Raw genomic sequence first — 72,089 nt, 5'->3', positions numbered from 1 at the left:
GGTAAGCATTTCAAGAATGGTGCTTTCCTTTTGAAGAAAGCTCACACACTAATCAGCATTTCCCAGCATTCAGCTCGACCACGGAGTTATTGCTTCCGTAACCAAGGTAGTCGCATTTTATGGTGTTTCAAGAATACTTATACCGGATACAGGAAAAGCGGGAAAACATTATTTGCTAAGAAACTTCCTGGCAGATTAAAACTGTGTGCCGGACCGAGACTCGAACTCGGGACCTTTTCCTTTCGCGGGTACGTGCTCCACGATCTGAGCCACCCAAGCACGACTCACGCCCCGTCCTCACAGCTTTACTTCTGCCAGTATCTCGTCTCCCACTTTCCAAACTTTACAGAAGCTCTTCTGCGAACCTTGCAGAACTAGCACCCCTGGAAGAAAGGATAATGCGGAGACATGACTTAGCCACAGCCTGGGGGATGTTTCCAGAATGAGATTTTCACTCTGCAGCGGAGTGTACGCTGATATGAAACTTCCTGGCGGATTAAAACTGTGTGCCGGACCGAGACTCGAACCCGGGACCTTTGCCTTTTGCGGGCAAGTGTTATACCATCTGAGCTACCCAAGCACGACTCACGACCCGTTTGGGAAGAAGGAGACGAGGTACTGGCAGAATTGAAACTGTGAGGACGGGTCGTGAGTCGTGCTTGGGTAGCTCAGATGGTTGTTGTTGTTTTTGGGGGAGGAGACCAGACAGCGAGGACATCGGTCTCATCGGATTAGGGAACGATGGGGAAGGAAGTCGGCTGTGCCTTTTCAAAGGAAACATCCCGGCATTTGCCTGGAGTGATTTAGGGAAATCACGGAAAACCTAAATCAGGATGGCCGGACGCGGGATTGAGCCGTCGTCAGATCAGATAATAGAGCACTTGCCCTCGAAAGGCAAAGGTCTCTATTTCGAGTCTTGGTCCGGCACACAGTTTTAATCTGGCAGGAAGTTTCATATCAGCGCACACTCCGCTGCAGAGTGAAAATCTCATGCTGGAATTATCTGCTAAGTCACAACACTGACGAAAATGTGTGTTGAGTGTTCGTGACAGACGGTCATTGAAGATGGTTTTGACGAAAAATAAGATGACACCAGCTGCAAAAAATCACTGCAGAACTGAATAGCACACTTACGAACCACAGCAGTACCAAAACAATAGGAAAGGAGCTCCATAATCGTGAAATTATAGTGTGAGCTGAAATTTCAAAACCACACATCAGTCATGCAAATGCTCGTAACAGGGAAACGTGGCGTAGAAGCCATAAAATATGAACTATGGAGCAATGGAAGAAAATAATTTGATCCGATGAGTCATGTTTCACACTGTTTACAGCTTCGGCAGAGTTTACGACTCAGGAGTGAAGCATGACGGGGGTTTTATGATGATTTGGACAGCCGTAACGTGGTGTTCCATGGGACCTATGAGAACTCTGCAGGATCGTATTATTGCCGTGGATTATGTGACAATTTGGGATGATCAGGTCCATCCCATGGTACAGTGTTTGTTCCCCACTGGTGGTACTGTGTTCCAAGGCGACAGCGTCCCTGACCACACAGCTCGCTTCGTCGAGGACGGTTCACGTGACCGAGAACGAAAATCCGTATGTCCCCTGGCCGCCACAGTCACAAAAAAAAGAAAAAAAATGGTTCAAATGGCTCTGAGCACTATGGGACTTAACATCTGAGGTCATCAGTCCCCTAGAACTTAGAACTACTTAAACCTAACCAACCTAAGGACATCGCACACGTCCATACTCGAGGCAGGATTCGAACCTGCGACCGTAGCGGTAGCGCGGTTCCAGACTGAAAGACCTAGAACCGCTCGGCCACTCCGGCCGGCTACTGTCACCGTATCCCAATATCATTGACCACTGTGTTCCGCTTTGGCGAGAAAGGTACGTGATCGCTGTCCATGTCCATCATCGTTACCTCAACTTTCGACTATTTTACAGGAAGAATGGTGTAAGCTTTCCGCGAAAAGTATTTACGCATTCCGAAACAACTAGAAGCTGTTCTGAATGCCGACGGGTTTCCTACGCTATATTAAGTACGGTACTGTATTGTGTTTTCTGTGTTTCCATATTTAGACCACTGCCTGTATACCCACCTGAAGCCGTTCATCGATGCTTAGACGACGCAAAGCTACGAAATTGCGGTTATGTGTAGATCTACGTCTCACTCGTTGTTCCAGTAAGTCCCTGACGTGGGTTTAAGATCGGACGAGTTAGCGAGCCAATTGATGTGTGGTTAAATGTCCGAGTTTTCCTCAAAACAGGAACGTATGCGTTGTGGCGCGTGCCCCCGGACTCCAACAGCGTGCTGATGTAGTCGACGCCGTAGAGCTGCTACTGCCACAGCTCTCGCGGCAGAGTAGAGACACGATGCGATATAACGTCAGTCCCCATAGATTAACAGGAGAAAAAACCTGAAAAACTTCCGAAAAGGCGTTCCTCGCGTAGTCGTTGTATCTCAATTACAAGTCCGCAGCCTTTCCACTTATGCGAACTCGTATAAATGATGCTTTTTATTATTAATATTGTATTGTTAATTTCCCTGATTCGCAGTAGTTATTAATTCTTCTCTCGTTCGCATAGCACACACCACTGATTGCGAGGAAATATTTGAGTTAACAGTTTTTTCTTACGCTGTTGTCTCGTTGCTATGGATTTGTTGTGCTGGTATGCAGCGAGATCCCGAGATACTCTTTGATTCAGTCTTTGTAAGATTGCGTCGTAATACGAAAATATTTCAAAGTTCACTTCTCAACTAATGACGTGAATATTTGCACTTCAATGAAATAGCCTTTCATGAGCAGTCGTTGATGTAGCCATTTATCAAACTATTTAATGATGTAGTCCACACCGAGTATTTAACTGGTAACGAACAGTTTATTGTTATTTTATCACTAAATACTTATAACCCCCGCACCACACGCACACGGAATAGTTTAGTTAAGTCAGTCCGATTGAGTTATAGTTTCTTGGCAATTACCACAACGCAACACTTTAGCGTAATTGTTTTATCTTCATGATGTCATGTACTTGGGTCCTACTCAAGACTAATTGCGTGTATTCTTTCATAGAATGTTCACTTCTCCTTAAGGTACAACTAATTTAAAGTCAAATCCAATGTTCATTAATTCCGTTATTAGATTTCAATCAACCCGTAGTGCACGGTTAAATGAGTCTATCTATTCCTGTCTCAGTTCACAAAATCAGTGTCTTAAACCGTGAATCCCGTCACGCAACAAACACTTCTAAACTCGAAAACAATCTCGTCACGATTCGCAATCTCAATAATTCAGATCAGAACTGCTCTCGTACGTCTGCACTGCATGAGTTCTAGCAAGTGACTTCTTCCGTGGAAGAGCGTTGTAGGCGCACTGAATTTCTTCGTTGCGCTTACAACTCTCTTCCACATAAAAGTTATCTCTGATGACATTACTTTCGACTTAACTTTTGAGATATTAATTTCACATTTGTCACATGGATTTTTGTCCATTGCTGAAATACGATGTGTCTTCTTTCTCTTTCGCTAACAAGTGTGCTCAGTGGTGTACAATGTTGTTGACAAAACTCTTTCGTGTTAGCTCATCGGCAAAGATGTCGTAACTGCCAAGATAACTTTCCCTACTTCATGTTCTTTCTTAATCGTCGTTGGGGCGTTACAGCGTGTTGCCCTGTGAACACGAATCCAGTAATACTGGAAGACGGGAATGTCCGGAGGATATTCATCATGAAAATTCCGAAGAAAGAGCATCACTTCGTCACCGAGAATACGGCAATAGACATCCAGGTTAATGTCCACGCTAACGTGACGGAGTGAGCCCAATCGTACGAAAAACGCCGCCAAAACATCACAGAATCACCTTTGTCCTTAACTGTATCCTCCTACGAGTTCAAGAGTTCTTTGGGTCGCCTATACACTCGATGCCTCGTATCATTTGAATGGAGGCACAACTGCGACTCACTGAACCACAGCACACGGTTCTCCGAATGCATAACACACGCAGAGTTACCTTCGGAATGTTCGCTTGGAAACTGGCCTAGATGGACCTGTGTCGGTAACATTAACAAACAGTTCCTGTCGAGTTTAAAACCGATTGTCACTGACAAGGTACGGCAGTTGCCGCTGGACCGTGTCGTTTACGACCTTTCTACGACCACCGGTTACCGGCAGTGGCTCCGATCGGTTCACTCCCGTCTTGGATCGTAAACTCGGCCCGAAGTTCGAAACAGTCTGAAACAAGACTCGTAAAACCAAATGACTTTCTCCATAGTCCACGTTTTATGGCTTCGGCATCACGTTTTCCCCTTACTAACATTTGCACCACTGATGTGTCGTTTTGGAGTTCCAGCTGCCCTGCAATTCGCAGCTTATAGGGCTCCTTTCATGTTGTTTTGTTGCTGGCAGTGTTCGCGGGTGCGACATTAAGTTCTTCAGTGACTTCGACACCTGTCGTCCTCTTGTTTTTCGTCACTTCAATGACCGTCCGTCAGGATCACTCAACACGCACATTCGTCCGCTTTGTGACTTAGCGGATAAAGTTTTTCCTCTTTTCCTGTGTGCAGTTTAAATCTTCCATATGTTGGGTTCCTCTAAACACCAAACACTTTGGCTACCTAGGTTACAGAGGCGCCCAGCTCCGAGCACCAGCTACTTACCCACGTACGCATTCACTTAGCTCCGACTGCACAATACGCTGTTCTGACCACGGCTGATACTTGCAACGTATTGATAGTATTGAACAGGTGCCGTTCGTGGTCAAATACAACGACGCCGGCTGAAGGCACACATTTGTGTTCAAGCACGCACATCTCGCGTAGTTTTAATCCTCTCGTCTAACCCCCGTACCTAAAGAAACGTGTGGTGTCTCTACATGACACATGAGGCTGTTAACAAAACCAGAATCGATGTTACACGGTTTTCGCGCCGTGTATCCTACAGGTTGTAATCTCCCCACGGAAAATTACCCTCTACCACGCAATAATTAATAATGGTCAATCAAATCATCCACATTTATTTACGTATGAAAAGTATCTGAGCAGATTTTCTAGTAATATATGCGCCGACAGCTCGTCGACGTCAAGGTATTTTTCGAGTACGTTTATTCTTTGGAACAACAGAGGTACACAGGTGTATGCTCCATGGTCATTATAGTTATAGAAAGAGAGATAGAAAGAGAGAGAAAGGAACAGCTTCGGAAAGTATCGGTTGGAAGATTTTCGTATTGCAAAAGGAGATTTATTTACTCTTCTTCGCGATAAAGCGAGGCAGGAAAGTTTGTGCCGCTAGCGGGGTAGACAAAGAGAAAGAAGGACTTGTAAAAGTAAATTTCATGAGACTAAAAATCCACGGAAACGGAACATGTACGGAAATGGATTCAATATACAATTTTCCTCAGAAATAAGATTTGTGACCATTTCATTTTAGAGTGAATGACGAATGCGTTCTCTGTCTGAATTGTTGATGATTGTCTGGGGCCTGTAATTAATTGGGAAGTTTCAGCTGTGACGAAGAGAGCCTGCAATCTCTGAGTTTTATTGAAATCGTCCAAAAAGGCTTCGTCCACATCTGAAATTTTAGATCTGTCGTAAACTGAACGAAGTGTTCAAAACGATCGATTTTTTCCCAACTGATTGCAGCGCTTAATAATAATAACGTATGTGAAGATCTTTTCTAGCAAGCCAGCCGCTGAATATTAAGAAGAAGGGCTCCACCAGAGATTTTAATAGGCTGATTTCATGTAACTTAAGAACTTGAGCAAAATCGATTTAAGAAGAATGCCATTCATTAGAATGGCCAATCCGTGACAGGACACGTTTTTGGACGTTGTTAAAATAATTTTGTTCTTTGTTTCATGTGAACTACGACGAGACAACTTAACGTGGAAAAGAGAAGAAATACTCGCAGGCGCATTATTTCATCGACAAATAAAAGCAGCACGCTGGACGCAGAAATAAGGCCTGATCTATTAATTTTTTGTAAACTTGATAGTATTGAGGAAGTAGTCGTAGATTTGAACATTTTCTAATTGTGTTCATAACAGAAGTAGTTTGATTCACTTGCCCTAGTTGCATTTACCTGTATAAGTACCATAACAAAGTAGCCACAGAAGCATTCGTGTGAAGGGAGATATATATATATATATCTTGACGGTAGAGCATTTATATGGTTTTAACGAGGGCAATGTTTAAGATGAGTCAAGCAGAGCAGAGCAATACGCAACAGCCTTCAGCTGTGAGCACTGATGATAATGATGTAGTAAGGAGTGTTGTAGAACCGATCGCTACAGATAGCGCAATAGAACGCCCGGTAGACACGGCGGGAGATGTATCAGCCAGTACGCAACATGGATTAGACCCATTGGTCATTATCATGAGGCAGATGCAGATGTTAACGGAGACCGTGAATAATATGAATACAAAATTAGCCTCAGTTACTGAAGGGCAGGAAAATATGAAAACTGACATTAACGCGAAATTAGCCTCAGTTACTGAAGGGCAGGAAAATATGAAAACTGACATTAACGCCAAATTAGCCTCAGTTACTGAAGGGCAAAACCATTTGAATACAAAATTAGCCTCAGTTACTGAAGGGCAAGAAAATTTGAAAACCGACATTAACGCGAAGTTCGCCGCAGTGAATGAAGGGCAAAATGATCTGAATGCGAAGTTAGCCTCAGTTACTGAGGGGCAAAATGATTTGAATACGAAGTTAGCATCAGTTACGGAAGGGCAGGAAAAGCTGAAAGCTGAGATTAAGCAGCAATTACACGACAGTTTTTCCGAATTGGAACAACGGATAGAGGCGAAGACAAAGGAACTTAAAGATCAGGCCGAAGAGACGGAACGAAAATTAACTGCACAAATCGAATTGGTTAAAGCTCAATGTGAGGAATCTACTCACCGCGTACGTGTAGAAATGAAGGAGTACGTGGCTATTAAGATAGATACCGTACGCGAACAGGTGGAAATGGTTCCGCAATTAGTACAAAAGCAAGATGCCATGTCGTGTGCAATTGCGCAACTTCCTGAATTGGCACGTACGCAGACGAACATAAAGGAAAGTGTGGAACATCTGACAGAACGTCAAGACGTTATAGACCACCAGATTAATGTATTAACGGGTAAATTATCCGAAATCACATTAGAAAACAAAAGGCTAATGTGTGAAAACGTTGAGCATAATGTTAAAGAAGCATTCCAGAGTCTGTGCGGCAAACAGGAAGAGAATTTGTTTGCGAAAGGACTAGAGGAAGTGCGACAGCAGTTAGGTGCTGATCTCGAGCATTGGAAACAAACGATAGCAGAGTCGATACGCGTTTCACAACAAGGCTCAGAACAAATGAATACCGGCCAGCAGCAGAAGTTGCCAGCGACTATAGAGCCAGTTACTGCACATTCGCACACAATACCGACTTGTGTGAGTAACTCAAATATTAAATTGCCACGAGCTAGTTGTTCGCGTGAAGTTTTATCTGACGGAGATTACGAAAGCCTTTGCCATGCCGAAGAAAAAATGATAAAGCATCGGCAATTTCAGATTTTTAATACTGACAAAAGGGGGGTCCATCCGATTGTTTTTATTCGAAGTTTTAGAGGAGTTCTACCCAGAAATTGGTCGGAGTGGCAGAAGATCAGTTTCGTTACTGGGTATATACAAGGTTCGGGGGCGATATGGGCCTCGGATATGACTTCTGTTTGCTCGACCTATGACGATTTTGAGAAAGCGTTTTTAGCAAAGTTCTGGTCAGAAGGAGTACAGGAACGCCTAAGGCAGGAGGTGCTCTACCCAGAGCCTTTCTCCTTTTCGAAAGGAAGCCTTAGGAAGTATTTTGAAAAATATATAAATAAAACTAGATATTGGGACAGACCTATGCCTTTGCCAGACATAATAAACATACTTAAAGCAAGATTACCAACGAGCATCCGGAATCAATTAATTTACGGCAACGATAAAGACCTGGAGTCGTTCCTCACGACGTTAGATCATATAGATATTATAGAAGAGAACAACCAGAAAGCCCGTAACAACAGATTCCAATATCGGGAGATAGAACCTCCGCCAAATGGTAGGCAAGGGAACGCACAGAGATCGATAAATAGTGGAGAAACCCCTCAAAATCTCAATAATAATACCGGCAATAGTCTTGCGAGGGGCTATCCAAGGAACAACAGGAATGGGAAACGATATAATCCCGTATGGGGGAACGAAAGGAATTTCAGACCACAAGCTTGGAACAATAACAGTAATAGAAAGTGGAACCAACCGGGGGGAACAAACTCAAATAACCAACATCAGTGGGGACGGACATCCGCGAATCAACCGGTAATTACCGAAGTGACGGATGAGGTCAACCACCAGGTGAATCAAAATCCAACAAACTTGTAAGGACCCACTCGTGCCCCGGAGGAGCGGTCAACAATAGGTTGAGGGGCAACAGGATATGTATACCCATGCTAACGTATAATGATGGACGATTACTGGTAGATGAATTGACCAAGGACTTAGAACCCCAAGATGAGAATAGGGAACAGGTGGCAGTAGCCGAAGTGCAAGTCATTTTGGAAACTGTACCTATAGTGGCAGTTTTAGACACAGCTGCAACCACAAATGTCATTTCGGAGGCTCTATTCAACAAGATCAGAAATATAAGACGAGTACCAATTTTTCCAGTTCAAAATTGCAAAATAATAGGCGCCGTTGGGGCTCGATCGGCGAATGTAAAAGTGCAGTCACTACTTAGTGTAGAAGTAGGAAATGTAGCAATATTAAGCACATTCCTTGTGGTGAAAAATTTGGTGGTAGACTGCATTATCGGAGTCGACAGCCTGCGTCAGTACGGATGCAAAATAGATTTTAAAACAGGAAAAATTTGGTTAGATGTAAATAAACAAGAAATTGAATTGGACTTGTTGAAAAAAGAAAGCCTTACCAGAAAATATAATAGTGGGATCAGTGTGCAAGTAATCAGGACTGCACGAAATTCTAAACAGCACGTGAATAATGAGTTCAAAGTCAAAGGAGATTTCGGTCAATTAGTGGATGAGAAGTTAAATGAATCCGACTGCATCACGGAAGATCAGAAGAAGCAGCTCAAAGGTTTATTATCAGCGTATGAAAACGTGTTTGATGAAAGGCCAGGAGTGATTAAAGGATACATATGCCATCTCTACGTTAAGCCGCACGAAACGTATTGTAGAACTTGCTATCCTGTTCCCTGGAGGTTAAAGGCTCAAGTTCAAAAGGAAATAGATCGCATGTTGAAATGGGGTTTGATCGAACCCTCTACAAGCCCATACTGCTCCCCATTGTTGGTTGTGCCAAAAGCAAATGGAACTGTGAGACTGGTACTCGACGCCAGGGAAATAAATAAAATTATAATTCCAGTGAGGACACACCCGGAAAACATAGACGAACTGATACAACGGTTCCAGGATGTCCAATATTTGACGAGCATCGATTTGCGGAGTTCTTATTGGCAAGTCAAGCTGGATGAGGTATCGAGGAAATATACAGCTTTCATTTATGCAGGAAGAAGTTACCAATTTACTGTAGTTCCTTTCGGACTCAATATTAGTGCTGGAATTTTTATAGCAGCGCTAGATTACGCATTAGGCCCAGAACTAAGAAGCAGGATAACAGTATTTGTTGATGATATGCTTATTGCATCGAAGACCTGGGAAGAGCATATTACTTTACTGAGGCGGGTGTTGGACGTTTTCAAAACCATGGGAATGACTGCTAACCTACAGAAATCACATTTTGCACTAAATAGAATCAAGTTCCTGGGGCATATAATTGACGCAAAGGGAATTTTACCGACCAAGGAGAAGCTAATGGCGATTAGTAAGTTTCCAACACCAAGAAATAGGAGGCAATTAAAAGGGTTTTTGGGTCTTGCATCATTTTTTAGAAGATTTATCACGAATCAGGCCATGAATGCAGCAGCACTGAATAGTTTGCTGAAGAAGGATGTGCCCTGGCTCTGGACATTAGAGTGTCAAGAAGCATTCGAAGAGATAAAGAAGCAATTAGTAAATGCACCGCTTTTGTACCATCCGGACATGCAAGAGGAATTCTATTTGTCAACAGATTCGTCAAATGTGGGTCTTGGAGCGTGCCTTTTCCAAGTACGCAAGATAAATGGACAGCTTAACTTTCGTCCGATTGCGTTTGCTAGTCGTGTTTTGTCCAACTGTGAACGAACGTACACGACGACAGAATTGGAGGCTCTTGCGGTCGTCTGGGGATTTAAAAAATTTCACTATTACTTATATGGGTCGAAGACTATCGTATATTGCGATCACCAATCATTACCGTTTTTACAAACGTGTAAACTGTTACACCCCAGACTGGCTAGATGGACTCTCGCTCTGCAACAATACCAGTTTCAGATCGTACATGTCTCAGGGCAGCAAAACATTATTGCGGACGCTGTATCAAGGTCACCGCAGGGTTTAACCAAAGAGATTGAAGTAAATAATTCCTCAGAATTCCCGATATTGCTGCTGCAGGAAAATCCATATAAGACGTACTACATCAATTTGTGTGTGCATATGGCCCAGTTACAGAAAAAGGATGCTCAATGGGGAAGTGTCATTCAAAGGTTACAACAGCAACCTTCGGATCAGATTGCAAATTATTACAAGCTAGTAAATGGCGTATTATTTTTCCGCTGTGGAAGGCCAAACAAAGTCCGTTGGTGTGTTTGTATACCTGAGGCACAAATAGAGAAACTTGTCTGGTTCACTCATTTGACCTGGGGACATTTCGGTGCGACAAAATGTGCAGACAAGATAAGTGGGTACTGTTATTTCCCCAACATAAAGCGCAGAGTGCACGAGGTCTTAAAGAGGTGCATAATCTGCCAAAAAACAAAGCCGGATTCAAAAGGGACTAAGCACCCATTATGCTCTATAGTAGTACAAGAACCAAAAGGATTAATTTCGTGCGATCTGTGTGGACCGTTACCTACTTCAAGAGGTGGTGTTAAATATGTGTTAGCATTTCTGGATGTGTGCACGAAATACGTAAAGCTATACCCGATAAAGACGGCTACAGCAAAAGTAATTGTATTAAGATTAATAAGAGATTATCTTCCACATGTGGGTATACCAAAGGCGATCATAACTGACAATGCTAAAATATTTACGGGACTCCGGTGGAAGCAGACTTTGTCTCAAGTAGGTGTGAAACATGTACTAACATCATTTTACCACCCACAAGGTAATTTGGTGGAGAGGATTTTTAGAGAATTCAATCGATTTATGAGGACGTATTGCCATAATAAGCAAACTGCGTGGGCAAATTATGTGGAAGAGTTTGAGCAAATATACAATAACATGCCACACTCAAACCGAGATGCCTTGGGAAGAAAAAATAAGACAAGCTATCATAAATATGACGAAAAAGGCTGATCAAAGAAAACAACGATATGACAAATTGATCAAGAGGGTACAGACATACCATGTCGGCAAGAAGGTACTAGTCAAACGACATACCAAATCATCCGTAATAAAGAAAAGTATAAAGAAGTGGGAGTTACTATATACTGGACCATACATTATCCTACAAATTCCGAATCCTGGAGCTTATCTGTTAGCATACCCGGGATCGAACAAAATAAAAGGGTTATTTCCTCATAACGACTTAAAAAGATATAATGAAGATTAGAAGATAGGGAGGAATGGTGTTCCGAGTGACAGAGATGAACGCTCGTAAAAAATATAACAATAAACTGTGTGTGTGTAATGTTAAAAGCCTTTAAATTGAAATAGTTAGTTAGTGACATAGAGTATAGAAATAATGACTAATTAGTACTATTGAGGGTTGTAAAAAAGGATGGTGGAGATAGGCTTCACCTGTGGTTTGGGTGAACATAGAACTTTAGCATTGCTAATGTTATCAAGATGTATAAAAGATCTGACTGACCTTCAAGAAGAATAAAATGTTTCCATGCAAATGACGCTGAATAATCTAAAGAGGTTCGAGTGAAGATTCGTATATAATCTCATGTGAACGCTTAAATGTGTAAATATGTGAATTGTGGTAGTGAATCGTGAGTGACGGTTAACGCCGCAACGATTATTTCCCGCGCAAAACAGTTGACGTCAGCGCGAGAATTAAAATCGATATAGACGATACAGATATTCTTTGTAAGAGACTCGCACCAAACGCGAGGATAAATTGATTCATGTTGAACTTTAAAAGGAATAGGTGGTATAATTAGAAGCTAAGAGTTTTAATTTTTTATTGAATGATTAAAGAAAGTAGTATTCATAGATTCACTAGTAATTTAATGGTTCGTGTTCATTTGGGAATTTTGTGTGCAAAATCCATTTCCATATATGAGCATGGATGAACGCCGTATGAATCAGAGAGTAAATGAAAGAAGTGAATCCGCATTCTTCAATGCTAATAACTTCTACATTTCAGCACTCAAGTGCAGAAATATATGTATTTAGAATAAAAAGTTTTTTTTGAGTATAGCTAAATTATATGACTTATCAAAGAAATATGGATGATGTCTTGAAATAAAATGAACTACACTTTCCATTATTCGATAATTTGAATCCAAAATCTATAGTCAGTTACATGAATCCTTTAAATTACGAAGAACAAATCAGTCACAGAAAATCTGTTAAAACTTTTGGACTTATAAGCACAAGTGGGGAGGCAAAGTCAAAAGGAATATTCAAACGAGAGTAAATCGGATGATGCTTTTGGCAACATCATTAATTAAGAGTTGAATTCCTTGAAGTACGTCGTAACAAAAAGGATCCATGAAGCCACAAGGATTTTGCTTTCAAAAAGGAGAATCTTGGACGGTGCTACCTAATCAGTTCTCTTACAGGAAGAGTTTCCCTTTTGGTCATTGCTAATCCTTTTGGAATGAATGTTGCATGTGAATTCGAGTATCCCTGTCCCTTCTACTCTTCCCATTGTGGGCCGCGTAGAAGATCAACGACAGAGGGGGCCGCATAGAAGACCGACTACAACTGTGGACGTCGAGGACATGCAAGACCCGGGGGAGTTTAGCACCGCAAGATATATTGTCCTAGAAGCAAGATTGTAAAACGCAAATTCACGTTATTTATTGTAAAACGTTTTTTTTGCTAGAGGCACAAACTACTCTTCTCCAAATCGTGGTACTAATTAGACCCTATCTTTCCTTTAGAGATAAATTTCAAAATTATTTTTGTTCTTCTATAGGCTTTCCTATCTTCTATGTACCGTAGGCTGGGGGTCTAAGCTTAAGAGGTTTTCCAAGGTTTCCCTGCTTAAGAAAGTTCCCGAATGGGTAGACCCTGACATACGTTCATGAAAGATCATCTTCCTTGGTTGTGCACAGCAAACATAACACCTAGATGCACGTAAAAGTAATACAGCCGCGGTACCGGTCTCTTCATTTCTTCTGTCTTCAACATTTCTTTTCTTCGTCTGGTTCAAACACAATATTCTTTTTCAGTCGGAGGACTGACAATCATCACTTCCGGGTTATCCACGCTAATAGATAGCTCGCGAAGTGTGTTCGGTGAATAAAAATTGACCTCACAAACTTCGCTCGCTGCGAGGGGCATTGTAATCTCCCCACGGAAAATTACCCTCTACCACGCAATAATTAATAATGGTCAATCAAATCATCCACATTTATTTACGTATGAAAAGTATCTGAGCAGATTTTCTAGTAATATATGCGCCGACAGCTCGTCGACGCCAAGGTATTTTTCGAGTACGTTTATTCTTTGGAACAACAGAGGTACACAGGTGTATGCTCTATGGTCATTATAGTTATAGAAAGAGAGATAGAAAGAGAGAGAAAGGAACAGCTTCGGAAAGTATCGGTTGGAAGATTTTCGTATTGCAAAAGGAGATTTATTTACTCTTCTTCGCGATAAAGCGAGGCAGGAAAGTTTGTGCCGCTAGCGGGGTAGACAAAGAGAAAGAAGGACTTGTAAAAGTAAATTTCATGAGACTAAAAATCCACGGAAACGGAACATGTACGGAAATGGATTCAATATACAATTTTCCTCAGAAATAAGATTTGTGACCATTTCATTTTAGAGTGAATGACGAATGCGTTCTCTGTCTGAATTGTTGATGATTGTCTGGGGCCTGTAATTAATTGGGAAGTTTCAGCTGTGACGAAGAGAGCCTGCAATCTCTGAGTTTTATTGAAATCGTCCAAAAAGGCTTCGTCCACATCTGAAATTTTAGATCTGTCGTAAACTGAACGAAGTGTTCAAAACGATCGATTTTTTCCCAACTGAATGCAGCGCTTAATAATAATAACGTATGTGAAGATCTTTTCTAGCAAGCCAGCCGCTGAATATTAAGAAGAAGGGCTCCACCAGAGATTTTAATAGGCTGATTTCATGTAACTTAAGACTTTCAGCAAAATCGATTTAAGTAGTAAGGGCAATCATTAGAATGTTTTTTTTTTGGACGATTTCAATAAAAAAAGTTGTGGCTAACCTGTGATGGTTCAATATATATCGCTGGTGTGATTGTCGATTGTTTCATGTTTATTTACTCTGTCGTTATCTCGAAAATATTCGTAATTAATTCTGTTTCTTGAGTCTCTGTTTTGTTGAAGTATAATAATGAGTAAAAGTAAAGTTATTAGAAATCCTCTGAAGGCTTTTAAGAAAAGGAGAAATGTTGGAAAGCCGAAGGTATGTGTTATTACTGTAAACTTTGGTTCTAACACGGTACGAGCGATGCTTGCTTTAGACAAGGAACGCCTTCGGGCTGCAGACAGGGCTGCAGAGAGTCTAGAAATACAAGCAAGAGTAAACAGGAGGAGGAACAAGAGGAAGCTGGAGGAGGAGTTTGCAGAGGATGAAGATAATCCATCCTATGGACCTGGAATGCACTAAAAAGTTAATCCAATCTTTGTCGCTTGATTCCCAAAACTTTTATTTTCTCATACTAATTAAATGTTTTCTAAGGATCTTCCAAACATATTTGTTTCAAACTTTCAGTAAATGTTACACAGTACCTTCTGCATAATTTAACACAGCCTTTTTCCAAAAAACTGTATATTTTTGAATATATAAATAAAAAATTGCAAAAAAAATGTTGTGAATTTTCATTACAATTGAAAAAAAATCATCTTTAATAACTGAACTAAAATTTTTTAAAATCCCTGTGTTAAGTTGTAGCCCATACTCCAATAAATAATCTGTAAAAAGTTCAACTTCCTACCTCAAATACTTTGTGAGGAAAGATGTAATTTATAAGCGTTATTTTAACATTGCAAGTATAGGGCGTTCCGGAGCCCCTTAAGGACAGAGAGCGGTGGCGTTTACGAAGATTTGTCAGTGCTAACAGAGAAGCAATACTGCATGAAGTAACAGCAGAGACGAATGTGCGAGCTACGACGAACGTATCCGTTAGTACTGTGCTGCGAAATTTATCGTCAATGGGCCGTGGCAACGGTCGACCGACGCGAGTGCCCTTGCTAACAGCACGACATCGCGTGCAGCGCGTCTTCTGGGCTCACGACCATATCGATTGGACTCTAGACCAGGGGCGGGCAGGAATCCTGCACGTGTGCGGTGCACTTGCACGCGTGCAGCTAACAGGTGTTCTGCGTGCACACAGGGGCAAGCTGGCCACCCGCTTATCTCCCCTCCCCACCATACCTTCTGTCCACTCCTTCCTCTGTAATGCGTTTTGTTTTTCTGGCCTGCTTTACTGAATGATGGAATAAGGTTAGCAGGAGTGCTTGAAATAAATCATGGTTTGAAAGAATACCTATTAACTACGATACGTTTTATTTAATTACCACAGGTGGAGTTTACAATACGTTTAATATCTGGAACAAAAGCAAACAGTTATGTAAATTTTCATCACTTATGTTTGCTCTTAAGCCGAGACTTATTAATTCAGCGAATGGTTTTCCAGCTCTCACCATATTAAGCGCAATTTTATAGCTTGCACGTACCGCTCGGCTATTATTGTTGTCGTCCTGAAAAATTGAAAACAGTGTTCCATAAAATGTTAAATCAGTTAGATGAGAGACATGACGAAAGAAAATCGCAGATCTCTCGTGACAACGGCAACTAGGACAGATGCATCTAATATCGTCAGGTCGCCCTTCTTAAGCTCGGTCAATTTCCCCATCCGCTCAGAATCCGACAATAAATTGTACTCGTCCTTGTGAAATTTATTACAATGGCCTTCAATATTAAACTTCCGCTGATCAGCGAGAGTACTGCCACGTATTAAATATTCCGAATTTTCACGTTTTTGCACAAAGAAAAAATGATTCTCCCATTACTTTTTAAAAGAAAGCAGATCTCCACGTCTCCGTTTCCTCGATTCACTCTGCATTTTCCGGTTCTTGAAATACAACGTTCGCTACGTAGTGGTCGCTTCGCATCAACGTCCGCGGCTTAGCCTGGTACTAAACTGCCGCAACCTGCCGGCTGTCGCCATGATTGCACGCGAGCAGCACACGTGCAGCGCTGTGAGCTCACGAGCCGCGAGCAACGTTCGCCCGCCCCTGCTCTAGACGAATGAAGAACCGTGACCTGGTCAGATGAGTCCAGATTTCATTTGGCAGGAGCTGATGGTAGGGTTGAACTGTGGCGCAGACCCCACTAAGCCACGGACCCGAGTTGTCACCAGGGCACTGTGCAAGACGGTGGTGGCTTCACAATGGTGTGGGCTGCGTACGCGTTGATGTTCGGCTACTTGGAGCCCATTTGAAGCCGTTCACGGACGTCACGTTCCCAAAGAACGATGGACTTTTTATGGATGACAATGCGCCATGTCACCGGTCCTCAATTGTTCGTCATTGGTTTGCAGAACATTCTGGACGATTCGAGTGAACGGTTTGGCACCCAGCTCGTCCGACATGAATCTCGACGAACATTTACGGGACACAATAGAGAGGTCATGTTGTGTACAAAATTCTGCTCTGGCAAAACTTCCGCAATTATGAACGATTATAGAGAGCAGCATGGCTCAATAATCTGCAGAGGTATTTCAACGCCTTGCCGAGTCCATATGTCGAGTTGCTGCATTACGTCGGGCGGTCCGACACGATATTAGGAGGTATTACATGACTTTGGACAACTCACTGTAACACCGAAAACCCACGATTTTGGTATCGCGCGTACGGTAAGCAGGGGCCGCAGTCCATCGGTCCACTCCATATAAAATAGGAAAGTCTTTGTTTTAATACTGTGATGCGGAACTTTTTACAATCGTAAAAACAATAGACGAAGATATCTAGTGTGGGCGTGGTTTTTTAAGTGGACAGCCGGTTTGAATTGAATCGGCACTCACCTATCAAACCGCACACTCCCTCGCGTCAAATTCCCAGGATATTTGTTAGTATATCAACGGAAGCTGTCCAACGTGGCTATAAGGAATGTTGCGCCACACGGAGCCATAGCGAATAAACAATGGCCGTAAAAATATCTTAACCTACAGCGACAAGCGACAGGTGCGAGGTGTGATCATGGGTACGTCCTTACTAGAGAGCTCCCTTGTGCCTATCTGTCACGCCTCCTTATTGATTCAGTTATTGCGCAGAATCCATACAATTGTCTGTTATCATAAACACCATTGTCCGCAGCTCGTGGTCGTGCGGTAGCGTTCTCGCTTCCCGCGCCCGGGTTCCCGGGTTCGATTCCCGGCGGGGTCAGGGATTTTCTCTGCCTCGTGATGACTGGATGTTGTGTGCTGTCCTTAGGTTAGTTAGCTTTAGGTAGTTCTAAGTTCTAGGGGACTGATGACCATAGATGTTAAGTCCCATAGTGCTCAGAGCCCTTTGAACCCTTTGAACCATAAACACCATTATACTGCCATGATTTAAGGCAGCGGTGGATAATCACACGACTGTCTGGTATCAACAGTTTCACACCATCTACAGCGCTCCAGGGTGATCAAGGTGCTACATTATTTTATATGTTGTTGTTGTGGTCTTCAGTCCAGAGACTGGTTTGATGCAGCTCTCCATGCTACTCTATCCTGTGCAAGCTTCTTCATCTCCCAGTATCTACTGCAACCTACATCCTTCTGAATCTGCTTAGTGTATTCATCTCTTGGTCTCCCTCTACGATTTTTACCCTCCACACTGCCCTCCAATGCTAAATTTGTGATCCCTTGATGCCTCAAAACATGTCCTACCAACCGATCCCTTCTTCTAGTCAAGTTGTGCCACAAACTTCTCTTCTCCCCAATTCTATTCAATACCTCCTCATTAGTTACATGATCTACCCACCTTATCTTCAGCATTCCTCTGTAGCACCACATTTCGAAAGCTTCTATTCTCTTCTTGTCCAAACTAGTTATCGTCCATGTTTCACTTCCATACATGGCTACACTCCATACAAATACTTTCAGAAACGACTTCCTGACACTTAAATCTATACTCGATGTTAACAAATTCCTCTTCTTGAGAAACGCTTTCCTTGCCATTGCCAGTCTACATTTTATATCCTCTCTACTTCGACCATCATCGGTTATTTTACTCCCTAAATAGCAAAACTCCTTTACTACTTTAAGTGTCTCATTTCCTAATCTAATTCCCTCAGCATCACCCGACTTAATTCGACTACATTCCATTATCCTCGTTTTGCTTTTGTTGATGTTCATCTTATATCCTCCTTTCAAGACACTGTCCATTCCGTTCAACTGCTCTTCCAAGTCCTTTGCTGTCTCTGACAGAATTACAATGTCATCGGCGAACCTCAAAGTTTTTACTTCTTCTCCATGAATTTTAATACCTACTCCGAATTTTTCTTTTGTTTCCTTTACTGCTTGCTCAATATACAGATTGAATAACATCGGGGAGAGGCTACAACCCTGTCTTACTCCTTTCCCAACCACTGCTTCCCTTTCATGCCCCTCGACTCTTATAACTGCCATCTGGTTTCTGTACAAACTGTAAATAGCCTTTCGCTCCCTGTATTTTACCCCTGCCACCTTCAGAATCTGAAAGAGAGTATTCCAGTTAACATTGTCAAAAGCTTTCTCTAAGTCTACAAATGCTAGAAACGTAGGTTTGCCTTTTCTTAATCTTTCTTCTAAGATAAGTCGTAAAGTCAGTATTGCCTCACGTGTTCCAACATTTCTACGGAATCCAAACTGATCTTCCCCGAGGTCGGCTTCTACCAGTTTTTCCATTCGTCTGTAAAGAATTCGCGTTAGTATTTTGCAGCTGTGACTTATTAAACTGATAGTTCGGTAATTTTCACATCTGTCAACACCTGCTTTCTTTGGGATTGGAATTATTATATTCTTCTTGAAGTCTGAGGGTATTTCGCCTGTCTCATACATCATGCTCACCAGATGGTAGAGTTTTGTCATGACTGGCTCTCCCGACGCCATCAGTAGTTCAAATGGAATGTTGTCTACTCCCGGGGCCTTGTTTCGACTCAGGTCTTTCAGTGCTCTGTCAAACTCTTCACGCAGTATCTTATCTCCCATTTCATCTTCATCTACATCCTCTTCCATTTCCATAATATTGTCCTCAAGTACATCGCCCTTGTATAAACCCTCTATATACTCCTTCCACCTTTCTGCCTTCCCTTCTTTGCTTAGAACTGGGTTGCCATCTGAGCTCTTGATATTCATACAAGTGGTTCTCTTCTCTCCAAAGGTCTCTTTAATTTTCCTGTAGGCAGTATCTATCTTACCCCTAGTGAGACAAGTCTCTACATCCTTACATTTGTCCTCTAGCCATCCCTGCTTAGCCATTTTGCACTTCCTGTCGATATCATTTTTGAGACGTCTGTATTCCTTTTTGCCTGCTTCATTTACTGCATTTTTGTATTTTCTCCTTTCATCAATTAAATTCAATATTTCTTCTGTTACCCAAGGATTTCTATTAGCCCTCGTCTTTTTACCTACTTGATCCTCTGCTGCCTTCACTACTTCATCCCTCAGAGCTACCCATTCTTCTTCTACTGTATTTCTTTCCCCCATTCCTGTCAATTGTTCCCTTATGCTCTCCCTGAAACTCTGTACAACCTCTGGTTCTTTCAGTTTATCCAGGTCCCATCTCCTTAAATTCCCACCTTTTTGCAGTTTCTTCAGTTTCAATCTGCAGTTCATAACCAATAGATTGTGGTCAGAATCCACATCTGCCCCAGGAAATGTCTTACAATTTAAAACCTGGTTCCTAAATCTCTGTCTTACCATTATATAATCTATCTGATACCTACTAGTATCTCCAGGATTCTTCCAGGTATACAACCTTCTTTTATGATTCTTGAACCAAGTGTTGGCTATGATTAAGTTATGCTCTGTGCAAAATTCTACAAGGCGGCTTCCTCTTTCATTCCTTCCCCCCAATCCATATTCACCTACTATGTTTCCTTCTCTCCCTTTTCCTACTGACGAATTCCAGTCACCCATGACTATTAAATTTTCGTCTCCTTTCACTACCTGAATAATTTCTTTTATCTCGTCATACATTTCATCTATTTCTTCATCATCTGCAGAGGTAGTTGGCATATAAACTTGTACTACTGTAGTAGGCATGGGCTTTGTGTCTATCTTGGCCACAATAATGCGTTCACTATGCTGTTTGTAGTAGCTAACCCGCACTCCTATTTTTTTATTCATTATTAAACCTACTCCTGCATTACCCCTATTTGATTTTGTATTTATAACCCTGTAATCACCTGACCAAAAGTCTTGTTCCTCCTGCCACCGAACTTCACTAATTCCCACTATATCTAACTTTAACCTATCCATTTCCCTTTTTAAATTTTCTAACCTACCTGCCCGATTAAGGGATCTGACATTCCACGCTCCGATCCGTAGGACGCCAGTTTTCTTTCTCCTGATAACGACGTCCTCCTGAGTAGTCCCCGCCCGGAGATCCGAATGGGGGACTATTTTACCTCCGGAATATTTTACCCAAGAGGACGCCATCATCATTTAATCATACAGTAGAGCTGCATGTCCTCGGGAAAAATTACGGCTGTAGTTTCCCCTTGCTTTCAGCCGTTCGCAGTACCAGCACAGCAAGGCCGTTTTGGTTAATGTTACAAGGCCAGATCAGTCAATCATCCAGACTGTTGCCCCTGCAACTACTGAAAAGGCTGCTGCCCCTCTTCAGGAACCACATGTTTGTCTGGCCTCTCAACAGATACCCCTCCGTTGTGGTTGCACCTACGGTACGGCCATCTGTATCGCTGAGGCACGCAAGCCTCCCCACCAGCGGCAAGGTCCATGGTTCATGGGGGGGATTATTTTATAGGAGTGCTTAATGTTTCATCCTGTGACCTCATCTGTCATCGACAGTTTCTACAGTCGAGTGCGCAGTCGTAACTGAAGAATGAAAATAAAGAGTGCTAAAACAAAATATCTCCTGAAATAGTGCAGGTCCCTCGGTATGGTACGTGAAATCTGCGAAATTAATAGCTAGTGGACGGTATCAGTTAAAACGAGGTCGTACGCTATACTTGCCACGATCACATTAAATTCTCCTTAATGTGGAAGTCGCCAATTGAGATTTAAACACCCATTTTCACCAATTAATAGTGTTGTGTTAATTCCCCATTTTTGCTGCAGGGGTATATTTTAAAAAGTTTTAATTCTATTTCCCACAGGGCAATAAGGTGCGGAATAAACTGGTTAAGTAACTTTCTGGCAAAAAGAAAGTTGTTTCAATGTTACTTTTACCTTTTTACGCTTCTCCATCCTCAGCTAGAGTATTGCTGTGCGGTAGTGGATCCTTACTAGATATGATTGACAGAGGACACGGTAAAAGTCCAAAGAAGGGCAGCTCGTTTTGTATCATCACGAAATAGGGGAGATAGTGTGATGGATGTGATAAGCGAATTGGGCTGGCAAATCATTGAAACAAAGGCGTTTTTAGTTGCAGCAAAATCTTTTCACGAAATTTTAATCGCCAACTTTCTCCTCTGAATGCGAAAGTACTTTACTGACGCCTACTTACATAGAAATGATCATCGTAATAAAATAAGAAAAATGAGAGCTCGCACGGAAAGATTTAAGTGTTAATTTTTCCCACACGCTGTTCGATAGAGCAATAGTGTTAAAGTGATTCGATGAACCCTCTGCTAGGCACTTAAGTGCGAGTTGCAGAGTAATCATGTAGATGTAGATATAGTTGTTGCTGCACTGAACCGGCAATAGTAATTTAAAATCGTTTGTGTCAAGATTAAGCAAAACTGACTTCGAATCACTTTAAAGCAAATAACTTGACATTGAAAATTTACTTTTGCAGAGCTACGCTCTTTGCAGAATGGACAACACTCTTACTTTTTATCTTTATGTATATATAATTTCTAGGTTCAGTTTCTTACCACAGAATCTTTACTTAAAGAGAAAATTACAAAAAAGAAACTTCCTCTTGAGCCTGTTCTATGACAGTAGTGAGGCCTTATGCCACGCGTAGTTAATTTTTTGTCTTAATGCTAGCTTTCATTAATACAATACAGCATACTCCTTAAATAATTGTAAATTAGAGGAAGTTTCTGAAAGTTTACCCTTACTGACTGGTTTAATTAGTTTACAACATTCTTTATACTCATATAAACGCGTACGTTTTGCAAAATCATATGGTCATTCTACACTACTTGACAGAAATTAGATAAATCCTATGACGTCCTAGATCTCCAGTCTGCAGCCCGGACTACACCATCCCAATTTCACGACCGAGCTAGGTGGTGCGTTCGCAAGACTCTTTATACAGGAGGACAGCTCGTCGACGGTACCACAAACCCTAATCTTCCTTTTTTTCTGTTTAAATCCAGTGTTTGTACCTGTCTTTGTCATATCTTTCTTGTCGGTTCACGTGTATAACAGCAAGGTGGAATCGATGGTCCTGGCGCTTCGTTCTTCTGTTATCCTCTTGACCCCCTGCTCCTCGCAGAGTAACATCTCCTCCCTTAGCTCTGTGCTTCTTTCCACCGCCTACTTTTACATCCGCTTTAGCTGTCTAGGAATCCCATCCGCAGATAAATCCGAAAAATACGTAATACGTGATTTGACGACCAATGAAACTAGCTTGCACCTCATCGTCTGTCTCTACTCAAAAAACATTTAATTCCTTCTTTGGCAACTCACATACGCTATACAACCACTATTACTTGTAGATGTACCTTTTATTTACCATGTGTTTAAAAAACTAGCTGTTCATACCCGATAATCTTGTTACATTTCATCTTACATTACAGCTGCTCAATAAATTGTACCTTGGATGCACATTTAAAGTTATTTCTGGAAGTACTTGTTAGTCTAGGAAATGGCAGTATTGTCTTAGACTCGACAGTGGGAAACTTTTGAAGTCATCTCCGCGTGACTGGCATAGTGCAACGCCTGTGTAGATCAACAAACGACCAAAATGGCAGGGGCAGTTTATCTCCTGGTCTTAGGGGAGTACATACTTTCAGTAAATGTTATTCCATCTTGCGACCGCAGAGTGTGGGACAGCAGCTGACGATGTATTGTAAAAATAATATGCCAATAGCTGTTATTTTTATAGCTCTCTGTTATGGTACCAGTTTCGATTACACAGTAGAGTCGTCTCCAGGCCATATTCGGTAACAGGCAATTACAAAATAAGATGTCACACGTAGTGTTGTAAACTGAGGTGGCAAAAATCATGGTATAGCGACATGCACGTGTGCGGATGACGGCAGTATGCCCGAGGCGTAAAAGAGCAGCGCATTGGCGGAGGTGTCATTTGTACTCAGGCGATTCATTTGAAAAGGTTTCCTACGCGGTTATGGCCGCACGACGGGACTTAACAGACTTTGAATGCTGAGTGGTAGTTGGAACTAGGTACATGGGACATTCTACAGGGTGTTTCAAAAATGACCGGTATATTTGAAACGGCAATAAAAAATAAACGAGCAGCGATAGAAATACACCGTTTGTTGCAATATGCTTGGGACAACAGTCCATTTTCAGGCGGACAAACTTTCGAAATTACAGTAGTTACAATTGTCAACAACAGATAGCGCTACAAGTGATGTGAAAGATATAGAAGACAACGCAGTCTGTGGGTGCGCCATTCTGTACGTCGTATTTCTGCTGTAAGCGTGTGCTGTTCACAACGTGCAAGTGTGCTGTGGACAACATGGTTTATTCCTTAGAACAGAGGATTTTTCTGGTGTTGGAATTCCACCGCCTAGAACAGTGTTGTTGCAACAAGACGAAGTTTTCAACGGCGGTTTAATGTAACCAAAGGACTGAAAAAGCGATACAATAAAGGATCTGTTTGAAAAATTTCAGCGGACTTGGAACGTGACGGATGAACATGCTGGAAAGGTAGGGCGACCGCGTACGGCAACCACAGAGGGCAACGCGCAGCTAGTGCCGCAGGTGATCCGACAGCGGCCTCGGGTTTCCGTTCGCCGTGTTGCAGCTGCGGTCCAAATGACGCCGACGTCCATGTATCGTCTCATGCGCCAGAGTTTACTCCTCTATCCGTACAAAATTCAAACGCAGCAACCCCTCAGCACCGCTACCATTGCTGCACGAGAGACATTCGCTAACGATATAGTGCACAGGATTGATGACGGCGATATGCATGTGGGCAGCATTTGGTTTACTGACGAAGCTTATTTTTACCTGGACGGCTTCGTCAATAAACAGAACTGGCGCATATGGGGAACCGAAAAGCCCAATTTTGCAGTCCCATCGTCCCTGCATCCTCAAAAAGTACTGGTCTGGGCCGCCATTTCTTCCAAAGGAATCATTGGCCCATTTTTCAGATCCGAAACGATTACTACATGTCGCTATCTGGACATTCTTCGTGAATTTGTGGCGGTACAAACTGCCTTAGACGACACTGCGAACACCTCGCGGTTTATGCAAGATGATGCCCGGCCACATCGCACGGCCGACGTCTTTAATTTCGTGAATGAATATTTCGATGATCGTGTGATTGCTTTGGGCTATCCGAAACATACAGGAGGCGGCGTGGATTGGCCTCCCTATTCGCCAGACATGAGCCCCTGTGACTTCTTTCTGTGGGGACACTTGAAAGACCGGGTGTACCGCCAGAATCCAGAAACAATTGAACAGCTGAAGCAGTACATCTCATCTGCATGTGAAGCCATTCCGCCAGACACGTTGTCAAAGGTTTCGGGTAATTTCATTCAGAGACTACGCCATATTATTGCTACGCATGGTGGATATGTGGAAAATACCGTACTATAGAGTTTTCCAGACCGCAGCGCCATCTGTTGTTGACAATTGTAACTACTGTAATTTCGAAAGTTTGTCTGCCTGAAAATGTACTGTTGTCCCGAGCATATTGCAACAAACGGTGTATTTCTATCGCTGCTCGTTTAATTTGTATTGCCGTTTCAAATATACCGGTCATTTTTGAAACACCCTGTATTTCGGAAACCCATAGGGAATTCAATATTCCGAGATCAACAGTGTCAAAAGTGCGACGAGAATACCAAATTTCAGGCGTTACCTCTCACCACGGACAAGGCAGTGGCAGACGGCCTGCACTTAACGATCGAGAGCTGTGTCGTTTGTGCAGAACTGTCGGACAGACGTATCCTTTAGGGGAGTGCGCCGAAATTTGTCGTTAATGGGCTACGGCAGCAGACGCCCGACGCGAGTGCCTCTGCTGACAGTACCACATCGCTTGCAGCGCCTCTCCTGGGGTCGTGACCATATCGACTGGAAAACCGTGCCCTGATCATATGAGTCCCGACTTCAATTGGTAAGGGCTGATGGTAGGGTTCCAGTGTGGTGAAGACCCCACGGAGCCACTGACTCAAGTTTTCACTAAGGCACTGCGCAACATGGCGGTGGCTTCATGAGAGTATACACTCCTGGAAATGGAAAAAAGAACACATTGACACCGGTGTGTCAGACCCACCATACTTGCTTCGGATACTGCGAGAGGGCTGTACAAGCAATGATCACACGCACGGCACAGCGGACACACCAGGAACCGCGGTGTTGGCCGTCGAATGGCGCTAGCTGCGCAGCATTTGTGCACCGCCGCCGTCAGTGTCAGCCAGTTTGCCGTGGCATACGGAACTCCATCGCAGTCTTTAACACTGGTAGCATGCCGCGACAGCGTGGACGTGAACCGTATGTGCAGTTGACGGACTTTGAGCGAGGGCGTATAGTGGGCATGCGTGAGGCCGGGTGGACGTACCGCCGAATTGCTCAACACGTGGGGCGTGAGGTCTCCACAGTACATCGATGTTGTCGCCAGTGGTCGGCGGAAGGTGCACGTGCCCGTCGACCTGGGACCGGACCGCAGCGACGCACGGATGCACGCCAAGACCGTAGGATCCTACGCAGTGCCGTAGGGGACCGCACCGCCACTTCCCAGCAAATTAGGGACACTGTTGCTCCTGGGGTATCGGCGAGGACCATTCGCAACCGTCTCCATGAAGCTGGGCTACGGTCCCGCACACCGTTAGGCCGTCTTCCGCTCACGCCCCAACATCGTGCAGCCCGCCTCCAGTGGTGTCGCAACAGGCGTGAATGGAGGGACGAATGGAGACGTGTCGTCTTCAGCGATGAGAGTCGCTTCTGCCTTGGCGCCAATGATGGTCGTATGCGTGTTTGGCGCCGTGCAGGTGAGCGCCACAATCAGGACTGCATACGACCGAGGCACACAGGGCCAACACCCGGCATCATGGTGTGTGGAGTGATCTCCTACACTGGCCGTACACTACTGGTGATCGTCGAGGGGACACTGAATAGTGCACGGTACATCCAAACCGTCATCGAACCCATCGTTCTACCATTCCTAGACCGGCAAGGGAACTTGCTGTTCCAACAGGACAATGCACGTCCGCATGTATCCCGTGCCACCCAACGTGCTCTAGAAGGTGTAAGTCAACTACCCTGGCCACCAAGATCTCCGGATCTGTCCCCCATTGAGCATGTTTGGGACTGGATGAAGCGTCGTCTCACGCGGTCTGCACGTCCAGCACGAACGCTGGTCCAACTGAGGCGCCAGGTGGAAATGGCATGGCAAGCCGTTCCACGGGACTACATCCAGCATCTCTACGATCGTCTCCATGGGAGAATAGCAGCCTGCATTGCTGCGAAAGGTGGATATACACTGTACTAGTGCCGACATTGTGCATGCTCTGTTGCCTGTGTCTATGTGCCTGTGGTTCTGTCAGTGTGATCATGTGATGTATCTGACCCCAGGAATGTGTCAATAAAGTTTCCCCTTCCTGGGACAATGAATTCACGGTGTTCTTATTTCGATTTCCAGGAGTGTAGATCAGGGGCGGGCAGGAATCCTGCACGTGTGCGGTGCACTTGCACGCGTGGTTAACAGTCGTTCTGCGTGCACACAGGGGCAAGCTGGCCACCCGCTTATTTCCCCTCCTCACCGTACCTTCTGTCCGCTCCTTCCCCTGCAATGCGTTTTGTTTCCTAGCTTGCTTTATTGAATGAAGGAATAAGATTAGTAATAGTAGTGCTTGAAAGATATCGTGGTTTGAAAGAGTACCTATTACCTACGATACGTTTTATTTAATTATCACAGTTGGAGTGGAACAAAATAAGGTTAGTAGGAGTGCTTGAAAGATGTGTTTTAAAAGAGTACCTATTACCTACGATACGTTTTATTTAATTATCACAGTTACTTAAATTTTCATCACTGATGTTTCCTCTTAACCGACACTTACTAATTCAGCAAATGGTTTTCCGGCTCTCGCTATATTAAGCGTAATCTTATAACTTGCACCTACCGCTGGGCTATTGTTGTTGTCGTCCTAAAAAATTGAAAACAGTGCTCCATAAAATGTTAAATCAGTTACATGACAGACATGACGAAAGGATGTCGCAGATCCCTCGTGACCATAGCAACTACGACAGATTCATCTAGTATCGTCAGATCGCTCTTCTTAAGCTCAGTCAATTTCCCCATCCGCTCAGAATCCAACAATAAATTGTACTCGTCCTTGTGAAATTTGTTATAAAAGCCTTCAATACTAAACTTCCGCTGACCAGCGAGAATACTGCCACATATTAAATATTTACAATTTTCACGTTTTTGCACAAAGAAAAAATCATTCTCCCATTACTTTTTAAAAGATAGCAAATCTCCGCTTCTCCGTTTCCTTGTTTCACTCTGCATTTTCCGGTTCTTGAAATACAACGTTCACTACGTGGTGGTCGCTACGCATCGACATCCGCAGCTTAGCCTGGCACTACACTGCCGCAACCTGCCGGCTGTCGGCACTGCCCCATTCGGCGATTGCACGCGAGCAGCACATGTGCAGCGCTGTGCGCTCATGAGTAGAGATGGGGGATCCGCTCTTGAACTAATTCATAGAGTTCAATCTTTCAAAGGAGTGAACAATCAGTGATTCAGAAAAAAAGAACGGTAGCTCCAAACGTTTCCCACGGCAGAGAGAGAGAGAGAGAGAGAGAGAGAGACGGAGCATATCAGCAGCGCCTCTGCTGGTCAGAGCACAGTGCACGCCACACAACACAGCCAGCGCCGGCCTCTGCCCTGCTTCTACCTTGGCTGCCTGCATTGTGCAGTGCCCCATTGGATTTTGTGTTTCACATATGCCGTGCCGTCTCTGTGCGTCGTCTGCCGTGTGCACTGTGCAGTGTCTGGCGCAGCTTAACTTCGCATCGCACTCTGTCGGCGATCGTTTCAGTCGCACGTCCTGCCCTCTGGGCAGTTGATGCGAGCAACAGGACAGAGAGCCACCTATCGGATAACATAGGAACTACTTGCAAAAACCTGCTCGCAAGGGAACGGACGATTTGTCTCGGAGCGGGTGAGTTCACCGCTCCCCCCCACCCTCGGAACTCGCCCGCTCAACGCTCACCCCACCGTCTCGACTCTAGCCAGAGCGTCAAGGAAAGCGACTCAGGTGTCACTCTGGTCTCTGCGGTCTCAGCTCACGCAGTAATACAGCTCGCGGCTCGACCTGCTCGACTCAGCGCCTCTGCATCGGAGTTCGTCCCCACTGGATATTGTTCTTCGTAGTAATACCGCTATGTATATTACATTATTATGTTATGTATACATCAATTGTTTTTATTTTATTTTTATTTGTTTAAACTGATTAGATTAGGTTCCTGATGACTCCTCTTACTATAGGATTTTTATTATGGACACTCGAATTTACGCTTTAATTACGAGCGAACCGATAAACGTATCGCAAAATGTGATACACCAATATTTTCCTTGTTTTATTCTGCGTAAGGCTATATGCAGCACTTTCGTTTTACAGTCAAATTTATATATTTTTTTCTTATTCTGGTACGGATTTTACGATTTTAGGCGTCTTCGAAAGGAAACGTTCACTTTAAAAATATATGGCTTGCGATGTATTTGTATGAGGTTAATGAAATTTTAATACATTATAGCCAAATATATTGTTAAGGTAAATCTCAAGTTACAACATTTTCCGATCACCCAAAAAACCACGATAGTGCAAAATAAATCAATAATCAAAAACTTTGTCATATCGTGGAAATTTCAATAAACAATACAAAATTCTTACTCATTATCTGTGTTACTTCAAAATAGGATCAAATAAGATCAAAATACAGGTATAGTACTGGAATAAACCAAGTTTAAAGGGCAATGTGCCTTCCATTTATTTTCTATTGTGAATGAGTGGTGAGTCATGAAAAAGAGCTAGTTCATTTCAGGGAGTGAACAGTTCTGATCCAATCTCTGAAAAGAACAGTTTTGCCCATCTCTACTCATGAGCCGCGTGCAACGTTTGCCCGCCCCTGGTATAGATTATGTTTACATGGAACGGGCTGGGTCGTCCTGCCCAGCTGAGCAGATCTCCACTGGAAGTGGTTATGTTTGGCTCCTTGGAGGCCATTTGCAGCCATTCATGGACCTCATGCTCTCAAACAGCAATGTACCATACCACCGGACCATAATCGTTCGCCATCGGTTTGAAGAGCATTCTGGACAGTTCGAGCGAATGATGTGGCCACCGAGATCGTCTGAGTTGAATCCCATCGACGCTTATAGGACATACTGGAGAGGTCAATTCGTGCACAAAATCCTGCACCGGTAACACTTCCGCAGTTATGGGCAGCTGTAGAGGCAGCGTGGCTCAGTATTTCTGCAGGGGACTCCCGGCGACTTCCAGAGTCCGTGCCACCTCGAGCTGCTGCACCATACCGTGCGATAGGGATCCGACACAGTATTAATAGGTGTACCATGACTTTTGTTACCTAAGTGTATAAAGAAAACAAAAGATGTATAAACTACTGGCCATTAAAATTGCTACACCAAGAAGAAATGCAGCTGATAAACGTGTATTCATTGTACAAATATATTATACTACAACTGACATGCGATTACATTTTCACGCAATTTGGGTGCATAGATCCTGAGAAATCAGTACCCAGACCAACCATCTCTGTCCGTAATAACGGACTTAATACGCCTGGGCTTTGAGTCAAACAGAGCTTGGATGGTGTGTACAGGTACAGATGCCCATGCAGCTTCAACACGATACCACAGTTCAAGAGTAGTGACTGGCGTATTGTGACGAGCCAGTTGCTCGGCCACCATTGACCAGACGTTTTCAGCTGGTGAGAGATCTGGAGAATGTGCTGGTCAGGGCAGCAGTCGAACATTTTCTGTATCCAGAAAGACCCGTACAGGACCTGCAACATGCGGTCGTGCATTGTACTGCTGAAATGTAGGGTTTCGCAGGGATCGAATGAAGGGTCGAGCCACGGGTCGTAACACATCTGAAATGTAACGTTCACTGTTCAAAGTGCCGTCAATGCGAACAAGAGGTGACCGAGATGTGTAACCAATGGCACCACATACCATCACGCCAGGTGATACGCCAGTATGGCGATGACGAATACAGGCTTCCAGTGTGCTTCCACCTGGATGTCGCCAAACACGGATGCGACCATCATGATGCTGTAAACAGAACCTGGATTCATCAGAAAAAATGACGTTTTGCCATTCGTGCATCCAGGTTCGTCGTTGAGTACACCATCGCAGGCGCTCCTGCCTGTGATGCAGCGTCAAGGGTAACCGCAGCCATGGTCTCCGAGCTGATAGTCCATGCTGCTGCAAACGTCGAACTGGTCGTGCAGATGGTTGTTGTCCCCATCTATTGAGTCAGGGATCGAGACGTGGCTGCACGACCCGTTACGGCCATGCGGATAAGATGCCTGTCATCTCGACTGCTAGTGATACGAGGCCGTTGGGATCCAGCACGGCGTTCCGTATTACCCTCCTGAACCCACCGATTCCATATTCTGCTAACAGTCATTGGATCTCGACCAACGCGAGCAGCAATGTCGCGATACGATAAACCGCATTCGCGATAGGCTACAGTCCGACCTTTTTCCTCCTTACACGAGGCATCACAACAACGTTTCACCAGGCAACGCCGGTCAACTGCTGTTTGTGTACGTGTCACCACCGGCGCCAACCTTGTGTGAATTCTCTGAAAAGCCAATCATTTGCACATCACAGCATCTTCTTCCTGTCGGCTAAATTTCACGTCTGTAGGACGTCATATTCGTGGTGTAGCAATTTTAATGGCCAGTAGTGTAAATATGTAAGCAAAAGAAATCATCAACGTAATACGTTCAGGGTACAATCAAGGATATACTATGTGTACATAAAGCTTGCACACACAGTAGAAGACACAAGTCATCTATCAGAAATAACTCATGAAAACAGTAGTGTTATTGCAATACAGACATTAATCCCATACGTTCACTGTCCAAAACTATTTAAGGATATAAGCGCCAAAGCCTACTTTTTATATTTACTACATTTTATTTTTGTAATGGAATAAAATGAAGAATTGCTTCAGGTAATTAACTTGAAACTTCTAGAAACGAAAAAGTATAAAAACAATGTACTCATGGACATTGCAATGAATAACGGCTTCTCACCTTATACCGTAGATGTCATTCATACTAAAATAATAAGGAACATTTCGAATCTGTTAAAAGAGATTACTCTTTGTCGTCACAACTCTGTTCATAAAATTTATTAAAGCATGGAGCATAAGTGCAGATTGGCTAATAAGATCGCAAGTGCCTATAAGCGACTTACAATCAGTGTAGGTTACAGTAGCAGCTACACTTTAGGCACAGTATTAGCACATTCGATTGAACGCGGAAATCTGGCATTCATAAAATTGTATGTAGTGATTGTTATGCATATTACGTTGGCCACATCGTCACACCATTTACGGAACGGTTCCGTAAACACACATTCCCATATACATAGTAAAACAGCCAACGCTTAAGGAATACCTAATGACTACTAAGCATTCTAAACTAGTATCCATAACAGTTTAGATAGTTTACACTTGGTAGGTAAGGGGTGAAGGATGGATCTGCTGGAGCAAACTGAGAGCTTTGTCCATTTGAGGAAAGAGCCTGGGGACGTTTCAAATGAACACTTGGATTCTAGAAACAAATATTTCTTTGATATGTTCCTATATTTTATATAATTCCGACAATCACAAGACTTGCTCTGATGTATTTTATGTTCCGCTCCTGACCGCCTTTGTCATACAGTAAAGTTAATTGTAAAGGAATATTATCCCACAACTTTTCGCGATTTTTGCACTTTGACGATACTATCTCCGGTGATCGCTTTTTATTTGAACGTCTGGTTCAGTCATTCCACATTTTCTGTGGTGATTTTACTATTGGCTTTAATTTGACTTCATGTTAAAATGCCTAGTTTCATAGTTCTTTTACTTTTCGCGATTTTTGCACTTTGACGATTCTATCTCCGGTGATCGCTTTTTATTTGAACGTCTGGTTCAGTCATTCCACATTTTCTGCGGTGATTTTACTATTGGCTTTAATTTGACTTCAGGTTAAAATGCCTAGTTCCATAGCTCTTTTACTTTTGGGCTGGGTTCTTTTATCCTACAAGTAATGTCTTGCGGAGTCATCTTTCACTGGGAATTTTGGGAATTTCGTTTGACAGTTGTTGTTACATGTGTCAAGAGCACACATTGCTCGTGAAAGTACGTGTAAGCCATAACTATTTTTCGGTATTTTTCTTTTTTTGTGTTAGTAATTTTGACTTGTCTGTTTCGTTGTCTACTGAAATCAGTCTTACATATTGGTTCCCTGTTACATACTTGTAGAAGTGGATGCTTTTTGTCGCGTTGATACTACAAATGAGTGTACTCTTCCTTGTAGATTTATGACCATTTGATTAATTATGTTCTAATGGACGTCCTACCCTATTGTTATAAAACTGGTTTTCTGCTTATTGTTCGATATATTTTACCTTGCGCAATTCTTGGAAAATAGGTATGTCCTGCGTTATTTCGCATTTGTCTAATTTTTCGTAGTATTTTAGTCCTCACTGCTTTCGTGTTACTCTGGTTGATGAACTATTATATTTATACAGTTCCTCATTAATGCTCCAAGTGTAAAGGTTCCAGTCATTCCTTCTGTCGAGTTTACCACTGTTAATTTGTAAGGGATTCGTCCATACATATTCATTGTGATATACAAATTTACGCTGCTTCTTCACTGTGACAGTACTTGACACCCCCACATGGACTTCCGTTTACTGTCACACTGTCACAATGTCAATTAGTTTTTGATTTTTGGTATGTGGTTTTATCTATGATTTACACAGAATAGCTTTTGTAATGGCTTTTGAGGGGTACAGTTGCCCATATTCACTTTATATTGAATCATAAAAGAAGATTGTATACATGGAAGAAGCCTGGAGATACTGACAGGTTTCATATAGATTACATAATGGTAAGACATAGATTTAGGAACCAGGTTTGAAATTGTAAGGCATTTACAGGGGCAGATGTGGACTCTGATCACAATCTATTGGTTATGAAATGTAGATTAAAACTGAAGAAACTGCAAAAAGATGGGAATTTAAGGAGATGGGACCTGGATAAACTGACTAAACCAGAGGTTGTACAGAGTTTCAGGGAGAGCATAAGGGAGCAATTGACAGGAACGGGGGAAAGAAATACAGTAGAAGAAGAATGGGTAGCTTTGAGAGATGAAGTAGTGAAGGCAGCAGAGGACCTAGTAGGTAAAAAGACGAGGGCTAGTAGAAATCCTTCGGTAACAGAAGAAATATTGAATTTAATTGATGAAAGGAGAAAAAAAATGCAGTAAATGAAGCAGGCAAAAAGGAATACAAACGTCTCAAAAACGAGATCGACAGGAAGTGCAAAATGGCTAAACAGGGATGGCTAGAGGACAAATGTAAGGATGTAGAGACTTATCTCATTAGGGGTAAGATAGATACTGCCTACAGGAAAATTAAAGAGACCTTTGGAGAAAAGAGAACCACTTGTATGGATATCAAGAGCTCAGAGGGAAACCCAGTTCTAAGCAAAGAAAGGAAAGCAGAAAGGTTGAGGGAGTATATAGAGGGTCTATACAAGGGCAATGTAGTTGAGAACAATATTATGGAAATGGAAGAGGATGTAGATGAAGATGAAATGGGAGATACGATACTGCGTGAAGAGTTTGACAGAGCACTGAAAGACCTGAGTCGAAACAAGGACCCGGGAGTAGACAACATTCCATTAGAAATTCTGACGGCCTTGGGAGAGCCAGTCCTGACAAAACTCTACCATCTGGTGAGCAAGACGTATGACTCAGGCAAAATACCCTCAGACTTCAAGAAGAATATAATAATTCCAATCCCAAAGAAAGCAGGTGCTGACAGGTGTGAAAATTACCAAACAATCAGTTTAATAAGTCACGGATGCAAAATACTAACACGTATTCTCTACAGACGAATGGAAAAACTGGTAGAAGCCGACCTCGGGGAAGATCAGTTTGGATTCCGTAGAAATGTTGGAACACATGAGGCAATACTGAGCCTGCGACTTATCTTAGAAGCTAGATTAAGGAAAGACAAACCTACGTTTCTAGCATTTGTAGACTTAGAGAAAGCTTTTGACAATGTTGACTGGAATACTCTCTTTCAAATTCTGAAGGTGGCAGGGGTAAAATACTGGGAGCGAAAGGCTATTTACAATTTGTACAGAAACCAGATGGCAGTTATAAGAGTCGAGGGGCATGAAAGAGAAGCAGTGGTTGGGAAGGGAGTGCGACAGGGTTGTAGCCTATCCCCGATGTTATTCACTCTGTATATTGAGCAAGCAGTGAAGGAAACAAAAGAAAAATTCGGAGTAGGTATTAAAATCCATGGAGAAGAAATAAAAACTTTGAGGTTCGCCGATGACATTGTAATTCTGTCAGAGACAGCAAAGGACTTGGGAGAGCTGTTGAACGGAATGGACAGTGTCATGGAAGGAGGGTATAAGATGAACATCAACAAAAGCAAAACGAGGATAATGGAATGTAGTCGAATTAAGTCGGGTGATGCTGGGGGAATTAGATTAGGAAATGAGACACTTAAAGTAGTAAAGGAGTTTTGCTATTTGGGGAGCAAAATAACTGATGATGGTCGAAGTATAGAGGATATAAAATGTAGACTGGCAACGGCAAGGAAAGCGTTTCTGAAGAAGAGAAATTTGTTAACATCGAGTATTGATTTAAGTGTCAGGAAGTCGTTTCTGAAAGTATTTGTATGGAGCGTAGCCATGTATGGAAGTGAAACATGGACGATAACTAGTTTGGACAAGAAGAGAATAGAAGCTTTCGAAATGTGGTGCTACAGAAGAATGCTGAAGATTAGATGGGTAGATCACTTAACTAATGAGGAGGTATTGAATATGATTGGGGAGAAGAGAAGTTTGTGGCACAACCTGACATGTTCTGAGGCATCAAGGGATCACCAGCTTAGTACTGGAGGGCAGCGTGGAGGGTAAAAATCGTAGAGGGAGACCAAGAGATGAATACACTAAACAGATTCAGAAGGATGTAGGTTGCAGTAGGTACTGGGAGATGAAGAAGCTTGCACAGGGTAGAGTAGCATGGAGAGCTGCGTCAAACCAGTCTCAGGACTGAAGACGACAACAACAACATTGACATTGTTAGTGTATATGCATGTGTTTGCGACAATCCTCTATTATGGGACAACTGCAGGTTATGATTTTATACATATGATATTTTCTAGTGATTCATTATTAGGGATGTCCTTCTCGGAAATCGATGTTGGTCCATCACGGTGTTGTTATACAAATGTGATAGTGCACCCTTTGATGTAAGTCTGCTGCCGGGGGCTTACGATATTTTTCCCACCTTATTCAACTGTAACATACCCCCGCCCCATGTTTTTTTCGTTTTTTAAAATGATACTATTTACAAGAGCAGACATGAGCATTTATAGTATCGTGTACACCCGGTAGGACACATATTAGTTCACATATTCTGTTTGTGTAACGAATAAGTTCTACCACGCTTACATACTTTTACTGATTATGGCCGTTTGGTGTATTTTACTTTGGGTACGGTAATGGAAAAGGTTTTACTGTCTAATATGGTATTCATCTAGCTTTACACTGGTATTTATTAGTTTTCGTTGGTCTGTGTTCTCATAATTTATTGCTGCGTAGGTTCATTAGCTATTCTGACTATTACTCCCTGCTGTTCTTTAGTTTACGTCAGTGCTCTGATATTTGCTTCTTAGTTGTATCTTAACGGAAGGGTTTCATAGTTGAATGACCATTTCACCTTATGATGGGTCTTATTATGGAAATGTAGCATGTTTAACGTAATTTTTGTGTATAGTGCATGCGACACATGTAGATTTTATTATGTAATATTTGGCAACATGTTGGTGATATTGTTTTCCTGACGCATGTAACTGTTCACTGCTTTATCCTGTACGTTGTCAGTCTAAGATGACGAATCCTTACTTTTGACCGGATAATATTTCTTCACATGTATTGTTTTTATTTATAGATTCACCTAATTTTCACAAGATGCCTACAAGCCCAGTACTGGTTGTTTAATGCGAACTTGTTTCACATTTTTATACTTGCATGTTTTAGTTTTTTTGATATTTTCTCTTTACTGACATGCTTTCGGTAGGTAGTGAGCATGGTTGTCATTATTGGTCGCAATACACCGATGGAAAAAAATCTCGACACCAAGAGTCGATATATCGCAGAGCAGCCAAAAGTAATAGGACGATGAAACTAGGCATTTAACATGAAGTCAAAAGAAAACCAATGGGAAGATCACCACAGAAAAAGTGGAAAGACTAAAACAGACGTGACATAAACGAAAGTTGATAGGTGTATTTCTACATCTGGAAGATGACGTCTGTCGAAAATTCGCGCCAGTCACGTAAGAGTGGTGCAACTAGCGTCGCCGTGAGGCTGCAAATCAGGTTTGTGTTAAATAAACGCTGTAACGGTCGTAAGTGTTAATTATCTTTAAGATTGAACGTGGTGAGTTGACGTTGGTCAAGAATGACCAAAAAAGGAGACAAATACGCCTGTATCAACACCACGCTGATTTTGAACAAGGTCGTGTGATAGGACTACGAGAAACTGGATATCCCTTCTCCGATATTACAGAAAGACTTGACGGGATGTGGCCACCGCACACGACCGCAGGCAGCTGAGGTCACGAAAATGTAAGGCCGAAAGAAGACCAGACTCCGGACGGCCACGGAACACCACGAGAGGGAAGGTCATCGTGCACGGCGTATGAACGTGGCGCATCGGACTGCATCTGGGGCAGCAATCTCAGCAGCAGATGGCACCACAATGGCACAATGAACCGTTACAAATCGGTTACTTCAAGAACAGCTACGAGCTAGCCTTACTGTAGCTTGCGTTCCTCTGAGCCCACACCACCGCCATTTGCGACTTCAGTGCTGTCTAGCGAGAGCTCGTTGGAGGGCAGGGTGGAGGTCTGTTGAAAGCTGGTTCTGCCTCGGTGCCAGTGAAGGCCGTGTGTTGGTTAGAAGGGGGCCAGTCGAGGGCCTGCAACCAAACCTGTCCGCGTGCCAGACACACTGGACCTACACCTGGGTCTTGTGCTTTGGTGTGCGATTTCGTAGGACTGCAGCAGTAGTTGTTGTTATTGTGGTCTTCAGTCCCGAGACTGGTTTGATGCAGCTCTCCATGCTACTCTATCCTGTGCAAGCTTCTTCATCTCCCAGTACCTACTGCAGCCTACATCTTTCTGAATTTGCTTAGTGTATTCATCTCTTGGTCTCCCCCTACGATTTTTACCCTCCACGCTGCCCTGCAATACTAAATTGGTGATCCCTTGATGCCTCAGAACATGTCCTACCAACCGATCCCTTCTTCTGGTCAAGTTGTGCCACAAACTTCTCTTCTCCCCAATCCTATTCAATACCTCCTCATTAGTTATGTGATATACCCATCTGATCTTCAGCATTCTTCTGTAGCACCACATTTCGAAAGCTTCTATTCTCTTCTTGTCCAAACTATTTACCGTCCATGTTTCACTTCCATACATGGCTACACTCCATACAAATACTTTCAGAAATGACTTCCTGACACTTAAATCTATACTCGATGTTAACAAATTCCTCTTCTTGAGAAACGCTTTCCTTGCCATTGCCAGTCTACATTTTATATCCTCTCTACTTCGACCATCATCGGTTATTTTACTCCCTAAATAGCAAAACTCCTTTACTACTTTAAGTGTCTCATTTCCTAATCTAATTCCCTCAGCATCACCCGACTTAATTTGACTACATTCCATTATCCTCGTTTTGCTTTTGTTGATGTTCATCTTATATCCTCCTTTCAAGACACTGTCCATTCCATTCAACTGCTCTTCCAAGTCCTTTGCTGTCTCTGACAGAATTACAATGTCATCGGCGAACCTCAAAGTTTTTATTTCTTCTCCATGGATTTTAATACCTACTCCGAATTTTTCTTTTGTTTCCTTTACTGCTTGCTCAATATACAGATTGAATAACATCGGGGAGAGGCTACAACCCTGTCTTACTCCTTTCCCAACCACTGCTTCCCTTTCATGCCCCTCGACTCTTGTAACTGCCATCTGCTTTCTGTACAAATTGTAAATAGCCTTTCGCTCCCTGTATTTTACCCCTGCCACCTTCAGAATTTGAAAGAGAGTATTCCAGTTAACATTGTCAAAAGCTTTCTCTAAGTCTACAAATGCTAGAAACGTAGGTTTGCCTTTTCTTAATCTTTCTTCTAAGATAAGTCGTAAGGTCAGTATTGCCTCACGTGTTTTTCCATTCGTCTGTAAAGAATTCGCGTTAGTATTTTGCAGCTGTGACTTATTCAACTGATAGTTCGGCAATTTTCACATCTGTCAACGCCTGCTTTCTTTGGGATTGGAACTATTATATTCTTCTTGAAGTCTGAGGGTATTTCGCCTGTCTCATACATCGTGCTCACCAGATGGTAGAGTTTTGTCATGTCTGGCTCTCCCGAGGATATCAGTAGTTCAAATGGAATATTGTCTACTCCCGGGGCCTTGTTTCGACTCAGGTCTTTCAGTGCTCTGTCAAACTCTTCGCGCAGTATCGTATCTCCCATTTCGTCTTCATCTACATCCTCTTCCATTTCCATAATATTGTCTTCAAGTACATCGCCCTTGTATAAACCCTCTATATACTCCTTCCACCTTTCTGCCTTCCCTTCTTTGCTTAGAACTGGGTTTCCATCTGAACTCTTGATATTCATACAAGTGGTTCTCTTCTCTCCAAAGGTCTCCTTAATTTTCCTGTAGGCAGTATCTATCTTACCCCTAGTGAGACAAGCCTCTACATCCTTACATTTGTCCTCTAGCCATCCCTGCTTAGCCATTTTGCACTTCCTGTCGATATCATTTTTGAGACGTTTGTATTCCTTTTTGCCTGCGTCATTTACTGCATTTTTATATTTTCTCCTTTCATCAATTAAATTCAATATTTCTTCTGTTACCCAAGGATTTCTATTAGCCCTCGTCTTTTTACCTACTTGATCCTCTGCTGCCTTCACTACTTCATCCCTCAGAGCTACCCATTCTTCTTTTACTGTATTTCTTTCCCCCATTCCTGTCAATTGTTCCCTTATGCTCTCCCTGAAACTCTCTACAACCTCTGGTTCTTTCAGTTTATCCAGGTCGCATCTCCTTAAACTCCCACCTTTTTACAGTTTCTTCAGTTTCAATCTGCAGTTCATAACCAATAGATTGTGGTCAGAATCCACATCTGCCCCAGGAAATGTCTTACAATTTAAAACCTGGTTCCTAAATCTCTGTCTTACCATTATATAATCTATCTGATACCTTTTAGTATCTCCAGGATTCTTCCAGGTATACAACCTTCTTTTATGATTCTTGAACCAAGTGTTGGCTATGATGCTCTGTGCAAAATTCTACAAGGCGGTTTCCTCTTTCATTCCTTCCCCCCAATCCATATTCACCTACTATGTTTCCTTCTCTCCCTTTTCCTACTGACGAATTCCAGTCACCCATGACTATTAAATTTTTGTCTCCCTTCACTACCTGAATAATTTCTTTTATCTCGTCATACATTTCATCTATTTCTTCATCATCTGCAGAGGTAGTTGGCATATAAACTTGTACTACTGTAGTAGGCATGGGCTTTGTGTCTATCTTGGCCACAATAATGCATTCACTATGCTGTTTGTAGTAGCTAACCCGCACTCCTATTTTTTTATTCATTATTAAACCTACTCCTGCATTACCCCTATTTGATTTTGTATTTATAACCCTGTAATCACCTGACCAAAAGTCTTGTTCCTCCTGCCACCGAACTTCACTAATTCCCACTATATCTAACTTTAACCTATCCATTTCCCTTTTTAAATTTTCTAACCTACCTGCCCGATTAAGGGATCTTACATTCCACGCTCCGATCCGTAGAACGCCAGTTTTCTTTCTCCTGATAATGACGTCCTCCTGAGTAGTCCCCGCCCGGAGATCCGAATGGGGGACTATTTTACCTCCGGAATATTTTACCCAAGAGGACGCCAACATCATTTAATCATACAGTAGAGCGATCGGCGAGCCAATTCACGTCGTCCGGTAGGACGAGCGACCGACTATCCACGAAGACCGTCCCCGGCTCAAGTGATGCGTGGCGGCAACAGTCGGGCGAGCCATGGATATGCAGGCCTCACTGCTGCTCCAACCTGACTGAACTAGCGCCGCGTTTTCCAACTCTACGACTGGCAGGTCCGAACTGCCCTCCTGGCACGTTCCAACTGATTCCACGATAGACGACAACCGGGAAGTAATTGCAGTGCAGCAAAGATAACACGCGTGGGCTATATCGATAGGCGCTGCTGCTGCTGCTGACAGGCAGACAAAGCAGCAACTCAGTGACAACAGAAACTGAAACTAACATAACGAGGTGGCAACACGAAAATGAACAGGATGTAAAGTAAGAGATGGCACGAGCGCGAACCACTCACGACTTACCTTGCTCTGACGCTACGCCGATTGTTAATGACACTAATGCCTATTTTACAGAATTATTTATATTATGTGGTAGTAACTCATTTGCTGCAGGATGTTCGTCAGATAATTAGCATAGTTATTTTCCCAACACGACTATTATTTTGCGTTTTTTATACTTGTATCCTTTCTTACAATGTTAAGTTAGTTATCTGGAGCTATTGTTCATTTAGTTGCATTAAAAATGAATAAAAAATAAAATAAATAATATAGGAAATATATCCTTATATATTTTTGGACAATGAACATACGAGGTGTGGCCAGAAAAAAACTGGACTAGTACTGGTGAAACAATAAAACGAGTGCAATAAGGCTGAAAGTCGCGTGGCCTGTCACGTGACTCTCGCTCCGCCTACTGCTCGAGTTTCATTTGCCTCCTGCACTCAGTCTGTCCGTGGCGTCTGTTTTAAGTAGTTGACGTTTTGTCTGTGCGTCGGAAAATGTTGAGTGTACAGAAAGAACAGCGTGTTAACATCAAATTTTGTTTCAAACTAGGAAAATCTGCAAGTGAAACGTTTGTAATGTTACAACAAGTGTACGGCGATGATTGTTTATCGCGAACACAAGTGTTTGAGTGGTTTAAACGATTTAAAGATGGCCGCGAAGACACCAGTGATGACACTCGCACTGGCAGACCATTTTCAGCAAAAACTGATGCAAACATTGAAAAAATCGGTAAACTTGTTCGACAAAATCGCCGTTTAACAATCAGAGCAGAGCAGCAATCTTGTCGAACAAGTTTACTGATGTTTTCAATGTTTGCATCAGTTTTTGCAGAAAATGGTCTGCCAGTGCGAGTGTCATCACTGGTGTCTTCGCGGCCATCTTTAAATCGTTTAAACCACTCAAACACTTCTGTTCGCGATAAACAATCATCGCCGTACACTTGTTGTAACATTACAAATGTTTCACTTGCAGATTTTCCTAGTTTGAAACAAAATTTGATGTTAACACGCTGTTCTTTCTGTACACTCAACATTTTCCGACGCACAGACAAAACGTCAACTACTTAAAACAGACGCCACGGGCAGACTGAGTGCAGGAGGCAGATGAAACTCGAGCAGTAGGCGGAGCGAGAGTCACGTGACAGGCCACGCGACTTTCAGCCTTATTGCATTCGTTTTATTGATTCACCAGTACTAGTCCGGTTTTTTTCTAGCCACACCTCGTACAGGATTAATGTCTGCATTGCAATAACACTACTGTTTTTATGAGTTATTTCTTATAGGGGACTTGTGTCTTGCACTATGTGAGCAAACTGTTATACACTGTTATCTGTTATATACTCTAGTGAATTTATTACACTAGAATGTATATATTACTGTATAGGATAGGAAGACGACACTACTGAGGAGTAGATACTGGTAGCCTAGATAAAAAAACTAAACACTATAAAATTAACGGTTGTTGGAATACTATTTTCACAAACTATACTCTCAAGTGACTTCTCCTTGGCTGTTAACGATTCCTAAAAGCAGATGAATCCACTAAGGTCATCGGCAGATGATTCGGAGGACGGGTGGGAAGTACCGCATTGGTATCTGTTATTCTAATGGACGAATCTCGAAAGCATGGGAAGAATTCCGCAATAATATGCCAACACTCGAACCTTCAGGTGCGTTATTTTTTAGGATAGTGTTGTGTGTTAGAGAATAAAAAGTAGAGAAAAAGGAAAGTATCTGGATTGAGCATTCGAATGTGGAACATGAGGTAAACTTGAAAACGTGTTGAGAGACATGAAGGGTACATCGTTAATATCGTAGGATGAAGTGAAATACTGTTGGAAGAAGGAGGAGAATTTGAGGATGGAGACTATAAAGTAATTTTCAAAGGAAGAGAGTTAAAAGCAAATGTGGTTGGATCAATATACAAGAAATACCTGTATAAGTACCTTACGAAAGCTGTGCCATTATATGAAAGAATTATAGTATTGAAAAAAGAGAATGTGGAAATTTTGATCACTCAAGTTTACGCGCCTCCATCTGATGCAAAGAAAGAGGCCATAAAAAAATATTGGAACAAATGGCGCAAATATATAAAGAAAATGTGACTGACAAGTAAAAAGTATAATTCTTGGAGACTAGGACAGTAGAGTAGGGAAAGATAAGAAGGATGTAGTTTGGGAATTTGGACTTTGCAAGAGAAACAGGGGTGAAAAACTAACAAACTCCTGTGGTCACTTTCAATTCTGAATTAAAACAGTTGATTTAAGAATCTTAATCGGGGTTTTACACGTGGAAAGCTTCTGTTGATAGTAGAAGATACCAGATAGATTTTATTGTAACCAACCAAAGACTCAAAAACAGTATCAAAATGGGGGAAACACTCTGCAGGGCAGATGCTGTTCAGGTGACAGCTTGCTAGTGGCAGAAATACGAACAAGGCTGATGCGTATTAAAAGAAGACGATGAGAAAATGGAATGTGGTGCGTTGAAGCTTGGAGGATTTGAGGCCTACACTCAAACCATCGAAGAAAAACCAGAAAGTATTAGTGTACGAGAAGAACATAAAAGTATTGAAGATACGATTCTGGAAGCCTTAACAAGAGGTGAGAGAAGTAGAGAAAGAGAAGAATAGGGAAGAATGGATAATGTCAAGTATGTTAGTTAAAACGGATGAATGTAGGAAAATGGGGAAATGATCACACTATGGAAGGAAAAAAACAGTATTTAATTTGTATACAGAAAACCGAATAACGAACTAAGAAAATTAAGGGGCTCCGGAACGCCCTATACTTGCAATGTTAAAATAACGCTTATAAATTACATATTTCCTCACAAAGTATTTGAGGTAGGAAGTTGAACTTTTTGCAGATTATTAACTTAACACAGGGATTTTACAAAATTTTAGTTCAGTTATTAAAGATGATTTTTTTCAAATGTAATGAAAATTCACAACATTTTTTTGCAATTTTTTTATTTATATATTCAGAAATATACAGTTTTTTGGAAAAAGGCTGTGTTAAATTATGCAGAAGGTACTGTGTAACATTTACTGAAAGTTTGAAACAAATATGTTTGGAAGATCCTTAGAAAACATGTAATTAGTATGAGAAAATAAAAGTTTTGGGAATCGAGCGACAAAGATTGGATTAACTTTTTAGTGCATTCCAGGTCCATAGGATGGATTATCTTCATCCTCTGCAAACTCCTCCTCCAGCTTCCTCTTGTTCCTCCTCCTGTTTACTCTTGCTTGTATTTCTAGCCCTGTCTGCAGCCCGAAGGCGTTCCTTGTCTAAAGCAAGCATCGCTCGTACCATGTTAGAACCTATCTTCATTGGCATATTTCTAAATACCTTGCACCTTACAATGTTGCCATCATTGAAAGTCGCAACAGCATCATACACACCAAAGTGAAGTGTTTCTATTCCAACAAATACAGTTTTGGGGATTCTCGACCATATAACACTATTTACACTTTCATTGGGGTTTTGAGTTTTTCCGTGAATACACTTTTTCAACAGTTCAGGTGCTGCTAAGTCTCTGAAAATAGGTTAGCCACAACACATACTTTATCTCACATCACTAAAATGTACCTGATGAACACGGACGTTAATAACAACACCATTTGACAGCAGTTTAACAGCGCCACAGTGGGTCACGCCCATGTAGAACACATTTAAAAAAAAATTTAAAAATAGTTGTAGTCTTCGGAATTGAATAAATTATATATCTATTAAAAGGTAATAGTCTGCAGATTCAGAAAACGCAAAAAAGTAGAAATTGAACTTTTCATGATTTTGAGCCTTTCCGGAGCCCCTTAACTAAGCACCCTTGTGTCCTCGTCGCCGATGGTATGTTAAATCTGTTGTGGATTGGCAAGACAGCCAACCCACTATGAGGAAGCCGAAAGGCACGCATTTAAACTCACGCAGGCTGGCGTGAGGTCTGGAACAGGACAAGGAATTGAGACTAGCAAAAAACGTACGTATCTTCTGGAATACTTAACTTTAATCCATAATTGGTGAACATCGCTCTTGACGGTACATGTTTTACAGCATCAATAGCAACTGGTAATGGCACCTTGCTAGGTCGTAGCAAATGACGTAGCTGAAGGCTATGCTAACTATCGTCTCGGCAAATGAGAGCGTAATTTGTCAGTGAACCATCGCTAGCAAAGTCGGCTGTACAACTGGGGCGAGTGCTAGGAAGTCTCTCTAGACCTGCCGTGTGGCGGCGCTCGGTCTGCAATCACTAATAGTGGCGACACGCGGGTCCGACGTATACTAACGGACCGCGGCCGATTTAAAGGCTACCACCTAGCAAGTGTGGTGTCTGGCGGTGACACCACAAAATCTCAGTCGTCCTTCTTTATATTAAACACCAGAGTATTGAGCCACGGTGTACTTATCCAGCTACCCATAACACACGAAAGGCGAGAGTGAACGAGCTGTTTATACGCGTCCGCTAATTAATGTTTGTATTGACACAGGCAGTAGTACCAATAGGTTAGTTGCAGACCGTGAGTTCTGTTGCTTGACTGGATATACCATTATCGTAAGCGATCGTTATGGTAATAGCGAATGATGAGTACGTTGCAAGCCAGTCCGCTGGATGTTACAGATGGCTGACAGTTACGGATTGCGGCGGTTACCGCCCTCTCATAAAGCCGAGGCGAAATTATAGAGCCGCTTGGCTCGAGAATTTCAAGTGGGTGGCGATGCGTGAGGGACGGAAACGCAGTGGCAATCAGTATGCGGCAAGAATAAATACTTACCATTTACACGCAACTGAAGTCTGCTTGTTCACTTCCGACAGTTACAGTGTACACTCCCGTACAACTGCGTGCCACTACTGTGCAAGTGAAAACCTTAAACAAACGAAAGTACAGGGTGGCGCACGAAATGTGTTACCATTTTGTTTTTGAATATAAACCTTATTGTCAATACAATCTGAAAGGAACATATACTGCAATGAAGAGCCGTCTATGTAAATTTGTTCTAACTCAGCACATGCTCAATATGTCCACCACTTCGTATCCTAACTTCCTTCAAAAGAACACTGAAGTTAGTGATTACCCTACGGCACATGTCTTCTGTAATTTCACTGCAAGCTTGAAGAATGTCTTCTGAGCTCCATTAAATCACGTGGACGTATCGGGCAAATTTTTTCCTTTAGGTACCCCCAAAGAAAAAAGTCACATGGATTGAGGTCTGGACTATTGGGGGCCAATCATGTCCGTCATTGAAGCGACCTGGAAACCTGAGTGAAATGATCTGCATGTCGAAATGCTCGTGTGAAAACTCCAACACAGTGTTTTTGCAGTATGTGGCCTTGCTCCATCTTGCATGAACCACTGCGTGTTTAAGGGCAAGGCACTAGCAAGAAGCTGGGGAATGAAGCTATTGCAAAGCATGCTCAAACAACGCTCGCTATTCACAGTTTCTTCAAAGAAAAATGGTCCAATAAGTCCGTGACTGGAAATTGCTGCCCACGCTATAATCCTCGGAGCACAATGTTGTCGTTCATGAAGCACTTGTGGGTTTTCAGTGGCCCAAAAGTGTACATTTTGTTTGTTAACCACACCGTCTAAATCAGGGGCGGGCAGGAATTCTGCACATGTGCGGTGCACTTGCACGCGTGCAGTTAACAGGTGTTCTGCGTGCACACAGGGGCAAGCTGGCCACCCGCTTATCTCCCCTCCCCACCATACCCTCTGTCCGCTTATTCCTGTGCAATGCATTTTGTTTCCTAGCTTGCTTTATTGAATGAAAGAATAAGATTAGTAAGAGTGCTTGAAAGATATCGTGGTTTGAAAGAGTACCTATTACGATACGTTTTATTTAATTATCACAGGTAGAGTGGAACAAAATTTCTACATACAGACAAACTTAAATTTTCATCTCTGATGTTTGCTCTTAACCGACACTTACTAATTCAGCAAATGGTTTTCCAGCTCTCGCTATATTAAGCGCAATCTTATAACTGTACGTACCGCTGGGCTATTATTGTTGTCGTCCTGAAAAACTGAAAACAGTGCTCCATAAAATGTTAAATCAGTTAGATGAGAGATATGGGGAAAGAAAGTCGCAGATCTCTCGTGACAACAGCAACTACGACAGATTCATCTAGTATCGTCAGATCGCTCTTCTCAAGCACAGTCAATTTCCCCATCCGCTCAGAATCCGACAATAAATTGTACTCGTCCTTCTGAAAATTGTTATAATGGCCTTCAACACCAAACTTCCGCTCACCAGCGAGAATACTGCCACATATTAAACACTTCGAATTTTCACATTTTTGCACAAAGAAAAAATGATTCTCCCATTACTTTTTAAAAGATAGCAAATCTCCACTTTTCCTTTTCCTTGTTTCACTCTGCGTTTTCCGGTTCTTGAAATACAACGTTCACTACGTAGTAGTCGCTACGCATCAACGTCCGCAACTTAGCCTGGCACTACACTGCCGCAACCTGCCGGCTGTCGCCACTGCCCCAGTCGACGCCTGCACGCGAGCAGCACATGTGCAGCGCTGTGCGCTCATGAGCCGCGTGCAACGTTTGCCCGCCCCTGGTCTAAATGAAAATGCGCCTCGTCTGAAAAACCAAACATTGTTGAGAATTTCTTCCCTATCCTCCGCCCACTGAGCAAAAAGTAGTCTCTGCTGCTTGTGTTCTACACAGAGCTTCTGTGCACATGTCATCCTGTATGGGTACGCATGGAGGTCACTTTTACGAATGCGTTGAACGGAGCGTCTGGATATTCCCAGTTACACTGCTGCCTTTCTACACGATTTCCCGGGACTGTACAGCAGCTCGTACCGCTTCAATATTCTCCGGCGAACAAACAGGTTTAGGCCGAGGTCGCTTCGCTTCCAATACTGTTCCTTCCTGTACAAATTTATCGTACAACCTATGGATGGTCTTCTTGCAAGGGACCCATCGTGTCGACAACGCCTCTGAGTCAAAACAAGGCTTTTCGTTTCACGAAAAAGTAACACAACTGCCGATCGTTGCTGTGTCGTCAGTCTTACTAGTCTCCTAGCGGCAGTATCGTGAATTAAACGTCATTTCGTAACTCATTTGTTTTTCCAAGCTCTGCTGGTACTATTGTAGAGATCCCAGCGGGATATCTAATGTTCGTCGTAAATTCTGAAAGGAACAATTGGTAACACATTTCGTGCGCCACCCTGTATGAGCCCCACCTGCCACCCGGGTCTCCTGCTTATCGCGAGCACTAGCACTAACGTTTACGGCTTTCTAAGTACGCCACCATAATTGAGCCAAACATTCAGTGTCACTTATGCTTGCTTCTTATTCCCTGGCGCATACAATATCATCAACGAGATTGTTACCAATTTCGAGCAACAATTAATTACTTGTATTACACTCTTAGACCTCAGCAAGGCTTTCGACACTATTTCCCATGAGATCTTATTTTCTAAGTTAAAACTATACGGAATAAAGGGCTCACAGTTATCGCTAATAGGATCGTATCTTGATAACAGACAACAAATGGTCATAATTGAGAACCAACTACCAGTCATAATCAAAATTGAAACCGGAGTTATTCAAGGATCAGTAATTGGCCCATTTCTCTTTCTAGTGTATATCAATGACCTCCCACATAACTTGCCAGACAAATCAATTCTATATGCTGACGACATCACCTTAATAACATCAGACGAAAGTCTGGAAACATTACAGAACAAAAATGCAGACATGGTAGATAACTCCACCACATGGTTGCAAAGCAATAAATTGGTCTTAAATGGCAATAAAACAGAGACAATATACACTCCTGGAAATTGAAATAAGAACACCGTGAATTCATTGTCCCAGGAAGGGGAAACTTTATTGACACATTCCTGGGGTCAGATACATCACATGATCACACTGACAGAACCACAGGCACATAGACACAGGCAACAGAGCATGCACAATGTCGGCACTAGTACAGTGTATATCCACCTTTCGCAGCAATGCAGGTTGCTATTCTCCCATGGAGACGATCGTAGAGATGCTGGATGTAGTCCTGTGGAACGGCTTGCCATGCCATTTCCAACTGGCGCCTCAGTTGGACCAGCGTTCGTGATGGACGTGCAGACCTCGTGAGACGACGCTTCATCCAGTCCCAAACTTGCTCAATGGGGGACAGATCCGGAGATTTTGCTGGCCAGGGTATTTGACTTACACCTTCTAGAGCACGTTGGGTGGCACGGGATACATGCGGACGTGCATTGTCCTGTTGGAACAGCAAGTTCCCTTGCCGGTCTAGGAATGGTAGAACGATGGGTTCGATGACGGTTTGGATGTACCGTGCACTATTCAGTGTCCCCTCGACGATCACCAGTGGTGTACGGCCAGTGTAGGAGATCGCTCCCCACACCATGAAGCCGGGTGTTGGCCCTGTGTGCCTCGGTCGTATGCAGTCCTGATTGTGGCGCTCACCTGCACGGCGCCAAACACGCATACGACCATCATTGGCACCAAGGCAGAAGCGACTCTCATCGCTGAAGACGACACGTCTCCATTCGTCCCTCCATTCACGCCTGTCGCGACACCACTGGAGGCGGGCTGCACGATGTTGGGGCGTGAGCGGAAGACGGCCTAACGGTGTGCGGGACCGTAGCCCAGCTTTATGGAAACGGTTGCGAATGGTCCTCGCCTATACCCCAGGAGCAACAGTGTCCCTAATTTGCTGGGGAGTGGCGGTGCGTCCCCTACGGCACTGCGTAGGATCCTACGGTCTTGGCGTGGATCCGTGCGTCGCTGCGGTCCGGTCCCAGGTCGACGGGCACGTGCACCTTCCGCCGACCACTGGCGACAACATCGATGTACTGTGGAGACCTCACGCCCCACGTGTTGAGCAATTCGGCGGTACGTCCACCCGGCCTCCCGCATGCCCACTATACGCCCTCGCTCAAAGTCCGTCAACTGCACATACGGTTCACGTCCACGCTGTCGCGGCATGCTACCAGTGTTAAAGACTGCGATGGAGCTCCGTATGCCACGGCAAACTGGCTGACACTGACGGCGGCGGTGCACAAATGCTGCGCAGCTAGCGCCATTCGACGGCCGACACCGCGGTTCCTGGTGTGTCCGCTGTGCCGTCCGTGTGATCATTGCTTGTAGAGCCCTCTCGCAGTGTCCGGAGCAAGTATGGTGGGTCTGACACACCGGTGTCAATGTGTTCTTTTTTCCATTTCCAGGAGTGTATTTTCATTTGAGGAAGTTGAAACCAGAAGGGACGGTAAACACATCTGTCAAACTGCTAGGAATTTATTTAGACCCGAACTGGGGCGAACAGCGCAACAACTATGCAAGAAACTGTCCAGAATAATTTCTTTATTGCGCAAACTTAGGACTTGTGTTAGTAAGAGCCAAATGTTAGAGGCATACTATGCCTCATCAAAGAAAACCAGAGTAACTTCACAGTAAGGGGGGAGGTACATTCACACGACACAAGAAATAAACATTACATTGACACGCCCCAGGTAAGGCTAAAGAAAAGTAGTCAATCAGAGGACAGAAATGGCAACTGCCATAACTACATTGGGATTAAGCTATTCAACAAACTGCCTATAACACTGAGGGAAATGCCAGTACAGCAACTAGGGAAGAAACTAAAAAATCGCTTGATTCTGAATACAACCTACAACATTCTGCAATTCGAAGAAAACTTGAGACGCCTCCAGAATGAATGATGATTGTAGCATGTAGTGAAAATATAGGCGGTATCATATTCTGTGACAAATTTGACCCAAGGAGATGTATAACTGTAAATACTTTTCTTTTGTGTATATTTTTTAAAAACTAATTGGTATCTTTAAAATAAACCTGTATGTATGTATTGTATTGTATTGTGTTTTGGTACCTTTCCTTGTATCTTTGACGCTGTCTATTACAACACTAAGTTGTTTAACGACAGTAAAATTTGATTTGATTTGATTTGTTTGGTGAGGTTGAACGGATTTGATGGGAGGGGGGGGGGGGACATCTATCAACTGAAACTCACTTAAATGAAATGAATGGAATAACACGGATGAAAAGGATCCCCGATGTTCTAATGCACTGAAATAGGTAACACAATTGAAGTATAATTTTGTCTGCCAACTCTTGCGACACCTCCACGCGACATTTTTGCTGAGAACACGTGGGCAGGTTGTAACCCCGAGACATCTCACGCTGGCGTTGCAGGTGGGGATGCACACAGCAGAAACGTTGTGTCCACTCACCTTGGGCCTTCTTCACTGCGTCTCCTACACAGACGATATAGCATGGTTGAAGTCCTTTGATGACATTCATCTCGACAGGAATGAGGATCACTACGATACTGGAAATGAATAAATGGGTAATTTTTAAGAATGCGGTAATTTGTTTTATTAATTGCCATTGTGTAAAATGTACCACACTTTACCAAAAGCTCTATAAACTAATGACACACAATTAAAAACGAATAAAACACATGTTTGCATTCTGATGTCTTTCCTTGTTCGTCATCACCATCGTGTCTGATTACCGATTGACTTATGTAATTACTACTCTGATCTCGTGCTATGCACGTCTTTCACCGCACGCCGCCGCCATGAGACTGACTCCAACCGTAAGTGTCAGGCCGTTTAGGAATCTCTGTGCTCAGTAGTAGTCAATCAGAGGACAGAAATGGCAACGCTGCCTTACAGGGGCGTGGTATGGACACAAACAAATACAAGCGAAATTGTTAACAAGGTAGGCAACGCTTGTAGCCTCACATGGGATTTTGCTTAAAATCGCTGTAGGTGTATGGCAAATGTCGCCGGCATCCCTTTGCTATTAGGCAGTTCGTAACACCATGACTGCAAGAAATTCCAAGGGGTTCAATGAACTAGAAAATTTCTAAACTCAGTGTCCTTTGACATTATTCAGAACAACGCTGTAGCCATAGATAGAACCAGTATTTATAGAAAAAAAGATTATCACACACTGACCATACGGTAAGAAGGTTTTGTTGTTTTTGTTTTTAGGGCTGTCTCCCGGATTCACAGTATTACAATATCGGATACACTCCTTTTTCTGAGACTGTGACAAAAGTCTTATTTAAAAAAAGACTTTTAGAAATAAATAAGATTTCTATTACAGTCGTAAAATATGGAAATATCCCATATTAATTGAAAAGAACATTACTTATCACCGTCGTTAAGAGCAAAACATGTGAAGCTGCAACATTAAGTACGGGAAAGTGAATATGGGAGATGACTTTAAACTGTACTACTTGGAAGTACTATATTGCCCGAAAAAAATGTAAACCAGCACAGTGGAATCGCATGATTTGGCTTGGATTTGAAACGTAATTTGCAATCCTCTTTGCCACAAATGAAGTCACTATAACTCAAATGCAGAATGAGTTAAATGCTCAAAATTTTATGTTGGATGAACAGGAAGTAAAGTTAGCAGACGATTTAAAGAACCACAACACAATAAGCGACAATAACCAATCCACCTTTTATGCACACTTAAAAGACATCAACCACACAAAACGTAATATAGATGATGGACTTCAAATGTTATGTAACTTACAGCAAGGAAAAATCATGGATGTAACTGAAGAAATTGCAATATACATCCATCTAAAAGACACGTGAGACAGTGTTTTAAATGGATAAAAAGCTTAGCAAAATGGAAAATTCCTAAACCACCTTTTACCAGTTCACCACGAACACTGCAGAACCGTAGAATGTATAAGTACCGTTACTCTCATTAATAAATATGACTGTAATGCTAACGACCACGTAATCATAAAGCGGTTTTTACACAATTCATAAGACCTTTGTAACAGTTATTCGAAGATCAGGTGTTCCCACAATAACAGAACGAATATATACAAGTTATTTTAAAAAAATTACATACAGTCATGTTGATACTGAAGTGTCGGCAGAAGTGCCAACACTGTTTTGTTTGAGGAGACCGAAATGCACGCTATAAGCTCACGCAGGCTGGCGTGAGGTCGTAGCAAAAGTAGCTGAAGGCTATGCTAAATATCGTCTCGGCAAATGAGAGCGTAATTCTCAGTGAACCATGGCTAGCAACGTCGGCTGTACAACTGGGGCGAGTGCTAGTACGTCTCTCTAGACCTACCGTGTGTTGGCGCTCGGTCTGCAATTACTGACAGTGGCGACACGCGGGTCCGACGTATACTAGCGGACCGCGGCCGATTTAAAAGCTACCACCTAGCAAGTGTGGTGTCTGGCGGTGACACCACAGATACCAACGAAGAACGAGAAATGTAATTGAGAACAAAGAGATATGTAGGCTAATTAACAAATTCTGATAAGTAATTATTGTCTTCCTTGTGTAAGTACGCTCAAAAATTCCGACCTTATATATAAGAGCTTTGCAACAACAGCTCGGAAGTAACGTGCTCCTAAAGTAGCGGAAAACTTTTTATAGTTTACTTTATGACAATTACGTGCAATCATAGGAGCAAGGACATGCATGGCATAATATACCACTAAAGAATACTTCATAGAGTAAGTTACAGTGCGCGTTGTATATCTAGAGATACGAATTATTCCTGCTTTATTAAAATCACGAGTGACATAACGTCTCCAATGTGTAATACCTTCGTTTTAGATACTTGAAAATGGCTAAGGCCGAAATTGTACAGTCGTACCTGAAATAAAGAGAACTACAGTTGAAGGAATCACAAAATTATTTAAAAAAGTTGTCGTAACTATAGACCCAATCGCAATGAAAATTACATAGTTGAAATCAGTTTAAATAATTGTGTAACTGAATGTGATTAGTGAAGATTCTAAGTTTTGTAACAACTTGTTGCATGGGCAGAAATCATCTGAAGTCACGTCATGTGACTCACGACAGAGCAGCGAAATTCTACCGAAGTATTTCGTGTTACCAGTGTTCCTTTTGTTCCGTTCAAGAACGTCTCAAGCTTCGCAAGGATACGATTAAAGAGAGCTGGGGGCATACAAACAGAGATATGCCTACATCTGCGACGGCATCCTCTATTGCAGGGAAATGCTACGTGAACACGTGAACATCGCAGTCTTCTCCACTTCTAGATTTTATATTTTAGTGTGAACCATTTGGTTAGCGTCTACTGTGTGCATTCCTCTCCCCCTTTCCTTTCCCTCTCTTATCCCCACTGTAATTCCCTTCCACCCTGCTAGGTCACCAGCACGTGCAGCCAGTCTGTGTGGTGGGACTATTATGTACCCATCTGGCGGACCCCCTGACAACACAGAGATCACACTACTGATACATGAGCTGTTCCCTCCCTATATATGCCAAGGAGTGGTTCCTTGTCTTCTTGGTGCATCGGAACTCCCAGCAATGGCCACCATGCGAGGTGGCCCTTGTTGTGGCTGGGTGACGCCTAAGGGGAGAACCCCTGATAGGTGGTATCAGGGCGGATGCATGGCGCATGAGGCGTTAAGCTGCAAAAATCTGGCCGTTCTCAAACGGCTGTCTCTTCAAATGGTAAAGGATCACTGAATGCTGCTTTGTACGACCTGTCAGCCTCCCCTTCCCTGGCTACCCCATGGGAGGAGGGCCAGGCTCACCGTCTTGCGATGAAACACTTTCTCCGCTACCGCAGAATACCGAGGACAAGTTTGGCGAAGTTGAGTCTCTTAGTAAGATGCGGTCGGGCTCTTCGTGCCTGTGATCGTCTTGGCAATATCCCAGGTCCTGACCAATCTCTGAATATGGTCCAGAGAGTTCATAGGGATCTCATCCTGCAAACTGATAAGGAACTCTGGGCTAACCTGGAGCGATGAGGTGCTCATTTTCTTCAACGTGTGCAGAAGAGTCGCAAAGACAACTGCACCGATACTGGCACCTTCATTCTGACTTTCGAGGGGGATACTCTCCCAGAGAAGGTCAAGGTTATGTGCTACAGATGTGACATGAAGCAGTATGTCCCACCATCCATGAGTGCTTCCAGTGCATGCATTTTCGCCATATGTCTTCCCACTGTATGGTGGACACCCACTCCATGAAGGAAAATCCTATGTTCCGCCACCTGTGTGCGCCAATTGTCATGACCGCCACTCCCCTATCTCACTCAACTCAAATGGCTCTGAGCACTGTGGGACTTAACGTCTGACGTCATCAGTCCCCTAGAACTTAGAACTACTTAAACCTAACTACCTAAGGACATCACACACATCCATGCCCGAGGCAGGATTCGAACCTGCGACCGTAGCGGTCGCGCGGTTCCAGACTGAAGCGCCTAGAAGCGCTCGGCCACAACGGCCGACCTCACTGAATTGCCCAGCTTACAAGAGAGGAAAGAAAATCCAAGAGTACAAGTCTGGATCGCCAGTCTTATGCTGAGGCTCGCAAAAAGTATGAGAGACTCCATCCGACGTCGCTATCTTCCACTTTTGCCTCTGGTACATCCTTTCCCCCTTCTACCTCTTCCTTAACCCAACGCCATCCTCCTCTTCCCTCTCCCTCCCCTGCAGTTCCCCTGACCTCCTGTACGGGAGCCGCTCCCCCTCCCCAACCAAAGAAGAGAGCCCCTTCTTCAGCACCTGCTGGTGATTGGGTTCCCTCCTGGGGCCCTCACCCTGGTGTCTCGCAGGCCAGAAGATTCCTACCACCACTTGGCCACGAGATGCACGATCTGTGCGCCCCAAGATCACCTGTTCTCTTTCGATTCCAGATCTTGCCTGTACTCCCTCTGTGCCCTGCCCTCCTCCACCTCTGAAAGAGAAGAAGAAGAAACATAAGTCTCAAGACAAGGCCCCCTGGTGCCCTAGAGACGTCATCTCGCCCCTCACAACCTGAGTCTGACTTTTTATTTATGGATCTTATCCCATCCTAGTCGGTGACGACAACTAACCAAGTTATACGACCTCTTCTCGGCTTCTTTACTTCTAACCTGGACTCTCGCCACACGATCATCCAGTGGAATTGCAGTGGATACTATTGTCACCTACCGGAAATACGCCGTCTTGTCTCCTCCTATTCTGCGTTCTGTCTTATTCTTCAAGAAACGCATTTCCGTGATGACCACTCTCCCACATTTCGTGGTTATAGGAGTTCTGTCGGAACTGTGTCAGCCTCGGGATAGCATCTGGCGGCGTTTGCTCTTTGGTGTGCTCCGATGTCATTAATGTCTGGATCCCCCTAAGTGCCAACCTGGAAGCAATAGTGGTTAGCGTGCAAACGATTCCGGCGATTACCATTTGCAATGTGTACCTCCCTCCAGGTAGGCCACTTCCTTATGTTGAACAGTCTACCTTAATCTAGCAACTCATGCTCCCATTTCTCCTCCTTGGGGACTTCAGTGCCCACCAGTCACTGAGGGGAGTGCCACTTCAACGGGTGGGCATCACCTAATTGACCGACTTATTACGGATCTCGATTTGTGTCTCCTCAATGATGGTGTTCCTCTACACACTTCAGTGCCACTCATGGCACTGTCGTAGCGGCCCCTTATTAGTTAGAGGGCTCGCACAACCGACATGCAAGATGGGCTGTCGACCTCCTTGCAGGAGCACGGAGAGAAACATCGCCAGCGGATGTCAGCAATAACAGGCTTTCCAAATAAACACGGAACTACTTCGCCAGACATGTGACAGAGTTCGACCAATCGGAACTCATATGACTCGTGTAGTACTCCGTCGACCCGGCTTTATAGGCGCAACTGGACAGCACGTTGTATTTTGTAACTGATAGAGTAGATTTTGGTCAGTATTTTCTTCCATTGTCTTGTTTCTTTATCTGGTTTGCCACCGCAAGAGTTGTGGGGTTTTCTCGTTGTTCTTGCGTTTAAACCTTAGTAAACGCCAAGAAGGAATACTTCTTTAGTTATAGTAAATTGTCTTCAAATTGACTGTTAGTTTTTTCCTGCCAACTGCAGGACACTACGGTTATTGGCGACGAGGGTGGGATTTTCATTTTAGAATGAAATGGCCTGCTCCGAGGAACTTCTTCAGTTTTTGGTGGAAACTTTACTGCAGATTCAGACATCGCTCACGTGTTCAGAACTTCGCTCTCACTCGCCAGCGTTGCAAGAGGTAGCTCATAGAGTTGATTCCATCACAGGTAAATTGAAAACTTTGCACGTGGCTCCACCGACGTTTCCGGCTTTCAATAGGTCTGTCGAATCATGGTCAAATTGTGTCCAACAGTTGGAAAAACCTTTACTGGCACATGGAATCTACCACGAAAATCGAAGTCGGGCTTTTTTTAGCAACAGTCGTTTACTTCAACAATTGTACCCTGAGCTGTCCCCTGAAGAGCTCCCATTTACTCATATTGAGAGCTGTGTTTTTGAGTACTTTGACTCACAAATACACGTCACCTCCACCAGTCAGACTTTCTTTTCTTGGCGAAAGTCACCAACTCAGACTTACCGGGAATGGGTAACGCTTCAGGGTCTCTCCCGCGATTGTAAATTCCGGTACGCCAACGTTGCCTGCAAGTTGTCTTATGCCTCTTCACTGATTTGCGATAAGATGTTTCACGCATCAGACGAGTGTCTTCGGGCTGATATTTTCAAGTTACAGGACGCGTCCCTCGACACCTGTCTGCCGATCATTCGTGCGTTTGAACAGTCTCACCGCTCTGCGCCTTGATCCAGCTCCTTTCGCGGCTCACCAGTGGCCTACTGCAGAGCGGGAGTCTCGTCGATCCGTTTGTCCATCCCGTGACAGCAAGCCTTTCACCTGGCTTCCAACCTGTCCGGACTGTCTCTGGACTCACCAACAGTTGGAGTGCCCCCACTGGCGAGCGAGATTCACGGCTAGCAGTCGATCGGGCCGTATCGCCGTGGTGTGTCAGGCTTCGCAGAAACATTGCGCAGATGCCACGCTTCCTGCGGATGCGCAGGCTCGTCACGAATTGTCACCTCAGGACCTGGAAGCCTCGCATTCCATTGACGGCCGAGTATTCTCCATCACTTCCCAGTCGGGTGCCCATGTTCTCCTTACCTTGGAGGTCGCGCATATTCCGGTGGTCTTCCAAATTGACACGGCATCATTCGTTTCTATTGTGGATGGTGCCACATACCAATGCTCGGGCTAGCCGGCTTTATCCCCGTACACTCGCACCTTGCGCAGTTCAGTAATCACTCTATATCAGTCGACGGCGTTTTTTCCACAAAATCTCTTACAATGGCCGTTCCTTCACCGCTCAGTTTTTGGTGGTCGGATCCCCTGGCGCTACTAAGTTTGTGGGTGTGCACATTTTTGGTCGTCTGTGTTTATCAGTGCAGGACGTGGTCCAGGCAGTGTCATTCCCTCATCCGATACCCTCTTCTCCCCGGTGCTCATCCTCCACACCGGGGGTGAACGGTTTCACTGCGCATGTTCAGCTTCTTCCCTCTGCTGTTCTTCGTTTTTTTAAGGCCCGCCCGGTCTCCTTTGCTCTCCAAGACAGGCTCCAGCTGGAACTTCGCCGCTTACAACACAAAGGCAACCTTGCTCCCGTCGTGCACAGCCGCTGGTTGACGCCTATCGTGATAGTCGAGAAGCCGAAAGATGTTTTATTAATCTGTGGCGATTTTAAGGTCACAATCAATTCTCAGTCCATCATCGATGCATATCCTGTCCCATCGGTTGATGACATACTCACACTTCTTGCGGACTTGACCGTTTTTGCCAAAATTGATTTCCGTGATGCTTATTTGCATCTACCATTGGACGAGGAATCGCAGCAGATCCTGGTTGCAAATACCCAGTGTGGCCTTTTCCGGTACAACTGCCCCCCGTTTGGCATTGCCAGCGTCCCCGCCATTTTCCAACGTTATTTGGAACACTTCACAAGCCAGTTTCCCTGTGTGGCCAATTATCTGGACGATGCCATCGTGGGTGGCTCGTCCGCTGTGGACGTCGCGGACAAGCTGGATCGGATGTTTCAGGTTTATTCCGAAGCTAACCTGCATTGCCGGAAGGAAAACTGTGACATTTTTGCGCGAGAGGTCAGTTACCTCGGGTTCACGATTGATGCCCACGGCCTACACGCCTATAAAGAGTACGTCGAGGTGATTCAGAACCGGCCTCCTCCAACGTGAAGCAACTGTAATATGTCCTTTGTCAAATCAACTATTATCGACGTTTTGTACCCCACGTTGTCCAGATGTCGGCGCCCCTGACTGGATTATTGCGCAAGGGTGCGCGTTGGATTTGGGACACGGTGTGTGAGCAGGATTTCACAGAAACTTCCTGGCAGATTAAAACTGTGTGCCCGACCGAGACTCGAACTCGGGGCCTTTGCCTTTCGCGGGCAAGTGCTCTACCAACTGAGCTACCGAAGCACGACTCACGCCCGGTACTCGCAGCTTTACTTCTGCCAGTACCTCGTCTCCTACCTTCCAAACTTTACAGAAGCTCTCCTGCGAACCATGCAGAACTAGCACTCCTGAAAGAAAGGATATAGCGGAGACATGGCTTAGCCACAGCCTGGGGGATGGCAAAGGTCCCGAGTTCGAGTCTCGGTCGGGCACACAGTTTTAATCTGCCAGGAAGTTTCATATCAGCGCACACTCCGCTGCAGAGTGAAAATCTCATTCTGGAAGGATTTCACAGACTCAACTCAGCTCTCTACCGCCCTCCTTGTCTGGCCGCTTACGATCCTTCCCTGCCCCTCATCGTCGCCTGGGTGCGGTCCTCGTGCAAGTGGTCGACGACGTTGAGAAGCCGGTGGCTTTCACATACAAAAAATTGACCGACGCTCAAACCAACAATAGTCAAATTGAAAAGGAAGCTTTGGCGCTGGTTTTCGCCTGACGAAATTCTTCGATTTCGTGTATGGTCGTCATTTCATACTGCTGGCCGACCACATACCTTTGGTTTCTTCGTTTCACCTGGGTGGTGCAGTTACCAACCGGATGGCGCTTTTCCTGGCGACTTTCGACTTGGATATTGGATAAAACGACATTTTGTCCATGGAGTGAGTGATTATTTTGTAAAATTTTTTTGTTTATTTATAGACGCAGTTACTTCTTATGACACAGTCATAACCAGTTTCGGCCATACAATGACCATCTTCAGATTCTAAAGGCGGCATACACTGAACACGGGTTCATGCATTGTCAAACGCAACGCATGAACCTGTGTTCAGTGTATGGCGCCTTTAGAGTCTGAAGATGGTCATTGTATGGCCGAAACCGGTTATGACTGTGTCATAAGAATGTGATTGCGTCTATAAGCTCTCTACCAGCAAATCGCTGTGGGTCGTCCGACCAGCCATTACCAAGACTTTGATATTGTCTATTCCACCTCTTAACGGCACGCAAAAGCCGATTTTCTGTCCCTGTTGCCTGCCGGGGTGGACGATGAGTTCGACACCTCTCCATTGGTTTGTTTCAATGTGGAATGGGACGTGGACGCAGCTCTGGACGCGCTTCTGTTGGATGCTGATGCGGACCGGTGGATCAGATACTGCAAGCTCTCTACCAGCAAATCGCTGCGGGTTGGCCGACCAGCTATTGTAGCGTCCGCAGTGCAGAGGTCTGGCATCTTTGGGATCATCGGCACAGTCATCCTTTTGCATAGTGATTCCGACGTTCCTGGGCGGTCATACCACATGCATTGCACTGCAGTGTCCTCGATCTCCAACACGCTGGCCATTGGAGCTTCGTCCTCACCAAAGAGCAGGGCCACTGACACTTTTATTGGCGCAGTTTGGATAAAGACCTAGGCTCCCTCGTGTCAGCCTGCCCCAAGTGCTAGTCACGTCAGGCAGCGCCCTCGCGCCTGTATTAACCGTAGCCTGATGCAGCTGCTCCGTGGGAACATCTCCATTTTGATCACGTCAGGCAGTACCCGTGTACTGATATTTTTCATGGCCAGATGCAGCTGCTCTGTGGGAACGTCTCCATTTGGATTTCGCAGGGCCTTTCATGGTTCCCAGTGGCTCATACTGATCGACTCCGGGTCGGGATGCCCTATGTCGCTCAGAGCCATTTGGACCTTCGACTCTCGTATATTATAACCACAAATGGGCAAGCAATAGCATGTTTCTCCGCTGTCCGTGCATCACAAGGTACAGATTCATTGATTGATTGATTGAGAGGTTTATTGGACCAAACAGCGAGGTCATCAGCCCCACGATTCAGAAGTTAGTTACACAAGAAAGAGGGTCCGCTAAAAGTGGACGGATGCAATGAACTTAAAACACACATAATAAAAGGCATAAAAGGTGAGACCAAATCTAAAAACTGGAAAAAAAAGGAGCGGTCTTTCCACGGTAGAGGGATCATGGGATCCCAGACCGAGAAGACATGAAGAGAGGTCCCAACCACAACTACTTTGCCCCTGCTCCAAGAATAAAGTAAAACCTTACACCTGTAAATAAAAACCAGTTTCATGGAGGAAACTTAGGGCCAGTTAAGCCAACCGTGAATCTTCTGCTCATATTAAATTTAAGGAGTCAGGAAGACTATACTTAACATGAAGGGCCAAGAGAAGGTGACATTCCACCAGTATGTGGGATACAGTCTGGTTCCATAACCACATTTTGGAGGTGGTTAGTTACGTAGGAGGAAACAGTGGGTGAGCCTGGTGTGACCAATGTGTAGACGGCATAAAACAGTGGACTTCTTTCGAGAGGAGCAGAAGGAAGAGCGCCAAACTGCAGTAGACTTCTTGATTGTGAGTTCATTACTATGAGCTGTAGCACACCAGATGCCATTCCATTTTTAGGCAAAGAGAGATTTGGCGTAGATCCGCATATCCGCAGCTGAAATCTGAAACGAAATGGGGGTAAGTATCTGCTTATCTAGCCAAATGGTCAGGTAGCTCATTCTCTCGGATGCCCACATGACTTGGGACAGAGAAAGACAAATGAGCAGGCAGCACAGCCAAGGGGACAGAGAAGGTCGTGGATAGCAGAGACCAGAGGGTGAAGAGAGTGGCATCGGTCGATAGCCTGTAGGCTGCTCATTGTCTGAAAGAATTTAAACACTATGGAGGGAGGCCTGAAAAACAAAATGGAAACCTCTGTGAATGACTAGATGTTCTGCTGTGAACATACTATATGATCCCTGCAATAAATGGTGTTCTAAGCCAGTAGGAGACGTGAAAGGGTATCCCACCTTATGATTGTCTTAGAACCATCAGTTTAGAAGATGATGGAACCCTGGAACTGAGCAAGGATGGCACGTACAAGACGCCAGAAAGCCTTAGGGGTGGCAGAGATTCTAGGACCCTGGAATAGATCGGTCCTAATGCATAGTCTAGGCCATCGAAGGTGAAGGAGGGTATGAGAGCAAAGACATGGGGTGCATTCCAGTGAGTGGAGATGGAGATCCCGACGGAGGGAAGTGAGACACATGCCAGCTGACAATCCCACCCATGGGTCTGCAGGGAGACATCCCTCGTTGGCAAAGAGCACAGGGTACATGGATGGTCAGGGAATTGGCGAATGGTGATTGCGTGAGGAACCAGGAGTTGGCTCCATCGTATTTGTAGAGGGGGAATCCCCACTTCTGTGAGCAGACCGTCAATGGGACTAGTGCGAAAGGCAACACATCTCACAATGGTGAACACGAACAAGCAGTTTAAAAAGTGGATGGAGCTGCAGAGCCATAAACTTGACTACCATAATCTAGTCTAGACAAGGCCAGAGCACGGTAGAGGTGGAGAAGCTCGGTACGGTCTGCACCCCAAGAGCCACGAGATGGAGAGTGTTAACCTACTGCATGCATGCAGTCTGAATGTGCCGAATTTGGGGCAGCCATATCAGTTTTATATGAAAAATATTGCCCAAGATATTGGACTGTGATGCAACATTGAGGAGCTGGTTGCATAAATAAAGTTAGTGATCGTGGTGTACTGTGGGTTGACGACAAAAATGAATAACCCGCGTTTTATGGGAGGTGGCCCACGCAGTGGCCTGTAGGATATTGCATTGGAGCCAGCGCTCTGCAGATGTTACCGAGTGGGAGCTGCAGCAGATGCAAAAATCGTCGACGTACAATGCCAGGGTAACCAGAGGCCCAATAGAAGTTACAAGCCCATTGTTGACTATGAGGAAGAGTGTGACACTTAGCGCAGAACCATGTGGGATACAGTTCTCCTGAATCCGAGGGACGCTGAGTGAAGTGCCATCTCGAACCCGAAAGAGCCGGTGAGATAAAAACTCGCGGATAAAAATCGGAAGGGGACCGCAGAAGCACAAGCCATGGAGGGTAACTAAAATATGATGGGGCCAATCAATGTCTTATACCTTATACAGGGTGTTACAAAAAGGTACGGCCAAACTTTCAGGAAACATTCCTCACACACAAATAAAGAGGAAACATTCCTCACACACAAATAAAGAAAATATGTTATGTGGACATGTGTCCGCAAACGCTTAGTTTCCATGTTAGAGCTCCTTTTAGTTTCGTCAGTATGTACTGTACTCGTACTTCCTCGATTCACTGCCAGTTGGCCCAATTGAAGGAAGGTAATGTTGACTTCGGTACTTGTGTTGACATGTGACTCATTGCTCTACAGTACTAGCACCAAGCACATCAGTACGTAGCATCAACAGGTTAGCGTTCGAACGTGGTTTTGCAGTCAGTGCAATGTTTACAAATGCGGAGTTGGTAGATGCCCATTTGATGTATGGATTAGCACGGGGCAATAGCCGTGGCGCGGTACGTTTGTATCGAGACAGATTTCCAGAACGATGGTGTCCCGACAGGAAGATGTTCGAAGCAATTGATCGGCGTCTTAGGGAGCACGGAACATTCCAGCGTATGACTCGCGACTGGGGAAGACCTAGAACGACGAGGACACCTGCAATGGACGAGGCAATTCTTCGTGCAGTTGACGATAACCCTCATGTCAGCGTCAGAGAAGTAACGTTGACCACGTCACTGTATGGAGAGTCCTACGGGAGAACCAGGTGTTTCCGTGCCATGTACAGTGTGTGCAGGCACTATCAGCAGCTGATTGGCCTCCACGGGTATACTTCTGCGAATGGTTCATCCAACAATGTGTCAATCCTCATTTCAGTGCAAATGTTCTCTTTACGGATGAAGCTTCATTCCAACGTGATCAAATTGTAAATTTTCACAATCAACATGTGTGGGCTGACGAGAATCCGCACGTAATTGTGCAATCACGTCATCGACACAGATTTTCTGTCAACGTTTGAGCAGGCATTGTCGGTGATGTCTCGATTGGGCCCCATGTTCTTCCACCTACGCTCAATGGAGCACGTTATCATGATTTCATACGGGATACTCTACCTGTGCTGCTAGAACATGTGCCTTTACAAGTACGACACAACATGTGGTTTATGCACGATGGAGCTCCTGCACATTTCAGTCGAAGTGTTCGTACGTTTCTCAACAACAGATTCGGTGACCGATGGATTGGTAGAGGCGGACCAATTCCATGGCATCCACGCTCTCCTGACCTCAACCCTCTTGACTTTCATTTATGGGGGCATTTGAAAGTTCTTGTCTACGCAACCCCGGTACCAAATGTAGAGACTCTTCGTGCTCGTATTGTGGACGGCTGTGATACAACACGCGATTCTCCAGGGCTGCATCAGCGCATCAGGGATTCCATGCGACGGAGGGTGGATGCATGTATCCTCGCTAACGGCGGACATTTTGAACATTTCCTGTAACAAAGTGTTTGAAGTCACGCTGGTACGTTCTGTTGCTGTGTGTTTCCATTCCATGATTAATGTGATTTGAAGAGAAGTAATAAAATGAGCTCTAACATGGAAAGTAAGCGTTTCCGGACACATGTCCACATAACATATTTTCTTTCTTTGTGTGTGAGGAATGTTTTCTGAACATTTGGTAGTAACTTTTTGTAACACCCTGTATAGGTCAAAGAAGATCGCTACAAGGTACCAGTGATTAGTATAAGCCTGTCAGATGACTGTTTCCAGTCTGAGTAAATGGTCCGTTGGTGATCGCCCTGTCCGGAAGTCACACTGATATGGGGACAAAAGCCTACAAGATCCGAATAGCCAACATAATCTGAAGCTAACCATCCTTTCAAGCAGTTTACAAAGTACATTCGTCAGGCTAGCTGTGGTGGTAGCTGTCGTGAGACGTTGGGTGAGACGTTCGGTTCTCCCAAGGCTTCAGGATGGAGACAATTATACTGTATCGCCATTGTGACAGAAAAGCACCCATAAGCCAAATGCAGTTGAAAAAATGTTTCAAATGGCTTGAGCACTATGGGACTTCTGAGTTTATCAGTCCCCTAGAACTTAGAAGTACTTAAACCTAACTAACCTAAGGACATCACACACATCCATGCCCGAGGCAGGATTCGAACCTGCGACCGCAGCGGTCGCGCGGTTCCAGACTGTAGCGCCTAGAACTGCTCGGCCATCCCGGCCGGCGCAGTTGAAGACCCTGAGGAGATGTTGCCTCTGCGGAACGTCCAAGTGTTGGATCATTTTGATGTGGATGGAATCCAGCCTTGGGGCTGTGTTCTGTGAAGAACTAAGAGCCCACAAGAATTCCAATTCAGTGAAGGGTTCACTACATTGCTCAGCATGGTTCGGGGCGAAACAGAGATGGGTCTGTTCAGCTCTGCGTTTCTGCCAGAGAAAGGTAGTAGGATAGGACGAGGATGCCGATGCTACCACAAAGTGTGTCGCGAGGTGTTCTGCAAGGACCAATGAGTCAGTGCGCAGAGCACATTGGACGTTAAGACCCTGGATAGTTGACTGCTGCTGGCGGCCCAGAAGGCTACATAACTTGGACGAAACCTGCGATGAAGAGGCAATGTCCGCAGGGAGGAAACACAGCACTCCCAGCATTCTGCTTAATAAGGTAATGAGCCTTAGCATGGAGACGCTTAAAAGAGAGGACATAGGTCTGTGAAGGGAGCCGTTTAAATCGCTGCAGCGCCCATCGGCGATCCTGGACAGTGATTGCGACATCATTGGTCTACCATGGTACCGGTCGAAGGCGAGGGGAACCTGTGGACAGTGCTAGCAGCATGAAGGATAGTGGCAGTGACTCATTGCACGACTGTAGCAAAGGAATTAGAGAGGGAGGTGTTGAAGTATGCAGCAGACGTATATAAAGGCCAATTGGCCCTGTGGAATCCCCAACGTGGGGATCTGTCTGTCTGGCGGCACTTCAGTCAGGAACCATGCGGCTGCTATGGTCGCAGGTTCGAATCCTGCCTCTGGCATGGATGTGTGTGATGTCCTTAGGTTAGTTAGGACTACGTAGTTCTAAGTCTAGGGGACTGGTGACCACAGAAGTTAAATCCCATAGTGCTTAGAGCCATTTGAACCATTTATCTGGCGGCAACAGGAGAACGACAGAATCACCAGAAAGTGGTCATTGACACAAAAGTCATCATGGGATGACCGATGTAGGGAATCCATGAGAGCAGTGGAGGAGATTATGAGATCGATAACAGCAGATAATAATAGATTAATGATAATTTCTCTTAAATGCCAAATACGACATACAATTTAATTAATGCCCATATGACAGTGAATGAGGACAACCGTAAAAAAGCTGAAGACGTTAATGAAGCTTTGGAAACGTTAGAAAGCATCGTCTCGAAAATTACCTGAAGCCATGTTAAAATCTTAATGGGTGATTTTAACGCTCAATCAGGTAAGGAGAAAGTTTGGAAATTTGTGGTAAGTTCCTATGTGGCCAAACTGCTGAGGTCATCGGTCCCTAGGCTTAGACGCTACTTAATCTAACTTAAACTAACTTACGCTAAGGACAAACACACAGACCCGTGCTGGAGGGAGAACTCTAACCTCCGACTGGGGGATCCGCGTGAACCGTGGCAATGCCCGCCAGACCACGCGGCTACTCTGAACGGCTGGGAGAGAAAATATAAGAACACGGTAGGCAGATTTCCTGCGCATATGTGGAAAAACGAAACTGGCTAAAGACTTGTTGAAACGTGCAAAAATTTTAACCTTAAAATCATATCAACGCATTTTAAAAAGAATCCTTCTAGACAAAAAAAACTTGATACAGTTATTGGGGAATTTCAAATCGATCATCTAGCAATTTCATACCCAAACTCCAAATAAATTTTAAACGCTCACATTAGGAAAGGGATTAATGTAGATTCTGACCATTATTTAATGCGAATAAAAGTAAAACTTCAACCTCAAAAACTCTTCAAAACAAAAAATGTTATCCCAAAATTTGACACTGCTAAAATAATCCCAACTCTAAAAAGCGTACTTGACAAAAAACAATCCAACAAAAGAAAATTCATCACAACAGCACAAAATTTAATTTTGCTTCAAAAGAAACAAAAACACCCTTCGTGGAAAGCGGATTGTGAAACAGCAGTTAAGTAAAGGCATGAGGCATTTAATAATTGGAATAGTAATAACACTGAAAATTCGTACAACACCTTTCTCACTGTAAGAAAAGAAACATCTACATTAATCCGGCAGACTAAAAGAAACTACGAAAATGCCCACTTCTAGAAATCGAAAAAGACTTCAAAAGAACAATACAAGAAACTTTTATAAAACATTCAAAACAAAACTAACTGGCTACCAATCTGAAAGTCCTTGCTTCAAAAATGAAAATGGCTGTTAGGCTCTTAACAACCAGGAAAATTGTAAGGTACTTGCTAAGAATTTTGAAAAATTCTTAAACTGTCCAGAACTAGCGAATAAATTCCAACCACAACAAACTAATAGCACCAACCCTGATTCTAAAGGACCTGACAAAATAGAAATAATCAAACAAATTAAGAGACTTAAAATCAATAAAGCATCCGGAAAAGACGGTATAATTGCAGAACTCGTAAAATCATCTAGCCCTATCTCTATAAAAAAGATCTGGAAAACTGAGAAAATACCCGAGGACTGGAAAACTGCCCTAATTCATCCATTGTGTAAAAAAGGGGATAGAACCGGTGATAATAATTACCGAGGAATCTCTCTTCTCACGGTCACATACAAAATTCTCTCGCATTCTTTACTTGACCGAGCCAAAGAGCAGTTAGGACCTAAAATTGGTGAATACCAAGCAAGCTTTAGACCAAACAGATCCTGTCCAGAACAAATTCTTAATTTAAAACTAATCCTCAGGCACCAAAGGATGGTGACAATATTGTAGGTACATTTGTGGATTTTTAAAAAGCCTACGACTCAGTTCATCGTGAATCTCTTTCCCAAATTTTAAAGGAGCAATGGCTTGATAATAAAGCTCTAATACTGATCAAGAAAACGTTAACTGACCCGAGTTCTCAAGTTAAATTCATGGGACAAATTTCTGAACCATTTGATATAAAGCCTAGTGTCAGACAGTGAAATGGACTCTCCTTTTTACTCTTTAACTGTGTTTTGGGAAAGGTGATTACAGAATGGCGAGAGCAAAAGTCGAGTTAAAATATAGATCAATCAGTCAAGTTAGACAGAAGTAATATTAGAGTAGATTGCCTCACCTTTGCAGATGATACGGCAATTTGAACTACCACAGCTCAGAAGCAAATTGAAATTCTTAAAGAAGTTGCGGGAAAAGTAGGACTAAAAATATCATTCGAAAAAACGGAATATATGTCATGCAACAAACAAACACCAAAGCTTTTGAACACAAAATATAGAAAAATAAAAAGGGTTTCTCAGTTTAAATACGTGGGGGAAGTCATACAAGAAAACGGTCTGGAAAAAGCTGCAAACGAAGATCACTGTCAAAAAATGGCAACTGCATTCAGATTAACACAAAATATTTATAATAAAAAGTCACTTTCTAAATTCAGTAAACTTAGGCATTACAGCACTGTAATCAAACCTGAATGTCATTATGGAGCAGGAACTGTTATTTTAAATAGAAAGAGGGATATTGAAGAATTTAAAAAGAAAGAAAGAAAGATTATTAGGAAAATATTAGGCCCCAAAATTACTAATGGAGAAATAATACATAGACATACATGGTGGAATGAGAAAACGAAGACTTAAATTTTATGAGCACATTAAAAGAATGGCACCCACTAGGTTGACAAAACAAATAGTAGAATTCTACGAAAACGGAAGTAAGGCCAAAACTGAGCCAATTAAATGGATCTCTGCGATTAAGAAGGATCTTAAAGCAGCCGGTGTAACTCAGGCAGACGTTACAGACAGAAAAACATTAAGCTAAAAGATATTTACTTGGAAAATTGGTCAGAGGGAAATAAGAAAATGGGCTGGAACACAGTGGTCTGATGAAAGAAAGAGACTTTATTCTGAAAGGATGAAACAAATTTGGACACGAAGGAAGGCCAACCGTCGAAAATGACATCGGTGTCTTGTACCTCGCGTGATCCTATTGGGCCCATACGTGAATAATAATAAATAATATTAATAGCAAATTTTATAAAGTTCATGTAACCTATTATGTCTAAATAGCAATGACTTTTTGATCCTAATTTTTGAGTCATCAGTCTTCTGACTGGTTTGGTGCGGCCCACCACGAATTCCTCTCCCGTGCTAACCTCTTCATCTCAGAGAAGCACTTGCAATCTACGTCCCCAATTATTTGCTGGATGAATGCTAATCTCTGTTTACCTCTACGGGTTTTGGCCTCTACAGCTCCTTCTAGTACCACGGAAGTTGTTTCCTAATGTGTTAAAAGGTGTCCTACCACCCTGTCTTTTCTTCTTGTCAGCGATTTCCCTATATTCATTTCTACGCAGATTCTCTGGAGACCCTCTTCATCCCTTACTTTATCAGTCCAGCTAATTTTCAAATTATTCCGTAGCACCACATCTCCGGTATGCTCACAGTCCATCTTCCACTACCATTTTTTTTTTTTTTTTGGTCATCGGTCTACTGACTGGTTTGATGCGGCCCTCCATGAATTCCTTTCCTGTGCTAACCTCTTCATCTCAGAGTAGCACTTGCAACCTACGTCCTCAATTATTTGCTTGACGTATTCCAATCTCTGTATTCCTCTACAGTTTTTGCCCTCTACAGCTCCCTCTAGTACCATGGAAGTCACTCCCTCATGTCTTAGCAGATGTCCTATCATCCTGTCCCTTCTCCTTATCAGTGTTTTCCACATATTCCTTTCCTCTCCGATTCTGCGTAGAACCTCCTCATTCCTTACCTTATCAGTCCACCTAATTTTCAACATTCGTCTATAGCACCACATCTCAAATGCTTCGATTCTCTTCTGTTCCGGTTTTCCAACAGTCCATGTTTCACTACCATACAATGCTGTACTCCAGACGTACATCCTCAGAAATTTCTTCCTCAAATTAAGGCCGGTATTTGATATTAGTAGACTTCTCTTGGCCAGAAATGCCTTTTTTGCCATAGCGAGTCTGCTTTTGATGTCCTCCTTGCTCCGCCCGTCATTGGTTATTTTACTGCCTAGGTAGCAGAATTCCTTAACTTCATTGACTTCGTGATCGTCAATCCTGATGTTAAGTTTCTCACTGTTCTCATTTCTACTACTTCTCATTACCTTCGTCTTTCTCCGATTTACTCTCAAACCATACTGTGTACTCATTAGACTGTTCATTCCGTTCAGCAGATCATTTAATTCTTCTTCACTTTCACTCAGGATAGCAATGTCATCAGCGAATCGTATCATTATATCCTTTCACCTTGTATTTTAATTCCACTCCTGAACCTTTCTTTTATTTCCATCAGTGCTTCCTCGATGTACAGATTGTAGAGTAGGGGCTTATAGCCTTGTCTTACACCCTTCTTAATACGAGCACTTCGTTCTTGATCGTCCACTCTTATTATTCCCTCTTGGTTGTTGTACATATTGTATATGACCCGTCTCTCCCTATAGCTTAGCCCTACTTTTTTCAGAATCTCGAACAGCTTGCACCATTTTATATTGTCGAACGCTTTTTCCAGGTCGACAAATCCTATGAAAGTGTCTTGATTTTTCTTTAGCCTTGCTTCCATTATTAGCCGTAACGTCAGAATTGCCTCTCTCGTCCCTTTACTTTTCCTAAAGCCAAACTGATCATCACCTAGCGCATACCATACAACGTACATCCTCAAAAATTTATTCCTCAAAGTAAGAGCAATGTTTGATAGTAGTAACTTCTCTTTGCCCGGAATGCCCTTTTTGGCAGTGTTAGTCTGCTTTTGTGTCCTCTTTGCCCCGTCTGTCACGGGTTATTTTGCTGCCTAGGTAGAGTAATTCCTTAACTGCATCTGTTTTTTTATTGTCAATGCGGTTGTTGCTTCTCGCAGCTCTGTACTTCTCATTACTTTCCCCTTTTTTCGATATACTCCCAGTCCACACTGTGTACTCATTAGACTGTTCATTCCATTCAACAGGTCCTGAAATTCTTCTTCTCTTTGACAGAGGGTAGCAATGTCATCAGCGAATCTTTTTTATTTATCTTGAATTTTAATTCCACTCTTGAACCTTTCTTTTACTCGCGTCACTGCTTCTTCGATGTATAGATGAACGTGGAGGCGAGAGACTACATCCCTGTCTTACTCACTTTCCAATCCGATCACTTTGCTCTTGGTCTTCCAGTCTTGTTGTTCCCTCTTGGCTCTTCTACACGTTCTATATTACCAGTCTGTTCCTATGCCTTACCCCTATTTTTCTCAGAATTTCGATTATTTGACACTATCTGACATTGTCGAACGCTTTTTCCAGGTCTACAAACCTAATGAATGTGTACTGATTTTTTTTAGTCTTGCTTCCATTGTCAACCGCGACGTCAAAGCTGCCTCTGTGATGCTATTAGCTTTCCTACAGAAAAACTGATGTCATTAAACACATCCTCAATTTTCTTTTCCATTCTTACGCACACTATTCTTGTCAGAAACTTGGGCCGGCCGCTGTCGAAGAGCGGTTCTAGGTTCTTCAGTCAGGAACCGGGTTGCTGCTGCGGTCGCAGGTTTGAATCCTGTCTCGGGAATGGATGTGTGTGATGTCCTTAGGTTTAGTTAGGTTTAGGTAGTT

Source organism: Schistocerca cancellata, chromosome 8 (assembly GCF_023864275.1).
Source record: "Schistocerca cancellata isolate TAMUIC-IGC-003103 chromosome 8, iqSchCanc2.1, whole genome shotgun sequence".
NCBI lineage: Eukaryota > Metazoa > Arthropoda > Insecta > Orthoptera > Acrididae > Schistocerca > Schistocerca cancellata.
Note: the sequence above shows the minus strand (reverse complement) of the source record.